At 43.9% G+C, this 67,500-nt stretch overlaps 2 protein-coding genes across 4 annotated transcripts; both read right to left on the bottom strand.

Annotated features, from left to right (window-relative positions):
* Nucleotides 1-7,348: 7,348 nt before the first annotated feature.
* LOC115165036 (proepiregulin) lies at nt 7,349-15,756 on the bottom strand. Of its 3 annotated transcripts, none has more exons than XM_029718054.1 (6): nt 15,365-15,751; nt 14,704-14,891; nt 9,423-9,530; nt 9,198-9,321; nt 8,140-8,286; nt 7,349-7,802 (listed from the first exon to the last, which is right to left on the bottom strand). In XM_029718054.1, exons 2-6 carry the CDS (start codon nt 14,810-14,812, stop codon nt 7,736-7,738), a joined length of 555 nt encoding a protein of 184 aa, XP_029573914.1. In that variant the 5' UTR covers nt 14,813-14,891; nt 15,365-15,751; the 3' UTR covers nt 7,349-7,735. The 3 variants fall into 3 exon arrangements, with proteins under 3 accessions (XP_029573914.1, XP_029573913.1, XP_029573915.1); XM_029718053.1 differs by having other exon boundaries at nt 14,704-14,878; XM_029718055.1 differs by lacking the exon at nt 14,704-14,891 and having other exon boundaries at nt 15,365-15,756.
* A 4,963-nt stretch (nt 15,757-20,719) lies between these two features.
* On the bottom strand, nt 20,720-32,454 carry LOC115165035 (epigen). The gene is made up of 5 exons (XM_029718052.1): nt 32,169-32,454; nt 24,889-25,029; nt 24,359-24,479; nt 23,995-24,153; nt 20,720-22,079 (listed from the first exon to the last, which is right to left on the bottom strand). The coding sequence occupies exons 1-5, from the start codon at nt 32,170-32,172 to the stop codon at nt 22,022-22,024; spliced, it is 483 nt and encodes a 160-aa protein (XP_029573912.1). The 5' UTR covers nt 32,173-32,454; the 3' UTR covers nt 20,720-22,021.
* Between the last annotated feature and the right edge of the window lie 35,046 nt (nt 32,455-67,500).

The raw sequence follows: 67,500 nt of genomic DNA, 5'->3' as shown, positions 1-67,500 counted from the left end.
CCATTTGCACACACTGTATATAGATTTTTATATTGTGTTATTGACTGCACGTTTGTTTATCCCATGTGTAACTCTGTGTTGTTGTATGTTGTCGAACTGCTTTGCTTTATCTTGGCCAGGTCGCAGTTGTAAATGAGAACTTGTTCTCAACTAGCCTACCAGGTTAAATAAAGGCGGAATAAATAAATACAATTTTAAAAAATTCCACTCACTACCAAATATGGTTATGAGAGGAAACCCAGTGGCCAGGTGGGGAAGAAGATGGGTGAATTTTGGCCGACATTCTGAAAATGTTTCTCATTATTTTAAACATTTGATCTCAATACTAAAATCTGTTCCTAACAGAGTAAGACTACATTTTTACCCTTTGCCAGAGTTTAAATAAATTGTGTTGTTTAGAAGGAGCGCAAAGGGACAATTGAGTTATTGCACACGCACACGCCCACTTCACAGAGTAGGCGTTTCCTAACGCAAATATATACAAATACATGTTAGAAAGGGCCAATAGGATCTCGCTAGCTCGTGCTTGGCTCGGCCCACCTCCTTGCTTGCTCTTTCCCACTATGATTAATTTGCTCCGATTGGAAATGACAGGTTGTGGTCTGTCCTTGGTTAGTTATACAAATCTTTGACAGGGTGTGGTGGTGGGGGGGGGTGTACTGTTCAGTTTGCATGATGTGATAATTTATGACCTGCAGCGATAATAGAGTGAGGGTGTGGATACTACGTTGCCTTGTTGTGTCTGTCTTCTCTGTTTCCCTCCATTCCTCTCTGGATGGAATCCCGGTGGATAGAAACCCTGGGAATGTTGGCCATGCAGGCAGCATTGCACTGTGGTCCGCCGTGACATGGATAGATTCCCCCTGACGGAATATTCACCAACCTTCCCGAAGAGAATGTTAGGAATACCTGACATGTCATTGAAGAGAGGTCAGAGACAGTGCTTATTGGTAACTATGACAGCAGTCTGGAAAAAAAGAGCATAACACAATAACAGAGACCTAGAGATCTAAACATCATGAAGGTAACTAGTTATAGAAGCACCCCGTATTAGAGTCCTAGAGATCACATCATTATAACAATACTGGAGGTAGATACTACGCCTCACAAGTCCTCAACTGGCAGCTTCATTAAATAGTACCTGCAACATACCAGTTGCAAAATGTGTTTCTAATGATCACTTTTTAAAATGATAAACTTGGATTAGCTAACACAACGTGCCATTGGAACACAGGAGTGATGGTTGCTGATAACGGGCCTCTGTACACCTATGTAGATATTCCATTAAAATAAATCAGCCGTTTCCAGCTACAATAGTCATTTACAACATTAACAATGTCTACACTGTATTTCTGATTAATTTGATGTTTTTTTTAATGGACAAAAAAAAAGTGCTTTTCTTTCAAAAACATGGACATTTCTAAGTGACCCCAAACTTTTGAACGGTAGTGTATATATATATATATATATGTGTGTCTGTTGTGTATTTTGGAAAAGAGACCAAGGTCTCAATATGTCTTCTCTGTCATATTTTTATTTATTTAAATAAACAACATTTGTACAAATTAGCATAAAATAACTCACTAATAATAACTCTTGAACCTGTTACATGCTTTTTCCCCATTGATAATTCCAATTGGGACGTTAGCACGTCAGGGGGCACTGATCGGTGTGTGTGTGTGTGTGTGTGTGTCCAGTGCTCCAGATGATATGAGAGATCTTGATAACGCTGTTTTTTTTTAAAAAAGTTGATAAAACCAAAACTTTCTGTCTTGTATCTTTTAGTTTAGTCCACTTATTTATCCTCCATATTATATGTTGGTGTGAGTCTTTGTTTTTGTCTGTCTTGTCTGAGGTAAATTTGGGTGTCATTTGGATCCCACTTTCCTGTTGCTTAGCAAGATCCCACCCCCCCGTGAGTGTCTTTCAGAACCTGATATTTTTATTTTTGGGGAACGTAACAAACCGTTCAAGCTAGATACACCAAAACAACTTTCACATGCTCAGGCTATCCTAAAATTCAAATTCTTTACTTTTTAAATCAACTAAATGATTTAGTTGATTTAATGTATGCCGTCCTTTTAGGGACAACGTGAGCGCCTGTTATCTATCTGGGCCAGGTCCAAACGTGATCTGGTACCGACAGAATCAGCACTTCCTGGTATAGTCCAAAAGAGAATGGGGGGGGTAGTAGTGGTGACCAGATGTAGAACATATCTGACCCTCATATATTCTCATATTTCACCCAAGCAAGGTTTTACGTCATACAATATTCATACATTAGCATGAAAAAAACTTACTCAACAACAGTAACTGTTCAACTGCAAATTCTTTTACTTTTTTAATCAAACTTTTAGCGTTTTGTGTGTTGAAAATCCAGGTTTACCCGTCCAGAGGTATGTACGTGTGTGTGTGAACTAATGATTATGTGAGTTAATGTTCACTCATTAACATGGTGTGTTTGTCTAATGAACCATTTAGTACAGGTCATTACCTCTGGACAATGTAATGAGGAGGAAGGGGTGTGTGTGTGTGTGTGTGTGTGTGTGTATACACACGCTTGCGTGTACATTAATCAACGGAATCTCCAAATAAAACACTAACCCGTGGCATAACTGGAGTTCCTGAATTATGCCATGTGTTGCCGAATCTTAGCTGTCAGTCAAAAGCTGCAAAAAGGGAAACTAAAATTTAAGTTTATTCATGTATTCTGTGTGGTTAAGGGTTAGCGATAAGGTTACGCTTAAGTCTATGCATTCATTCTGTGTGGTTAAGGGTTAAGGATAAGGTTAGGCTTCAGTTTATGCATTCATTCTGTGTGGTTAAGGGTTAAGGATAAGGTTAGGCTTCAGTTTATGCATTTCTTCTGTGTGGTTAAGGTTTGGATTAAGACTTAAAACAAATAAAACAACAAGCAACCTTCTGAGCCTTGCGGCTTATAAACCCCCCCCCCCCCCACACACACAACGCAAATAGCAAGTCTGTTAGAAGATAACAGGCGCTCACGTTGTCCCTAAAGGACGGCATAGCTTCCGCATTTGGGCCAGGTCCAAACATGATCTGGTACCAACATAATCAGCACCTCCTGGTATAGTCCAAAAGAGAATTGGGGGGGGGGGGGGGGAGTTGTAGTGGTGACCAGATATAGAACATATCTGACCCTCATATATTCTCATAACTATTTCACCCAAGCAAGGTTTTACGTCTGCCATTTTTCTTGTGTACATTCCTGTAGTAGTGGAATGTGGAGAATATTTACTTACTCTGAAGTGTTGAGTTATGATTTCATCACATCAGACTTCTAGGATTTCATAACATAGCTGAAGTTTCAGACGGGGGACGGGGGGGTCCAACCAGAGTTAAGCACACGGGAAAAACAGTAACATACTCTATCGTCTTTCCATTGAATACAAGCGTCAATAGTCAAGCTCCAACTACTCCAGGAATTTTCATCTTGATCTTCTAAGGCCCAACTTCTACAGAAACTCCAGAAATCACACCCTTGATTGATGCCCTGCAGTCAACTCTCTCTCCTGAATTCTGGTGAGGCACAAGGCAGTCACCTCTCTCTCCTGGATTCTGGTGAGGCACCAAGGCAGTCACCTCTCTCTCTCCTGGATTCTGGTGAGGCACAAGGCAGTCACCTCTCTCTCTCCTGGATTCTGGTGAGGCACAAGGCAGTCACCTCTCTCTCTCCTGGATTCTGGTGAGGCACAAGGCAGTCACCTCTCTCTCCTGGATTCTGGTGAGGCACCAAGGCAGTCACCTCTCTCTCTCCTGGATTCTGGTGAGGCACAAGGCAGTCACCTCTCTCTCTCCTGGATTCTGGTGAGGCACAAGGCAGTCACCTCTCTCTCCTGGATTCTGGTGAGGCACCAAGGCAGTCACCTCTCTCTCCTGGATTCTGGTGAGGCACAAGGCAGTCACCTCTCTCTCCTGGATTCTGGTGAGGCACCAAGGCAGTCACCTCTCTCTCCTGGATTCTGGTGAGGCACAAGGCAGTCACCTCTCTCTCCTTGATTCTGGTGAGGCACAAGGCAGTCACCTCTCTCTCCTGGATTCTGGTGAGGCACAAGGCAGTCACCTCTCTCTCTCCTGGATTCTGGTGAGGCACAAGGCAGTCACCTCTCTCTCTCCTGGATTCTGGTGAGGCACAAGGCAGTCACCTCTCTCTCTCCTGGATTCTGGTGAGGCACAAGGCAGTCACCTCTCTCTCTCCTGGATTCTGGTGAGGCACCAAGGCAGTCACCTCTCTCTCTCCTGGATTCTGGTGAGGCACCAAGGCAGTCACCTCTCTCTCTCCTGGATTCTGGTGAGGCACCAAGGCAGTCACCTCTCTCTCTCCTGGATTCTGGTGAGGCACCAAGGCAGTCACCTCTCTCTCTCCTGGATTCTGGTGAGGCACCAAGGCAGTCACCTCTCTCTCTCCTGGATTCTGGTGAGGCACCAAGGCAGTCACCTCTCTCTCCTGGATTCTGGTGAGGCACCAAGGCAGTCACCTCTCTCTCCTGGATTCTGGTGAGGCACCAAGGCAGTCACCTCTCTCTCCTGGATTCTGGTGAGGCACCAAGGCAGTCACCTCTCTCTCCTGGATTCTGGTGAGGCACCAAGGCAGTCACCTCTCTCTCCTGGATTCTGGTGAGGCACCAAGGCAGTCACCTCTCTCTCCTGGATTCTGGTGAGGCACCAAGGCAGTCACCTCTCTCTCCTGGATTCTGGTGAGGCACCAAGGCAGTCACCTCTCTCTCCTGGATTCTGGTGAGGCACCAAGGCAGTCACCTCTCTCTCCTGGATTCTGGTGAGGCACCAAGGCAGTCACCTCTCTCTCCTGGATTCTGGTGAGGCACCAAGGCAGTCACCTCTCTCTCCTGGATTCTGGTGAGGCACCAAGGCAGTCACCTCTCTCTCCTGGATTCTGGTGAGGCACCAAGGCAGTCACCTCTCTCTCCTGGATTCTGGTGAGGCACCAAGGCAGTCACCTCTCTCTCCTGGATTCTGGTGAGGCACCAAGGCAGTCACCTCTCTCTCCTGGATTCTGGTGAGGCACCAAGGCAGTCACCTCTCTCTCCTGGATTCTGGTGAGGCACCAAGGCAGTCACCTCTCTCTCTCCTGGATTCTGGTGAGGCACCAAGGCAGTCACCTCTCTCTCTCCTGGATTCTGGTGAGGCACCAAGGCAGTCACCTCTCTCTCTCCTGGATTCTGGTGAGGCACCAAGGCAGTCACCTCTCTCTCTCCTGGATTCTGGTGAGGCACCAAGGCAGTCACCTCTCTCTCCTGGATTCTGGTGAGGCACCAAGGCAGTCACCTCTCTCTCCTGGATTCTGGTGAGGCACCAAGGCAGTCACCTCTCTCTCCTGGATTCTGGTGAGGCACCAAGGCAGTCACCTCTCTCTCCTGGATTCTGGTGAGGCACAAGGCAGTCACCTCTCTCTCCTGGATTCTGGTGAGGCACCAAGGCAGTCACCTCTCTCTCCTGGATTCTGGTGAGGCACAAGGCAGTCACCTCTCTCTCCTGGATTCTGGTGAGGCACAAGGCAGTCACCTCTCTCTCTCCTGGATTCTGGTGAGGCACCAAGGCAGTCACCTCTCTCTCCTGGATTCTGGTGAGGCACAAGGCAGTCACCTCTCTCTCCTGGATTCTGGTGAGGCACCAAGGCAGTCACCTCTCTCTTCTGGATTCTGGTGAGGCACCAAGGCAGTCACCTCTCTCTCTCCTGGATTCTGGTGAGGCACCAAGGCAGTCACCTCTCTCTCTCCTGGATTCTGGTGAGGCACAAGGCAGTCACCTCTCTCTCCTGGATTCTGGTGAGGCACAAGGCAGTCACCTCTCTCTCCTGGATTCTGGTGAGGCACCAAGGCAGTCACCTCTCTCTCTCCTGGATTCTGGTGAGGCACCAAGGCAGTCACCTCTCTCTCTCCTGGATTCTGGTGAGGCACCAAGGTAGTCACCTCTCTCTCTCCTGGATTCTGGTGAGGCACCAAGGCAGTCACCTCTCTCTCTCCTGGATTCTGGTGAGGCACCAAGGTAGTCACCTCTCTCTCTCCTGGATTCTGGTGAGGCACCAAGGCAGTCACCTCTCTCTCTCCTGGATTCTGGTGAGGCACCAAGGCAGTCACCTCTCTCTCTCCTGGATTCTGGTGAGGCACCAAGGCAGTCACCTCTCTCTCTCCTGGATTCTGGTGAGGCACCAAGGCAGTCACCTCTCTCTCTCCTGGATTCTGGTGAGGCACCAAGGCAGTCACCTCTCTCTCTCCTGGATTCTGGTGAGGCACCAAGGCAGTCACCTCTCTCTCCTGGATTCTGGTGAGGCACAAGGCAGTCACCTCTCTCTCTCCTGGATTCTGGTGAGGCACCAAGGCAGTCACCTCTCTCTCCTGGATTCTGGTGAGGCACCAAGGCAGTCACCTCTCTCTCCTGGATTCTGGTGAGGCACCAAGGCAGTCACCTCTCTCTCTCCTGGATTCTGGTGAGGCACCAAGGCAGTCACCTCTCTCTCCTGGATTCTGGTGAGGCACCAAGGCAGTCACCTCTCTCTCTCCTGGATTCTGGTGAGGCACCAAGGCAGTCACCTCTCTCTCTCCTGGATTCTGGTGAGGCACCAAGGCAGTCACCTCTCTCTCCTGGATTCTGGTGAGGCACCAAGGCAGTCACCTCTCTCTCCTGGATTCTGGTGAGGCACCAAGGCAGTCACCTCTCTCTCCTGGATTCTGGTGAGGCACCAAGGCAGTCACCTCTCTCTCTCCTGGATTCTGGTGAGGCACCAAGGCAGTCACCTCTCTCTCTCCTGGATTCTGGTGAGGCACCAAGGCAGTCACCTCTCTCTCTCCTGGATTCTGGTGAGGCACCAAGGCAGTCACCTCTCTGTCCTTGATCCTGTAGCCGTCACTTTCTTCACCATCTTGGCAACATCAAAATGGATCTCCCAGGTACATCAAACAGCACTCCTACTACAAACTGTGAAGTAGATGAGTCGTGAGCAGTAGGCTTACTAGACACTGTTTAAACACTGATTCTAGCTCTCTTTAGCCATCCCTTAGTGACTGTAGTCCATCCAGTATTCTCATCACCGTCAATCTCATCTTTGCTAGCACCATCATATTAAAAACTCAGCATCTGCTTCCGCCATTCTGTCTAGCTCCGAAAAACAAAGACATTTTGTATGGATTTAAAAAAATAAATTTAAAACACACGCTGCTCCCAAAATAAAACTCCCAAGTCACACAAGTGAAATATTTGGCTGCATTTGGTCACACTTCAGAGCCCTGGCTGTAGAAGTGTTTGTGTTTGTTCAGAGCTATAGGACCAAGGATGAGATTCAGATGGCCTAAAGACACAAATACACAGCTAGAAAGAAGAGGACAAGTTTTATTAGAAATTTCATAAATAAGAAAAAAAAACAAATATTTGTATAATTTAAAATACTGCATATAAAGTTCAATTATGGCCAAAAACTGGATCAAACCAAACAGGATAGTAAGCTATTCTAACACAAAGGAGACAGAAATCGTCTTTACTGCCATGCAAAACTTACTCCTGACAAAAATACATTTTCAGTTTGAAACACAGTAGAAATGCCGGAGTTGTGTTCAGTAGGCACAGCACGGAAGAAACGTGAGCGAAACATTTTCCTTTACAAAACAGTTTTAAAATGTTTTCCATTGCGTGCCCTAAGTAACAGAACTACAGTATATTATATAACGATTGACCATATGGCTGCTGTCAAACACACACATCACGCCATCTGCACCTCCTGGTACGTCTGCTGTTTCTGTTGCGGTGGACATCTATTTCTCTTGTACCTGGAACAGTAGGAACAGAAATTACACACACACACACACACACACACACACACACACACACACACACACACACACACACACACACACACACACACACACACACACACACACACACACACACACACACACACACGAGGCTGTTGGGAGGAGCTATAGGAGGACGGGCTCATTGTAATAGCTGGAATGGAACCATTGGAACGGAATCAAACATGTTCCATACATTTGATAACGTTCCATTTCAGCCATTACAATAAGCCACCCTCTAGCTCCTCCCACTAGCTTCCTCTGACACAGATGCATGCTCTCTCCCCCCCCCCCCCCCCCCGCTGTCTCTCACCATCGGCAGAAAAAGTAGAAGGCTCCAGCGACGCCTATAAACAGAAGGCCCCCACATACCACCATCAGGATGACATGCTCTTCTTTCATTGGCTGAAACACCATCTCCAGGTGAGCACACCTGGGCCCGTAGTAACCCCTCTCACACCTGGAGAGACAGGGACATGTCACACACACACACACACACACCTGGGCCCGTAGTAACCCCTCTCACACCTGGAGAGACAGGGACATGTCACACACACACACACCTGGGCCCGTAGTAAACCCTCTCACACCTGGAGAGACAGGGACATGTCACACACACACACCTGGGCCCGTAGTAACCCCTCTCACACCTGGAGAGAGAGGGACATGTCACACACACACACACACCTGGGCCCGTAGTAACCCCTCTCACACCTGGAGAGAGAGGGACATGTCACACACACACACACGGAGAGAGAGGGACATGTCACACACACACCTGGGCCCGTAGTAACCCCTCTCACACCTGGAGAGACAGGGACATGTCACACACACACACCTGGGCCCGTAGTAACCCCTCTCACACCTGGAGAGACAGGGACATGTCACACACACACCTGGGCCCGTAGTAAACCCTCTCACACCTGGAGAGACAGGGACATGTCACACACACCTGGGCCCGTAGTAACCCCTCTCACACCTGGAGAGACAGGGACATGTCACACACACACCTGGGCCCGTAGTAAACCCTCTCACACCTGGAGAGACAGGGACATGTCACACACACACCTGGGCCCGTAGTAACCCCTCTCACACCTGGAGAGAGAGGGACATGTCACACACACACACACACACCTGGGCCCATAGTAACCCCTCTCACACCTGGAGAGACAGGGACATGTCACACACACACACCTGGGCCCGTAGTAACCCCTCTCACACCTGGAGAGACAGGGACATGTCACACACACACACCATCCCATTACTGAGCACCCCCCCACACAATACAGAGCTGTATCACAAAACACACACCAGGTAAACTACACCTCTATGTGTCAATAAATCATATACATGTATTTTTTTCTATCTTACTTGCAGTGGTGTTCGTTGAGATCCAACAATAGGAGACATTCTCCGTTGAGACAGTAGCTCTCCACACTGGAGTCACATTTCTGTCTCATCACCTTCTCCATGTGTGGACGGGACTGCTCCTGGTCTGGATAAAAACACCAACCAAAAATCAGCCAGAGATTTAGATCCTTCAAAATAATAATACTACTATGGTCAGTCAGTAGTACCAGTCCAGGAAGAGTCTACCTGCTGTTGTTTCTGCCTCACAGTGGGAGGAAGCAGGGCTGGTTGGGGCTGGCTGTGTGGAGGAGAGGACATCTGTGGAATGTACATCAGGCCAGACCAATAACAGAGCTGTGTGAGAGAGACAGAGAGAGAGAGACAGACAGACAGACAGAGAGAGAGACAGACAGAGAGACAGAGAGACAGAGAGAGAGACAGACAGAGACAACAAACAAAATACCCTTTGAGCAAAGCAGTTATACCCTCCATCCTTCACATCACCCCACGGGCCGTGGCAGTTGTCTGATCTCTACTTGATGAATGTCATCCTGAAACTCTTAAAGGATTGAGTTAAATTCATGTTTTATTTTACCAGGCAGGCCAATTAAAATAACTTATTATTTACAATGATGACCTGGCAATGACCGTTACTGTGCCCAGCCTGTCATTCTATCCACATGACGGAGGAGAGCAGTTGATGTTGTGAACATGCCTGGCACATGGAGCTTGGCACGCTGAGCACTGCCAGTCTATGCCAAGCAGATGGGGTATTGTGTTGCCAAAAAGGGCCCGGGCGTTAGCATGGATGCCAGTCTATTTCTGCCCTCTTGCCAACTCCTGATGAAATTGTCATGTTTAGCATGAGAAGATATGTAAACAGACTGGTACAGTAGCTACCCCGACATGGCTCTGTTTGTCAACACCACATTCCTGAGACATGGCGTAATGACGGAAGGTTTACGTCTCCATCCCCAAGGCACCAGAAATGCAGGTTGGCATTTATTGGGATGACTCATGTAGTGAAGGCATCTCTGTTGTAGATTGGTCACTAGACAGCACTGCCAAAAAGTCACAATATCTGATTTTAAAAATCGAACCTTAACCACATCGCCAACCCGAATGCCTAACCTTACATTTCTGATTTCATTCATTTTTACGATATGGTAAAAATGATTGAAAACGCATCATTGGACAAAATGGTTAAGACATGTTAATTGTGTATAAACTCCTCTAAGAAAAATGGATTCAAATCATAATCCGTTGAACTCGTCATCTTTCTCAAATCCGGAAGACATAAAACAATAGATTTTGGAGACATATTTTTTGTTCAGTGTAGATGAACTGCATGTCATATATATATATATATATATATAAAAAAAAACACAACATGTAAAGTGTTGGTTCCATGTTTCATGAACTGAAATAAAAGTTCCCAAAAATGTTCCATATGCAGAAAAAGTGTATCTCTCAGATTTTGTGCAAAATTGTTTTTGTTTCTACATCTCTGTTAGTGAGCATCCAAAAACCTGACAGTTGTGGCATATCAAGAAGCTGATTAAACGGCATGATCATTACACAGGTGCACCTTGTGCTGGGGACAATAAAAGGCCACTAAAATGTGTCGTTTTGTCACACGTCTCAAGTTTTGAGGAAGCGTGCAATTGACATGCTGACTGCAGGAATGTACAGCGGAGATGTTGCCAGAGAATTGAATGTTCATTTCTCTACCATAAGCCGTCTCCAACCTCATTTTAGAGAATTTGGCAATACGTCCAACCGGCCTCACAACCGCAGACCGCGTGTACGGCTTCGCACAGCCATTGAAGAAGAGTGGGACACCATCCCATAATCAACAGCCTGATCAACTCTATGGGAAATGTGTCACGCTGCTTTTTAGAAGGCATCTGTGACCAACAGAATCATATCTGTATTCCCAGTCATGTGAAATCCATAGATTAGGGACTAATGTATTTAATTGACTAATTTCCTTATGATCTGTAACTCAGTAAAATCTTAGAAATTGTTGCATGTTGCATTTATATTTTTGTTCAGTGTATTACAGAGCTCTGTGTTTATTATGGGATGTTTTTGTCGGATTTCGTAACCTATCTGGATGTAAACGATTCATTACATGAAGAATCATATTTGTCTCAGTAAAATTTATTAGGAAGTGAAATTTCAACAGCAAAGCACATTTTTCACCCACTCTGGGCAGACACCCTAGATCAGGGCTGTCCAACCCTCTTCCTGTACATCTGTGGGTTTTCAGTCCAACCCTCTTCCTGTACATCTGTGGGTTTTCAGTCCAACCCTCTTCCTGTACATCTGTGGGTTTTCAGTCCAACCCTCTTCCTGTACATCTGTGGGTTTTCAGTCCAACCCTCTTCCTGTACATCTGTGGGTTTTCAGTCCAACCCTAATTTAACACACCCGTTTCTACTAATTAGCTGCTCAACAAGACCATAACTAGCTGAATCAGATATGCGAAATTAGGGTTGGACTGAAAACCTACAGGACAGTAGATCTCCAGGAAGAGGGTTGGGCTGCCCTGCCCAGGAAGAGGGTTGGACTGAAAACCTACAGGACAGTAGATCTCCAGGAAGAGGGTTGGACTGAAAACCCACAGGACAGTAGATCTCCAGGAAGAGGGTTGGACTGAAAACCTACAGGACAGTAGATCTCCAGGAAGAGGGTTGGACTGAAAACCTACAGGACGGTAGATCTCCAGGAAGAGGGTTGGACTGAAAACCTACAGGACAGTAGATCTCCAGGAAGAGGGTTGGACTGAAAACCTACAGGACGGTAGATCTCCAGGAAGAGGGTTGGACTGAAAACCCACAGGACAGTAGATCTCCAGGAAGAGGGTTGGACTGAAAACCTACAGGACAGTAGATCTCCAGGAAGAGGGTTGGACTGAAAACCTACAGGACGGTAGATCTCCAGGAAGAGGGTTGGCCAGCCCTGCCCTAGATATACAGTACCAGTCCAAAGTTGGACACACCTACTCATACAAGGGTTTCAAATTTGAGATTCTTCAAAGTAGCCACCCTTTGCCTTGACAGCTTTGCACACTCTTGGCGTTCTCTCAACTAGCTTCATGAGGTATTCACATGGAATGCATTTCAATTAACAGGTGTGCCTTGCTAAAAAGATAATTTGTGTAATTTCTTTCCTTCTTAATGTGTTTGAGCCAATCAGTTGTGTTTTGACAAGGTAGGGGTGGTTTACAGAAGACAGACCTATTTGGTAAAAGATCAAGTCCATATTATGGCAAGAACAGGTCAAATAAGCAAAGAGAAATGACAGTCCATCATTACTTTAAGACATGAAGGTCAGTCAATGCGGAACATTTCAAGAACTTTGAAAGTTTCTTCAAGTGCAGTCGCAAAAACCATCAAGTGCTATGATGAAACTGGCTCTCATGAGGACCGCCACAGGAAAGGAAGACCCAGAGTTACCTCTGCTGCAGAGGATAAGTTCATTAGAGTTACCAGCCTCAGAAATTGCAGCCCAAATAAATGCTTCACCGAGTTCAAGTAATAGACACATCTCAATATCAACTGTTCAGAGGAGACTGCGTGAATCAGGCCTTCATGGTCTAATTGCTGCAAAGAAACCACTACTAAAGGACACCAATAAGAAGAAGAGACTTGCTTGGGCCAAAAAACACGAGCAATGAACATTAGACCTGTGGAAATCTGTGCTTTGGTCTGATGAGTACACATTTGACATTTTTGGTTCTGACCGCTGTGTCGTTGTGAGATGCAAAGTAGGTGAACGGATGATCTCCGCATATGTGGTTCCCACTGTGAAGCATGGAGGAGGAGGTGTGATGGTGCTTTTCTGGAGACACTGTCAGTGATTTATTTAGAATTCAGGGCACACTTAACCAGTATGGCTACCACAGCATTCTGCAGTGAAACGCCTTCCCATCTGGTTTCCACTTAGTGGGACGATCATTGGTTTTTCAACAGGACAATGACCCAACACACCTCCAGGCTGTGTCAGGGCTATTTGACCAAGAAGGAGAGTGATGGAGTGCTGCATCAGATGACCTGGCCTCCACAATCACCCGACCTTAACCCAATTGAGATGGTTTGGGATGACTTGGACCGCAGAGTGAAGGAAAAGCAGCCAACACAGTGCTCGGCATATGTGGGAACTCCTTCAAGACTGTTGGAAAAGCATTCCAGGTTAAGCTGGTTGAGAGAATGCCAAGAGTGTGCAAAGTTGTCATCAAGGCAAAGGGTGGCTACTTTGAAGAATCTAAAATATATTTTGATTTGTTTAACAGTTTACTACGTGATTCCATAGTTGTGATGTCTTCACTATTATTCTACAATGTAGAAAATAGTACAAATAAAGAAAAACCCTTGAATGAGTAGGTGTTCTAAAACTTTTGACTGGTACTGTAGACAATTTTGACTTTGCAGCTGGCCCATCTAGCGGAAAACGCTCAGTTCTGCCTCCGGGGAAAGACTCATTACTATAAACGTCAGCCTGCAACAATAGAATAGAATATGCCTTCGTCAGACAGCCAGACAGCCAGACAGACTGTGAGAAAGTATTGTAACCAGGTAACAAAATACAGTACCATAGTAGCCGAAACAAATAGACAGGTAAATATTTCTCTGCTCTCCCTGTGACCATGGCAGCCAACATATATTTTTTAAAACAGCTGAGTTGGTGAGGCCAATGAAAAACAGAAGCATTATGATAATACCCACTTGTCACACAATGGTTGAATCAACGTTGTTTCCACGTCGTTTAAATGAAAATACGGTTGAACCAACGTGGAATAGACATTGATTTGACGTAGGTGCCCGGTGTGTAGGTTGTTATGAGCAGAGAACACCGGAAGAAATATTTAAAAAAAATCAGAATTATTGTAATGTTTGTTTATGTGTAAATGAATCCCATAAGAGATGGGTTGCCAACATGCGATTTTGACACGAAAATTACATTTCATTTATTCATTCATTCAAATGTCATTAATTTATAACATCAGGTAAATGGGTTAAATGTTTAATGTAACAGTGTGGACGCACAACAAGCCTTGTATGTATGGTTTATGCAGCCAGTCCATCCCCACAGTTCCATTTGAGACAGGAATGTCTCAGAGAAGTCTTAGGTATGAGGAAGCACACTTCTACAGTACACCATGCTCTGAGACGTGATGTAGTCCCCTATGGCGTCTACCAGTCTATACAGCCATGGCGCAAAGCAATGGATTAGTATACATCACTGCATTCTTACAGGATTAGGCTATTTCACTTTTCACACCTTCAAAAAAAAAAAAAAACTTTTTAAAATTGACGCTGTCAATATTTTCTCTATATTTCTAGAAACAAGTCGTTTAAAAAGTGCGCAGCCAGGGGACATGTAATCCCATAGGGTGAAGCTATTCGTTTTCTGACGCGCCTCTCCAAATGACATTGTACTTTTACACACTTGCTTATACTCGTCCATTTATCTGAGACTAAATGTAACTTTAAAAAAATACAACTTTAAGCCATTAACTCACCGAGGAATGAGAGCAGGATGGGCGGTTGTGGGTTCCTCATTGCTGTTTTAGCGGTCAGAGATGGAGAGAGACCGTCGCAGAGAGGATGGGCCGCTTTTAAGTGGGTCATGCAGGAAACCCAATCTGCGGGTAGACAGGTATGCACCTATCGTGGTGGACTACAGGCATTTCCGACCTGTCAAATACATCTATTACCATAAAGGTTGTCTCGTATTAACCCACGGGCTCAAAACCAGACTAGCAACCACATTAGTCCTCTGCTGTTCCGGATAAAAAGACAGTGTAAACAATCAGGTTTGGTTTAATACAGGGTGTGGACAGCCACCATGGACAACCTGCTTTGCTTTTATTCATTTACCCTTTACAAAAAAGCTTTTATTGGCCTAAACCTCCAGTATCATTTACGGTAAAGAGGCCAGTAAACTAGATCAAACGCTCTTAATGCCAAACCTGCCATTCAAAGGTCCTTTTCATTTACAAAGAACTGTCAAATACGGATTATTGTGGTATGTTGATTACAAGGTTTGGTCTGGGAATCAGGTGTTAGGATAGGAGATGTAGAATGTTTATTGTCCATTTGGTGAGATCATAGGCTTTACATCCCCCTGTCATTTTGAATGTTGAATATCTGGCTCCCTGTGTGTTTATGCTAGAGATTTACCTTTTATTATACTGGCTGACATTCAATCCACTCTTTCAGACGTTATAACGTTTGCACCTTTTCCATAACACGGGCCTTGTGAAAGAATACTTTTTCTACACATGAGAGGATCCGGATAAGAAATCGTCTGTAAAAACCGTGTGAGTTACAAACGAATATTTCACCAATATCGTAAAGGGGAGACTCACAAGCGCGACAGTGTGTTGTTTGGCTCTATGACATCCACACGATTTACGGCAGTCGTCTGAACGCTTTGTAGCACAAATCCTCATTTAGAAGAGGTCCTTTCACAAAATCAACTGTCCAGATCAAACCTTGAGAGCTACAAACTAATATGTCACCCATAATAAAAGGGGATATTCTCACGAACATGACGGTGATCGTTCATCTGCTCTACACCGCAAACAAGCTTCAGGGGAGTTTATCTGAAATTAACCCAGGACCCGGATGTCCAAATTGCAAATAAAGTGAATAGGGGTAAAATGAGCCCAAAATAACGTGACAAAACATGGGTATTTTATCACCTGAATTTTCTTATATCTCTCAGATAAGGGACAGACACTTCAAAATCTTGTTCCTTATGATTTATTTTTTGACTGTCTGTTTTGCCTTTTCTGAATGTGTTATTCAATGTGTTTCTATGGGCTATAGCAGTAAAGGCCAAATTAAATGTTTCGTCCCCCCCAAAAAAGTATATCTTTTTTTTTATATACCCATAGGGGGACTAAAATTCTAAATGCTAAATCATACATTTAATGACCATCTTAAAACAATTACATATGTTAGCTTAGTAGTTATTGTTATCTAAGGGCTTAGACCTACAGGGGTTTAAAAGTATTTTGATTGAAATCTCTATAGCCTACTGTTTAACATCCAACTGCCCCAAAGCCTTTGATTTTGGATGAGTCCCAAATGGCAGTGTGTGTGTGTTTGTGTGTGTGATATTGTAAGCTCGCCAAATTCATGAACTGTGTACCCTTCATTTTTCACTTAGTCTGCGACCAGAATAAGACGTCATATAAATATATCGTATTGATGTCTTTTCAACCAGGTTTTGCACACTGAGACTGGTTCTTTGGACGTCCCAAAGAACCAGACAACCCTTTTTGGTTCCAAGTAGAACCCTTTTGAGATCCATGTGTAACCCTCTGTGGAAAGGGTTCTACATGGAACCAAAGCGGGTTCTTCAAATGGTTCTCCTATTTGGACAGAAAATTAACCTATTTAGGTTCTAGATACTGTATCGCCTTTATTTTCTGAGAGTGTAAGATTAGGCAGGAAGCTGACAAGCATGTCTCCTGGGGAATCCAGTCTCAGTGAGACCAGATGCAGAGATGAAACATTAATGATCATCAGCATGGCTAGTACAAACGTAGCTATTACAAAGCTGGCTATTAGGAATCAATACACATTGAAGATAAGAGTATCAAACAGAACACACAAAAAAAAAAAACATTCAAGGATCCCTGATGAATCAAACGTTTCACATCCATATTGGAGGGGTACACGATTCAAGAATTATGCTTGCTTACAATGTCACACACACACACACTCTCTCTCTCTCTCTCTCTCTCTCTCTCTCTCTCTCTCTCTCTCTCTCTCTCTCTCTCTCTCTCTCTCTCTCTCATACACACATTTACTGTCATTCACTAAACAGATATCAAAATGTCAAAACGTTAGCTGGATAGCTACAACCAATGGCTACAACAGGTCACAATTAAAACGTACCATGTCCATGGAGGATTAGCCAGAGCGATAATGTTAGCTAGCTAAAATTAGTCAGTTAGCTAACGTTAGCTAGCTAGCTAGCAAATCTTTTCTTGATGTTCTTCTCCCCAACAAACCACCACTTTACTTATAGAAAACAAGAATGCAGGAAAACAGGGACTACCACTTAGCGGTCAAATCTTTTAGAAGTTTTCTGTTAACACTTCATTTTAATGGGTCCTTGTTACAGTGTAATTACACTGTAACAAGTATTATAGTTACAATATAATAACAATATGTAACTGATAGTAGTCGTGGTCTGTAATTACAGAAGTGTAACAATGAATGCTTGTTAAAAATGGGCAGATTTCTACTAAATTCACTTATTAAAAATGGGCAGATTTCTACTAAATTCACTTATTAAAAATGGGCAGATTTCTACTAAATTCACTTATTAAAAATGGGCAGATTTCTACTAAATTCACTTATTAAAAATGGGCAGATTTCTACTAAATTCACTTATTAAAAATGGGCAGATTTCTACTAAATTCACTTATTTTTATTTTTCGCTTCTTCTCAGCTGCATTCAATTGATTTAACAACCTGTGAAAAAAAAAGGTTTGGATCTCTTGTGGATACGCTGGTTGTTCTGATGTTCTGTGGGTTTTTGTAAAGTCTTCCTGAGACATTCCAGTCTCTCACGTTAAAGAACAGAAGGGAGTTGGGCTGCTGTCTTATAATTTACGATGGGCGTGAGGTCATAACCACCCACAACCCCCATCAATCCCTCTATACCATCTCCCCCCTCTCTGTAGAACTGTGATCCACTGTAACCTGATCCTCACAGGCCAGTCATGACAAAGAATAAGACGCTATTTCAAAGCATGTAATGTTTGCCTAAGTACATCCAAGTGGGACAATAAACACATTAGTACACAATAGAGTACATGTAATATTTGCACAAGTACAATGAAATGACTAGTTGTTAGACAGGATGTATCTAGTTCAAATGAAGTGTCTCTTGAGAGGTGAAGTTACTTTGTCATTATAGTGTACCTACAAAGTACATTTCAGAAGCTGACGATTAGATTGTCAGGATCTGTAAACGCCATCAACATCGTTTTTCAGAGTAGCCCAATTTGGTTGAAAACCATGGACATAGCAACCCTGCTTGCCCTCCTAAACATTGCTTCTTTTTTAATATATATTTTTTAAACTTTGGTAAAGGGGGTCCACTCTCTAAATATTTTAGTTTTGAGAAAATAAAAGTGTATTGAGATCAAATGGTTCATTGATGAGAACATCTTGAGAATGTTCCATCTCGCTCCAAACTCTTCCCCCTGCCAGCCACTGAGCTTCCTGTCCCCACCATATTCGGCGGGGAGAGGAAACTCCAACCAGATGCTTGACATTTATACTTCTGGTGAAACATCTGGGCCATTTGTTCTACAGTTAATTCGGAAAGTATTCAAACACCTTCACTTTTTCCATTACAGACTTATTCTGAAATGGATTAAATGAATAATTCTCCTCATCAGTCTACACACAATACAAAATAATGACAAAGCGAAAAAAACAGGTATTTAGACATTTTTGCAAATGTATTAAAAATTAAACTGCCTCTGATGGGAAAATGTGCATATGTTTGTTTTTTTATGCAGATTTTAGAATACTTGTTATGAAAATCTGTTGCCAAATGTATGGAAACTTAGCTATAGCCACCCTAAAGACTCTGGCAAGTGTGCTAGTCCAGTGTCACTGTGATTATGCCTGCACATCATGGTTCACCAGCAGCCCCAAACCTCCAAAGAAAAAGCGACCAGCCAAAACAAGCTGGTCAGATTTGTACTTAAACTCCCGTCTCACACTCATCTGGAGGTCCAGCATTTTAAGCAGCTAGGCTGGCTATCTGTGGAATAAATTCATCTTGGTCTGATCCACAGAATTAGCATGGACTCAACCCCCAGATATCTATCCAACTTTTTTTATATTTCTTACCAGAGACTCTAATATTCACCGTTTTTTAAATATGAGTCTATCTGGAAAGAACAGATGTGTATATATATATATATGTGTATATATATATGTATACTGGCGCTGTTGAGTGGAACACCCTACCACAGAAACTCCAAGCCATACCAACCATAACCACTTTTAAAAAAGAATGTAAAAAGCTGACGACTGTGTGAACAGTAGAAATTGATTTTATCCAGCTCTGTAATGTGTCTCTGTCTCTGTAATGTGTCTGTGTCTCTGTAATGTGTCTCTGTCTCTGTAATGTGTCTCTGTAATGTCTCTGTCTCTGTAATGTCTCTGTCTCTGTAATGTGTCTGTATCTCTGTAATGTGTCTGTCTCTGTAATGTCTCTGTCTCTGTAATGTGTCTGTCTCTGTAATGTCTCTGTCTCTGTAATGTGTCTCTGTAATGTCTCTGTCTCTGTAATGTCTCTGTCTCTGTAATGTGTCTGTCTCTGTAATGTCTCTGTCTCTGTAATGTGTCTGTATCTCTGTAATGTGTCTCTGTAATGTCTCTGTAATGTGTCTCTGTCTCTGTAATGTCTCTGTCTCTGTAATGTCTCTGTAATGTCTCTGACTCTGTAATGTGTCTGTATCTCTGTAATGTCTCTGTCTCTGTAATCTGTCTCTGTAATGTCTCTGTCTCTGTAATGTGTCTGTATCTCTGTAATGTCTCTGTCTCTGTAATGTGTCTCTGTCTCTGTAATGTCTCTGCCTCTGTAATGTGTCTCTGTCTCTGTAATGTCTCTGTCTCTGTAATGTCTCTGTATCTCTGTAATGTCTCTGTCTCTGTAATGTCTCTGTCTCTGTAATCTGTCTCTGTCTCTGTAATGTGTCTCTGTAATGTCTATGTCTCTGTAATGTGTCTGTATCTCTGTAATGTGTCTGTATCTATATAATGTGTCTGTATCTCTGTAATGTGTCTCTGTAATGTCTCTGTCTCTGTAATGTCTCTGTCTCTGTAATGTGTCTGTATCTCTGTAATGTGTCTCTGTCTCTGTAATGTCTCTGTCTCTGTAATGTGTCTGTATCTCTGTAATGTGTCTCTGTAATGTCTCTGTAATGTGTCTCTGTCTCTGTAATGTCTCTGTCTCTGTAATGTGTCTCTGTAATGTCTCTGTCTCTGTAATGTGTCTCTATCTCTGTAATGTGTCTGTATCTATATAATGTGTCTGTAATGTCTCTGTAATGTGTCTGTATCTCTGTAATGTGTCTCTGTAATGTCTCTGTCTCTGTAATGTGTCTCTGTAATGTCTCTGTCTCTGTAATGTCTCTGTATCTGTAATGTGTCTCTGTCTCTGTAATGTGTCTCTGTAATGTCTCTGTCTCTGTAATGTGTCTCTGTAATGTCTCTGTCTCTGTAATGTCTTTGTATCTCTGTAATGTCTCTGTCTCTGTAATGTGTCTCTGTCTCTGTAATGTCTCTGTCTCTGTAATGTGTCTGTATCTATATAATGTCTCTGTAATGTGTCTGTATCTCTGTAATGTGTCTCTGTAATCTGTCTGTATGTCATTGTATATGTATTTATGTCCACAACTTTATCATGCAATCTCAGTCACTTGAAAAAAATCTTTGTTATGTGTGTGTGTGTGTGTGTGTGTGTGTGTGTATGTGTGTGTGTGTGTATTTTTATTTTTTGACTGAGAAATAAAATGAAAAATCAGTCAATCCAAACTGTACAGCGGCCATTTGATGAATGGAAAGAGACACCTGTTACAAAAACACCATAAAGTTTAATGACATTCTGAGTCAAGCCTTTGATCCTGGGTAAGCCTACAAGGTAGGGAGGGATGTATTTTCTGTTTGTCAAGATTTACATAGTTTTCGTTTTCAACACCACAATAGACTTGGATATTGAAGCGCACAAAGCCGGCAGGCTTTCTTTATTGGTTGTGTGGTGCATTGGCACAGAAACCTGTTGGTGAAAAATTATTTGCATATATTTTATATTCTAAATATGGCATCAGAATGTTGAAAATCAGATTTCCCCCTTAGCTGATCAGTGTTCGCAGACGGCTCTGTGACGTAGGCCTAACAAAACAGGAAGGGAGAGTGAGCTCGTCCGTGGTGGTCGGGAAAACCCTCAACCTTCTGGCTCATAGCCCTGCGTTGCAACGACTGTACCACAAACGCAGTTACAAAAACAGCTGTACCGTTAGTTCCGTATGTAACATTTTGATTCCGCACACAGCTATGAATAGCAGAGAAGTAGACGAATATCCCATAAACTCCAACTTTTTGTCTAACTTGTTGCCACAAACGCATGCTTAAGTGGTAACGTCGATATCCCCGTTTATAAACAGAGGGTCGTTATTGTTATTTTGTCATCGTAAATTCTACGAGGTGGGTGGGGGAGCAAATCTTTTTACGGTACAAAGGTTAGGGTTAGGTTTAGGGTTAAAAAAAATAAATCATGTTGCATATTTTTGGAGTGACAACAGGTGCATGTTAGCACCAGGTATAAACGGGGCTGTAGAGTATATAGGGAATATGGTGCCATTTTGTACCACTCTTTCATCCTGACCTGGCTGACTGATAGTGTCCCTGCTGTTTTAGGAATCTTTTCAATCGGTTGTAATTCTGATACCTGGTGGTTAAATGAGGTAACATGTAGACCTTTCTCATGTAATTGGTGATGTTGACTTCTTTATGAAAATCACCATCTTCAGACAACAGGGATCGGATTTTGAAGACATTTGTTACAAAACAAACCCCATTAAATACATGTACACATGAAAAAAAAATACAAAAATAATAACTTATTTTAGATATTTCAATAAATAGCCTCAATTTGATATGGGAAGTCTTTGTTGGTTATGGAATTGTTGGGACAGCAAAACAAGACGAGGTTGGTGGTGATGATGATGATGATGGTAATTATGATGCTGATGATGAAGATGATGATGATGGCGGTGAGGATGATGAAGACGGGGCTCAAACTGAGTTCTCCGAGCCACCGTAGGTCTTGTAGAGAAGGGGCTGTTTTTCACACCTAGAACGAGAGAGAGAGAGAAAAGGAGGTCGAGACAGAAAATTTAAAGTGAGACAAACGATAGAAATCCCAGTATTACATCTTACACATATTTTAATGGTAGAGACTAAATGTTGTGTTCTGTGTGAGGTTTGTTTCTGCGTTACCAATGTTTCCAAAAGACAGTTCTGTCTCAACTTGCTCTGCTTCTATGTCCTCATGTTGTCTAGAAGAGACATGCCTCTCTGATTAAAGGAAGCAATTATATCAGCTCTATTCATGATATTTCTATGTTCTGTTTGTCAGTGGTGTCATGCACTTATTAATATTATTATGAGGTGCCAGAAGCACATGAGGATAGATGGGAGGTGGTCCATAGGGGGTCGATCGACCGTAGGGGATTGAAGTGAAGGACAGAGTCACATCGACCGTAGGGGGTTGATGTGAAGGACAGAGTCACATCGACCGTAGGGGGGGGTTGATCGACCGTAGGGGGTTGATGTGAAGGACAGAGTCACATCGACCGTAGGGGGTTGATCGACCGTAGGGGGTTGAGGTGAAGGACAGAGTCACATCGACCGTAGGGGGTTGATCGACCATAGGGGGTTGATGTGAAGGACAGGAGTCACATCGACCGTAGGGGGTTGATGTGAAGGACAGAGTCACATCGACCGTAGGGGGTTGATTGACCGTAGGGGGTTGAGGTGAAGGACAGAGTCACATCGACCGTAGGGGGTTGATCGACCGTAGGGGGTTGACGTGAAGGACAGAGTCACATCGACCGTAGGGGGTTGATGTGAAGGACAGAGTCACATCGACCGTAGGGGGTTGATGTGAAGGACAGAGTCACATCGACCGTAGGGGGTTGATCGACCGTTGGGGGTTGACGTGAAAGCCAGAGTCACATCGACCGTAGGGGGTTGATGTGAAGAACAGGAGTCACATCGACCGTAGGGGGTTGATCGACCGTAGGGGGTTGACGTGAAGGACAGAGTCACATCGACCGTAGGGGGTTGACGTGAAGGACAGAGTCACATCGTCTGTAGGGGGTTGATCGACCGTAGGGGGTTGACGTGAAAGCCAGAGTCACATCGACCGTAGGGGGTTGACGTGAAGGACAGAGTCACATCGTCCGTAGGGGGTTGACATGAAGGACAGAGTCACATCGTCCGTAGGGGGTTGATCGACCGTAGGGGGTTGATGTGAAGTACCGAGTCGATGTGAAGGGGTAATTGAGGTAATTGAGGTAGATATGTAGATATAGGTAAGGGCTAAAGTAACTAGGCAACAGGACAGATAAACAGTAACAGCAGTGTATGTGATGAGTCAAACGAGTTTTTGTGGGAAAAGAGTCAGACAGATCAACAGACATTATGCCTAATTCTATGTCAAAAGGTTATCTATCCATACCTCTTTACCTGTTCAATTGTCATTTTAATTAATGATGCACATTGATTTATTTATAACTTTTAGGACAATTGTTACACTCCTTGCCAGCAGGCATGCCAGGTAAGATAGTTAGATAAGCTACTCTCACTCGATTGATAGCCTGAAATGGCTTGGTATCTAGTTATGAGGTTGGTAGATTGGGAACCTGTTTTAGCTGGACAGCTAAACCCAACTTCATGAAATTAACAGGGGGTTAGTATTACAGGCGAACAAGAAAAACAACATATTCATCAAGAAAGAATCAATAGGATACCTACAGTTGCTTGATCAAATTAATTTACAAACATACCTTCTGCGAGTCCATACGTGCGTTTGTACCCCCTACGGGCATGACGCGTCTGCTACACTCTGCTCTACGTAACCTGTTGACGCTGTATCACAAATCTCTCATTATCTTTCCGTCTCTCTTCCCCTGTCTTCCCCTGTCTCTGTAGTAGCCCCTGACAGGTGGTCTGTGTGTGTGTTTTATTTACTGTGAGTTGCTTACCTTCTCTTGATGCAGCAGTAGAGACCGATAGCGAGGCAGCACACTAACATGGCCACACCCACGCAGATGGCAATCACCTCCTCTGTTGTGGCTAACTCGCACAGCGTCGCCTGGTGGACCAACAGACCACAGCGAGCTCCGCTATAGGAAGCATCACACCTGCACACAGAGAGAGAGAGAGAGAGAGAGACAGAGAGAGAGAGAGAGAGAGAGAGAGAGAGAGTTGACGAGCTCAGTTAGTTTGAAGTAACTGTATTTGTGTGTGTGTGTGTGTGTGTGTGTGTGTGTGTGTGTGTGTGTGTGTGTGTGTGTGTGTGTGTGTGTGTGTGTGTGTGTGTGTGTGCGTGTGTGTGTGTTGTCTTACGTGCAGGCAGGGGTATTGCTGTCAGGGGGGTACATGCACTGTCCGTTCAGGCAGTAGTCAGAATCCTCATCTTTACAGGGTCTTGACATCCTCAGAACACGAGGTTCTTCCACATCACTACCTGCAATCAATCAATCGATCGATCAATCAATCAGATCTTTATTAAAGAACAACAACAACAAACTGGTAATGTAGCAGCTTTAATCTAAAGCCCTTAACCCTTCCATTCAGTCTATCCAAGGTGGGGTGTGGAGCGTAGCCAGGAGCAAGTGAAACAGGTATTTGAATCCTGAACAAACTGGAAGGCTCTCGTTTGTTGTGAAGGGTAAAACTCTGTAGTACATGCACAAGTATTTTCAAGAAAAAAAAACCTAAAGTGGTCCTTCCAGTTTGTTCAGGATTAGAATACCTGTTTTTTTTCTTCCCAAGAAGCACCTGTGCCCCTAACCTTTAAACTCACACTAAACCTTCTTCCCCATGTCGTTTGGAGCATTAAGACACAGAATGGCTGTTTCTATCCTATAAATCACCATTTACAGGCAGCGTGGAGATTTTGGATTCTGCGAGGTCCGGGCTGAGTGTCCTTTGTGTTGGCTGAAGGTTGTCTGAACGTTTTGCTGACTGGATCTCTGTGGAGAGGAGAAGCAGCACTGCAACCAGTGTGGTGGAGTCTGTGGGACGGGAAGAAAGGAGATAAACGAAGGTTTTTCCCCTCACACCTTTAACTGTTGTCCTTCTATACCAACACAATTACACTGCTCTAAAGTTGTTAAAGAATCAAATTACTTAGTGTGTTACATTTTACATTTTAGCAGATGCTCTTATCCAGAGCAACTTACAGTAGTGAATGCATACATTTTTTTTCATACTGGTCCCATGTGGGAATCGAACACACAACCCTGGCGTTGCAAACACCATGCTCTACCAACTGAGCCACACGGGACATGGGACCAATCAGGTACTTCCTGATCTGACCGGTGAAAGCTAGCACCTGTCCAGACACTTGTCAGATTAGTGATTAGGCTTGACAGTTGCTAGGCTAGATGAACGTTTGCTTTAAATCATGTTATTTTTAACGAGGCAAGTCAGTTAAGAACATATTCTTATTTACAATGACCAGTGGCGGTTCTAGACCATTTCAACTGGAAGGGGGGCCAAGCTGGGGTCAGATGTACTGTTAGAGGGGCCAGTTACATTAGACGTTATTGTTGTCATATCGTTCTCTTCACTGCATTGCAGGCAAAATACCATGTTCCACGTTGCCACTGTCTATTAACCGACCCCCCCTCCCCCAGAACCGCTAGTGACAATGACAGCCTACCGGGGAACAGTGGGTTAACTGCCTTGTCCAGAGGCAGAACGACAGATTTATCTTGTCAGCTCAGGAATTTGATCCAGCAACCTTTCAGTTACTGGCCCAACACTTTAACCAGTAGGCTACCTTCCACCCCAAGAGCTGTTCAAAATGGAGGAGCTGTTCAAAATGAAGGAGCTGTTCAAAATGGAGGAGCTGTTCAAAATGGAGGAGCTGTTCAAAATGGAGGAGCTGTTCAAAATGTGGGAGCTGTTCAAAATGGAGGTGCTGTTAAAAATGAAGGAGCTGTTCAAAATGAAGAAGCTGTTCAAAATGAAGAAGCTGTTCAAAATGGAGGAGCTGTTCAAAATGGAGGAGCTAAAATGGAAGAGCTGTTCAAAATTGAGGAGCTGCTCAAAATGGAGGAGCTGTTCAAAATGGAGGAGCTAAAATGGAAGAGCTGTTCAAAATGGAGGAGCTAAAATGGAGGAGATGTTCAAAATGGAGGAGCTGCTCAAAATGGAGGAGCTGTTCAAAATGGAGGAGCTGTTCAAAATGGAGGAGCTAAAATGGAGGAGCTGTTCAAAATGGAGGAGCTAAAATGGAGCAGCTGTTCAAAATGGAGGAGCTGTTCAAAATGGAGGCGCTGTTCGAAATGAAGGAGCTGTTCAAAATGGAGGAGTTGTTCAAAATGGAGGAGCTGTTCAAAATGCAGGAGCTGTTCAAAATGGAGTAGCTGTTCAAAATGAAGGAGCTGTTCAAAATGAAGGAGCTGTTCAAAATGAAGAAGCTGTTCAAAATTGAGGAGCTGTTCAAAATGGAGGCGCTGTTCAAAATAGAGGAGCTAAAATGGAGGAGCTGTTCAAAATGGAAGAGCTAAAATGGAGCAGCTGTTCAAAATGGAGGAGCTGTTCAAAATGGAGGAGCTGTTCAAAATGGAGGAGCTGTTCAAAATGAAGGAGCTGTTCAAAATGAAGGAGTTGTTAAAAATGGAGGAGCTGTTCAAAATGGAGGAGCTGCTCAAAATGGAGGAGCTGTTCAAAATGGAGGAGCTGTTCAAAATGTGGGAGCTGTTCAAAATGTGGGAGCTGTTCAAAATGTGGGAGCTGTTCAAAATGGAGGTGCTGTTCAAAATGAAGAAGCTGTTCAAAATGGAGGAGCTGTTCAAAATGAAGAAGCTGTTCAAAATGAAGAAGCTGTTCAAAATGGAGGAGCTGTTCAAAATGGAGGAGCTGTTCAAAATGGAGGAGCTAAAATGGAGGAGCTGTTCAAAATGGAGGAGATGTTCAAAATGGAGGAGCTGCTCAAAATGGAGGAGTTGTTCAAAATGAAGAAGCTGTTCAAAATGGAGGAGCTGTTCAAAATGGAGGAGCTAAAATGGAGGAGCTGTTCAAAATGGAGGAGCTAAAATGGAGCAGCTGTTCAAAATGGAGGCGCTGTTCGAAATGAAGGAGCTGTTCAAAATGGAGGAGCTAAAATGGAGGAGCTGTTCAAAATGGAGGAGCTGTTCAAAATGGAGGCGCTGTTCAAAATGGAGGAGCAAAAATGGAGGAGCTGTTCAAAATATAAGAGCTGTTCAAAATGAAGGAGCTGTTCAAAATAGAGGCGCTGTTCAAAATGGAGGAGCTGTTCAAAATGAAGGAGCTGTTCAAAATGAAGGAGCTGTTCAAAATGAAGGAGCTGTTGAAAATGAAGGAGCTGTTCAAAATGGAGGCGCTGTTCAAAATGGAGGTGCTATTCAAAATGGAGGAGACGTTCAAAATGGAGGAGCTGTTCAAAATGAAGGAGCTCTTCAAAATGGAGGTGCTGTTCAAAATGAAGGAGCTGTTCAAAATGGAGGAGCTGTTCAAAATGTAGGCGCTGTTCAAAATGGAAGAACTGTTCAAAATGGTGGGAAAGGTCCAAAACTGTTGAAGAGCTGTATCGAGAACAACTGTATCCTAACAATACTGCAGTTCAGAAGCAGAATGCTATTCTCCCTGCGCCACAAAACACTCACATACGCTACATCACACGACTTTGGGGTTTTGACATACGCTGTGTTTGTTTAGATTCAAAGTCATACAATTAAATTATGTATAGTCTACTGCAGTATATTTCTATAGATGAAGTCATATATAATAAAATATACATAAAATACAACATATAACTCTGACCAGTACTATGGTGTTTTCCTGCCATGATAGTGACAAAAAAACATGTATATTTTTGTTAATTGTACTAGCTACCATGGTACACAAATGAACCATGGTCGTACAATGAAAAAAAACATACCATGGTTTTGTACTAGAAGCATGTAGTGAAACATGAAAGCATAGTAGTTGTTTACAATGTATTATGATGGTCTGTTTCCCACAGGATGTGGAGGTCCTGGCCTGATTACACATGTTCTGTGGTTGTGAGGCCGGTTGGATGTACTGACAAATTCCTCTAAAACGACGTTGGAGGCGGCTTATGGTAGAGAAATGAACATTAAAATATCTGGCAATAGCTCTGGTGGACATTCCTGCAGTCAGCATGCCAATTGGATGCTGCCTCAACTTGAGACATATGTGGCATTGTGTTGTGTGGCAAAAACTGCACATTTCAAAGTTGCCTTTTATTGTCCCCCAGCACAAGGTGCACCTGAGTAATGATCATGCGATTTAATCTTCTTCTTGATATGCCACATCTGTCAAGTGGATGGATTATCTTGGCAAAGGAGAAATGCTCACTAACAGGGACGTAAACAAATTTGTGGCATAAACACAAACATTTTAGAGAAATAAACTTTTTGGGTGTATGAAACATTTCTGGGATCTTTATTTCAGCTCATGGGACCTTTCCATGTAGCGTTTATATTTTTGTTTCGTATAAATTCATCAATGTACAGTGTATTCGGAAAGTATTTACTTTTTCCACATTTTGTTACGTTACAGCCTTATTCTAAAATGGATGAAATAAAATGTATTTCCTCACCAATCTACACACAATACTACATAATGACAAAGCAAAAACAGGTTTTTAAACATTTTTGCAAATGTATTGAAAATGAAAAAGCAGAAATATCTTATTTACATAAGAAGGGCCTTGGTCAGGGAGGTGACCAAGAACCCGATGGTCACTCTGACAGAGTAGAGTTCCTCTGTGGAGATGGGAGAACCTTTAAGAAGGACAACCATCTCTGCAGCACTCCACCAATCAGGCTTTTATTGTAGAGTGGCCAGATGGGAGCTACTCCTCAGTAAAAGGCACATGAAAGCCCGCTTGGAGTTCGCCAAAAGGCACCTAAAGGACTCAGACCATGAGAAACAAGAGTCTCTGGTCTGATGAAACCAAGATTTAATGCTTTGGCCTGAATGCCAAGCGTCACATCTGGAGGAAACCTGGCACCATCTCTACGGTGAAGCATGGTGGTGCTAGCATCATGCTGTGGAGATGTTTTTCAGCGGAAAGGAATGAGAGACTAGTCAGGATCGAGGGAAAGATGAACGAGCAAAGTACAGATAGATGCTTGATGAAAACCTGCTCTAGATCGCTCAGGACGTCAGACTGGGGCGAAGGTTCACCTTCCAACAGGACAACGACCATAAGCACACAGCCAAGACAATGCAGGAGTGAGAGAGCCAGAGCCCGGAAGATCTGCAGAGAAGAATGGGAGAAACTCCCCAAATACAGGTGTGCAAAGCTTGTAGCATCATACCCAAGAAGACTCAAGGCTGTAATCACTGCCAAAGGTGCTTCAACAAAGTACTGAGTAAAGCGTCTGAATACTTATGTAAAATGTGATATTTCAGTTTAAAAAAATTGTAATATATTTGCAAAAATGTCTAAAGACGTATTTGGCCGGCAGGGATGTTCCTGTCCCATCATGCACTAGCGACACCTGTGGCGGGCTGGTCGCAATGCACGCTGACACGGTTGACGTACGGTGTTTTCACAGACACATTGGAGAGGCTGGCTTCCAGTTTAACCAGGTGTTGTGTCAAGAAGCAGGGCGGCATGGCTGGGTTGTGTTTCGGGAGGATGCGTGGCTCTCAACCTTTCGCCTCTCCCGAATCCGTACGGGAGTTGCAGCGATGGGACAGGGCTGTCACTACCAATTGGATACCACGAAATCGTGGAGAAAAAAAGTGTAAAAAAATAAATAAAACACAACTAAAAAAGGGTATTTCCATGATCCACATCTACCATGGTATAAATCAGGCAATACCATGGTATTATTTAGATACAATGGTAGTAACATGGTAGTAACATCATACTTCAAGGCTAAAACCATCATACATTTCCATGATTCAGATGTATACCATGTTATGAATGTTCATACCATAGTAGCACCATGGTATGAACATGGTTGATCTAGCCCAGCACTAATGAATGGTTTGTTGGCTGAGTAGGTTAGTCAAGTGTGTTAATGGATAAAGGTAACACGTTACTTGACACCCAGCGGTATAAAGTACTTTAGTAAAAATACTTTAAAGTACCTCTTAAGTATATATATTTTTTTGTTGGGGGGGGTATTTGTACTTTACTTTACTATTTATATTTTTGACAACTTTTACTTTTACTTCACTACATTCTTAAGAAAATAATATACTTTATACTCCATACATTTTCCCTGACACCCAAAAGTACTCGTTGCATTTTGAATGCGTAGCAGGACAGGAAAATTGTCTAATTCATACACTTGTCAAGAGAACATCCCTGGTCATCCCTACTCCCTCTGATCTGGCAGCAGACTCACTAAACAGAGAACATCCCTGGTCATCCCTACTGCCTCTGATCTGGAGGACTCACTAAACAGAGAACATCCCTGGTCATCCCTACTGCCTCTGATCTGGCTGCAGACTCACTAAACAGAGAACATCCCTGGTCATCCCTACTGCCTCTGATCTGGCAGCAGACTCACTAAACAGAGAACATCCCTGGTCATCTCTACTGCCTCTGATCTGGAGGACTCACTAAACAGAGAACATCCCTGGTCATCCCTACTGCCTCTGATCTGGCTGCAGACTCACTAAACAGAGAACATCCCTGGTCATCTCTACTGCCTCTGATCTGGCAGCAGACTCACTAAACAGAGAACATCCCTGGTCGTCCCTACTGCCTCTGATCTGGTGGACTCACTAAACAGAGAATATCCCTGGTCATCTACTGCCTCTGATCTGGAGGACTCACTAAACACAAATATTTAGTTTGTAAATGATGTCTGAGTGTTGGAGTGTGCCCCTGTTTGTTAATTTTTTTTTTTTAAATAAGGAAATCGTGCCGTCTGGTTTGCTTAATATAAAGAGTTTGATTTATAGTATTTACTTGTGACAATTTAGTACTTTTTCCACTACTGTACTTCAGTATATTTAAAACCAAATACTTTTTGACTTTTACTCAAGTAATATTTTACTGGGTGACTTTCACTTTTACTTGAGTTATTTTCTATTAAGGGTATCTTTTACTTTTACTCAAGTATGACGACAATTGAGTACTTTTTCCACCTTTTGAGCGTCGTAAAACGTTTATGACAAGTTCATAACCATGTCATAACAGCTGAACTAACTTGTCATAACTTGTCATGACACATATATTTAGACCTGTTGTGACATATATTGCGTTATTTTATGGCTGGTTATGACACCTACATAAACGTGCCAAATCCCACAAAACATGCCACACAAGGTAAAACATTCCTTTACACCATAGCCTACCTGTCAACAGTATGTTTATGTTATATATATATTTGTTTTAATTGACCATGTTCAATTAAAATTTTAATTGTGCACACATTTCCATTTTTTAGTCATTTAGCAGATGCTCTTATCCAGAGCGACTTACAGTAGTGAATGCATACATTTTATTTCATGCATTTTTTTTTGTACTGGCCCCCCGTGGGAATCAAACCCACAACCCTGGCATTGCATACACCATGCTCTACCAACTGAGCCACAGGGAAGACTATGCACCTACACCAATGCTCTGTTTGTTGATGACTGGGCTGAATGTAGGAGCAGGACAAGACACCCTCTTTGTGACTGAGGACTGATGTAAGGGCATGTACAGTACGTGATTGGCCTATCTGGCTTATTTGATTATGATGTCATAATGCCTCTTGACAGTGTCATAAATGGTATTTTCTTAGTCGGACACAGGAGGGTCATAGTGCATCAACAAACAAACCAAAAAACACGACCGTAAAGAATTCACAACGACAACAACAACAAAGGATTTAAGAAACACATTTTCAAATGAAAGGAAACTTCTTGACAGGGCAAAAGGTGCTATGAATAAATTTGGGGTTCGACACTCTTTTATGTAGGTGTCCATAACGAGCCATAAAAATAACGCAATATATATGTCTCAACAGGTGTAAATATATGGGTCATGACAGAGTTATGATCATATTATGACAGGTTATGACAAGTTATGTCAGCTGTTAAGACATATTATGACATGGTTAAGTGTTACCAAATGATGTGTTAGGACCGCAAAGACACACACACACACACACACACACACAGACACACACAGTTACAGGATACTCACCCATCACAGTCTGTTTTAGTCCTGATATCTTGTGGTTTTTCTAAGTGTGTGTGTGTGTGTTGTAGCCGTCCAGTGAACTCTAGTTAGTCTAAGAACTATCTTCTCCTCAGCTGTGTGGATTACAGTGAAAGTTCCGTACGCTTTATACCCTTTCAACACATTCCTGTCACAACTTGCACAACAAATGGCAGAACCAGAATTCTGGGGTAAAGAGTATCTCCTTTCCCCCAAATGGCTTGCTCGGCTGCTTCTTCCGTATCACTTCCTGTCCCATTGCCCTCGGTTACCTGCATGCAGAGGCAGAGGCCTCTCCTCTTTGGCAGTTATTCGACAGGTATGCAGCCCCAGGGGGCAGGAGATGACACGCTATAATAAAAGCATTTTTTTGGAAGTGCAAGCACACACGGACACACGGATGAAACGTGTTGTGTTGTCAGCCCACACAGGTCAAACATCATCTGGAGCTTACAGCACTTAAAGAAGCGTGTCTTTCTCTCTCTCTCCTCTCTCCCTCTCTCTCTCCTCTCTTTCACTCTCTCTCTCCTCTCTTTCACACTCTCTCTCTCCTCTCTTTCACACTCTCTCTCTCCTCTCTTTCACTCTCTCTCTCCTCTCTTTCACACTCTTTCTCTCCTCTCTTTCACACTCTCTCTCTCCTCTCTTTCACTCTCTCTCTCCTCTCTTTCACACTCTCTCTCTCCTCTCTTTCACACTCTTTCTCTCCTCTCTTTCACACTCTCTCTCTCCTCTCTTTCACACTCTCTCTCTCCTCTCTTTCACACTCTTTCTCTCCTCTCTTTCACACTCTCTCTCTCCTCTCTTTCACAATCTCTCTCCTCTCTTTCACTCTCTCTGTCTCACTCTTTCTCTCTCTCTCTCCCTGTCTCACTCTCCCTCTCCTCTCTTTCTCTCGCTCTGTCTCCCTCTTTCTCTCTTTCTCCTGTCTTTCTCTCTCTCTGTCTCTCTCTCTCTCCCTCCTCTCTTTCACACCCTCTCCTCTCTTTCTCTCTATCCGTCTCCCTCTTTCTCTGATTCTCCGATCTCTCTCTCCCTGACTCTCTCTACCTCTGACTCTTTCTCTCTCCCTGACTCTCTCTACCTCTGACTCTTTCTCTCTCCCTAACTCTCTCTCTACCCCTGACTCTTTCTCTCTCCCTGACTCTGTCTCTACCTCTGACTCTTTCTCTCTCCCTGACTCTCTCTACCTCTGACTCTTTCTCTCTCCCTAACTCTCTCTCTACCCCTGACTCTTTCTCTCTCCCTGACTCTCTCTACCCCTGACTCTTTCTCTCTCCCTGACTCTCTCTACCTCTGACTCTTTCTCTCTCCCTAACTCTGTCTCTACCCCTGACTCTTTCTCTCTCCCTGACTCTCTCTACCCCTGACTCTTTCTCTCTCCCTGACTCTCTCTACCCCTGACTCTTTCTCTCTCCCTGACTCTGTCTCTACCTCTGACTCTTTCTCTCTCCCTGACTCTCTCTACCTCTGACTCTTTCTCTCTCCCTAACTCTGTCTCTACCCCTGACTCTTTCTCTCTCCCTGACTCTCTCTACCCCTGACTCTTTCTCTCTCCCTGACTCTGTCTCTACCTCTGACTCTTTCTCTCTTCCTGACTCTGTCTCTACCTCTGACTCTTTCTCTCTCCCTGACTCTCTCTACCCCTGACTCTTTCTCTCTCCCTGACTCTCTCTACCCCTGACTCTTTCTCTCTCCCTGACTCTCTCTACCCCTGACTCTTTCTCTCTCCCTGACTCTGTCTCTACCTCTGACTCTTTCTCTCTTCCTGACTCTGTCTCTACCTCTGACTCTTTCTCTCTCCCTGACTCTCTCTACCCCTGACTCTTTCTCTCTCCCTGACTCTCTCTACCTCTGACTCTTTCTCTCTCCCTGACTCTCTCTACCCCTGACTCTTTCTCTCTCCCTGACTCTCTCTACCCCTGACTCTTTCTCTCTCCCTGACTCTCTCTACCCCTGACTCTTTCTCTCTCCCTGACTCTCTCTACCCCTGACTCTTTCTCTCTCCCTGACTCTGTCTCTACCTCTGACTCTTTCTCTCTCCCTGACTCTCTCTACCTCTGACTCTTTCTCTCTCCCTAACTCTCTCTCTACCCCTGACTCTTTCTCTCTCCCTGACTCTCTCTACCTCTGACTCTTTCTCTCTCCCTGACTCTCTCTACCCCTGACTCTTTCTCTCTCCCTGACTCTCTCTACCCCTGACTCTTTCTCTCTCCCTGACTCTCTCTACCCCTGACTCTTTCTCTCTCCCTGACTCTCTCTACCCCTGACTCTTTCTCTCTCCCTGACTCTCTCTACCCCTGACTCTTTCTCTCTCCCTGACTCTCTCTACCTCTGACTCTTTCTCTCTCCCTGACTCTCTCTACCCCTGACTCTTTCTCTCTCCCTGACTCTCTCTACCCCTGACTCTTTCTCTCTCCCTGACTCTCTCTACCTCTGACTCTTTCTCTCTCCCTGACTCTCTCTACCTCTGACTCTTTCTCTACCCCCCTTTTCTCCACAATTCATTTTTGTTCATAAACAGAAGTTGTAGTTCAGTCTGTCTCTCTAAAAAATAAAAATAAATGTTTTAAAAGCAGTTGGAAAAAGTAGGAAGGAACCCCAAGGACTGCACTCCGCTTTAGAATCATAATGTATAGATGTGCAGCTTGTGTTAAACATTTTTTGCAGTCTATTCGTATTGGCATGGCAACACATGGAAACCATGCCATTTGTATCTGACCATTTACGTAAGAATTTAGTTCTGGCTTAATCAAGATTACGTTTGGAGTAAATGTTCCCTTTTTAGTCAGTCAACTTCGGTACAACATACTATGGGGAAACGTACTCTCGCGACTTCGGCTGAAGGATCTACAATCACACCAGACAAGGCCAATGAAATCCAAGCCTCGCTGGAAGCCCCAACCTTCCACAAGGTGATAAGCGTGAGGCTCGGATTCATTCCTTCCATTATTCCGTTCTTTACCTCAGTGTGAACAGAAACGATTCACATTACTAAAACAAAAACAAACCAAAAAAAAAAGACGGCTAACGCGACCGTAACGAAGAAGGCTAACAACCCGAGTTCGTTTTTTTTTTGCAACCATGAATAAAAAGATTGTTGTTTTGTATGTCTCGGATCAGGCTGCCCTTCGCTCCATTTAGTTTGTATGTGAGACTATGGGACGGCTGTTCCCATGCTGGTTCTCTTTACAATTGTATAGCATTGTTTAGGGCGTCTTGCTGTTTCTGATAGTATGGAATGCTAACTATGATGCAGCTAGGCTAACTGCCTAAGGAATGTTAGCTATGATGCAGCTAGGCTAACTGCCTAAGGAATGCTAACTATGATGCAGCTAGGCTAACTGCCTAAGGAATGCTAACTATGATGCAGCTAGGCTAACTGCCTAAGGAATGTTAACTATGATGCAGCTAGGCTAACTGCCTAAGGAATGTTAACTATCATGCAGCTAGGCTAACTGCCTAAGGAATGTTAGCTATGATGCAGCTAGGCTAACTGCCTAAGGAATGTTAACTATCATGCAGCTAGGCTAACTGCCTAAGGAATGTTAACTATGATGCAGCTAGGCTAACTGCCTAAGGAATGTTAACTATGATGCAGCTAGGCTAACTGCCTAAGGAATGCTAACTATGATGCAGCTAGGCTAACTGCCTAAGGAATGCTAACTATGATGCAGCTAGGCTAACTGCCTAAGGAATGCTAACTATGATGCAGCTAGGCTAACTGCCTAAGGAATGCTAACTATGATGCAGCTAGGCTAACTGCCTAAGGAATGCTAACTATGATGCAGCTAGGCTAACTGCCTAAGGAATGTTAACTATGATGCAGCTAGGCTAACTGCCTAAGGAATGCTAACTATGATGCAGCTAGGCTAACTGCCTAAGGAATGTTAACTATGATGCAGCTAGGCTAACTGCCTAAGGAATGTTAACTATGATGCAGCTAGGCTAACTGCCTAAGGAATGTTAACTATGATGCAGCTAGGCTAACTGCCTAAGGAATGCTAACTATGATGCAGCTAGGCTAACTGCCTAAGGAATGTTAGCTATGATGCAGCTAGGCTAACTGCCTAAGGAATGCTAACTATGATGCAGCTAGGCTAACTGCCTAAGGAATGCTAACTATGATGCAGCTAGGCTAACTGCCTAAGGAATGTTAACTATGATGCAGCTAGGCTAACTGCCTAAGGAATGTTAACTATGATGCAGCTAGCTAGGCTAACCTAGGCCAATATGCCCCAAAAAACATGCAGGCAAATTAATCTCTACACATCAAAATAATTCTTCAAACATTCAACCTCCAGCTGCGTACCCCCTCTAGCACCAGGGTTAGCACACTCTCAAATGTTGTTTTTTGCCATCTTTGTAAGCCTGACACACACTCTATACAATACATTTATTAAACATAAGAATGAGTGTGAGTTTTTGTCACAACCCGGCTCGTGGGAAGTGACAAAGAGCTCTTATAGGAGCAGGGCACAAATAATAATATAATAATAATACATTTTTCTCTTTATTTAACCATCTTACATATAAAACGTTTATTTGTTCATCGAAAATTGTGAATGACTCACCACAGGTTAATGAGAAGGGTGTACTTGAAAGGATGCACATAACTCTGCAATGTTGGGTTGTATTGGAGAGTCTCAGTCTGAAATCATTTTCCACACACAGTCTGTGCCTGTATTTAGTTTTCATTTTAGTGAGGGCCGAGAATCCACTCTCACATCGGTATGTGGTTGCAAAGGGTATCAGTGTCTTAACTGGGCGATTTGCCAAGGCAGGATACTCTGAGCGCAGCCCAATCCAGAAATCTGTCAGTGGCTTCTGATTAAATTCAATTTTCACAGAACCGCTTGTTGCAATTTCGATGAGGCTCTTGTTCAGATATCAGTAAGTGGACTGGAGGCAGGGCATGAAAGGGATGATGAATCCAGTTGTTTGTGTCATCCATTTCGGTAAAGTACCTGCGTAATTGAGCACCCAACTCACTCAGGTGCTTCGCTATATCACATTTGACATTGTCTGTAAGCTTGAGTTCATTTGCACACAAAAAATCATACAATGATGGGAAGACCTGTGTGTTGTCCTTGTTAAGGCAGACAGAGAAGAGCTCCAACTTCTTAATCATAGCCTCAGTTTTGTCCCGCACATTGAATATAGTTGCGGAGAGTCCCTGTTTATCCTAGATTCAGATCATTCAGGTGAGAAAAAATATCACCCAGATAGGTCAGTCATGTGAGAAACTCGTCATCATGCAAGCGGTCAGACAAGTGAAAATGATGGTCAGTAAAGAAAACTTTAAGCTCGTCTCTCAATTAAAAAAAACGTGTCAATACTTTGCCCCTTGATAACCAGCGCACTTCTGTATGTATGTTGTAAAAGCGTTACATGGTCGCTGCCCATATCATTGCATAGTGCAGAAAATACATGAGAGTTCAGGGGCCTTGCTTTAACAAAGTTAACCATTTTTACTGTAGTGTCCAAAACATCTTTCAAGCTATCAGGCATTCCCTTGGCAGCAAGAGCCTCTCGGTGGATGCTGCAGTTTACCCAAGTGGCGTCGGGTGCAACTGCTTGCACACGCGTTACCACTCCACTATGTCTCCCTGTCATGGCTTTTGCGACATCAGTACAGATACCAACATGAGCAGCAGCTACGTTTGGCTACAAACGGACCGTTAGTGGAATTCCTGCGAGAGAGTAACAGTTAATGTGATTGGATGTTAATTATTTGACAAGGCTACCTGTATTTTTACATTGTGTTGTTATTTCGCTGAACACTAGAAAGTTAAATGAAAAATTGGCAGTGAAACGAGGCGAGAAAAAAAAACTTGCCCGTTGGATAAAATATAAATGGACTGTTTGAAAATGTGAAGAAAAAAACATGTAAAAAGAAATACAAATATATTTATATTTAAAAAAAAATGTGAATCACATTTTTATTTGGTTTACCCCCGACGGCATTGCGCGTACCCCGAGTCTGAGAATACCTGTCCTATGAGATTCTTAGTGATACAAATTATCGGCAATTGATTTCATTCCTGGGAATTAGATTCAATTCCCTTTTTACAGCTGGGTTAAAAGGTGCTGTGGCACCGGTACCATTGATTTTTAAAGATCCACTATGCAGAAATCGCTACACCATTTCCCGGTTGCTAAAATTCAAAATAGTTTGCCTAATTTTAGTGACAAAAAACAAGCAAGTGTAGTGTAGAGAATAATTGTATCATCTCAACTGTTGTGAAATATATTTTCCATAACCAAAAAATATTGTATTTTCAGCTATTTGAAGCTGATGTACAAAAGCAAAAGACGCAAAAACTAAACTAATACATGCAGTCCAAGCTGGTTACTGGGACGCATCCTACCACCTAAACCGAGTGAGGCTTGTTGTGACAGAAGGGCTATTCACTGATTGCCAGAGCCCTCGAAACCTATAGTGGACCAGGCTTTCGTGCATAAAGACAGTTATGTCAAACCAAAGTTCCACAGTGTTCGGCAGGGCCGATGTAGATCTTTATGCATCACGAAAAGGAAAAAATGCGCAGTGTCGTCTATTTTTCTCGATGTTATTGCTACCATTCAGTCTGCAAGGGTGCCCTCCACGAGAGGGCTGTATGTGTATAAGTGGAAAGCGTTTGAGGTCTAGTGCCAAGATAAAGGACTTGTTCCTTTTCAGTGCTCTGTGAGGGACAGCCTTGTGTTCCTATAGGAGTTTTTTTTTGAGCAGGGGGCAGTCATTCTCCACGTTAAACGTGTACATGGCCACTATCTCAGCGTGTCATGTGGGAATAGACAGTTTCAACCCCCTGGTTGTGTGGTTCCTGAAAGGTGTACGTGGTCTCAGACCGGTCTCTAAACTCTAAATATTAGGAAGGTGTTCTTTAGTGTACTTCCCCATAGTTGTACCGATAGTTGACTGACTGAAAGGGGATTATGACTGTAACTACTGTTCCCTGAAAGAGGGAAACGAGGTACAACACCTGTTTGACCCCTCGCCGCCTGTCCCTGTCCTCGGTTCCCACCAGCGCGCCAATAATATTGTGAATGTATCGACTGTGAAGTGTGAATTTTGTATTATTAAATGACGATCCTTTTCATGAAAGGGTTTTCTGATGATGATATGTGCCGTAGACTATTATTATAAATACAATGCAATGAAGTGTGGTACAGTATGTTCCAGGGAGGTCCTTAGTGAATATAATCACCTGTTTTTTGGAATGATCTTCTTTTCTTTTGACCGCCCCCGGTCATACCTATCAGCAGTTTTTGTCTTGGTAGTTATGAGGTGAGGCTGACGTGAGTCTGTTATACCCACAACCTGAGTCTTATGGGGGAGAATCTCAATAGCGTTTTCTTGATTCCTTGCATCCTCTCTTCCTCGCCTCCATCTCAAAACTCATTTTGACGAGAAGGTCATAGGTCATCCAATGAGTTTTGAGTGAGGTGAGAGGACGAGAGGATGAGAGGAATCAAGGAAATGCAATTGAGATTCTCACATGATATAGACAGGTTTGCCTACTCCAATGCATTTTCTTTGCATTGAAAAGTAAAATTGTGAGGTTTGTAAATATCTCCCATTCCTCTAAATTTTTTTGGGGGGAAAAGCTGTTGCTCAGCAACTCGCTGCCTTCCTGAAGACAAGTAATGTACGTGAGAAAAGCTCCAATCTGGTTTAAGACCCCATCATTCTTGATATGACTGAGTTCTAATCGCGCCCTTAATGAACAAGTGGAATTATGAACAGTGGTTTGTTCGTTATGTTCACCACTCTCTCAAACAGGCCGAGGTGCTGAGACGTGAAACAAAGCTCCAGCTCGGAGTCGGTTCCGGGCTCAAGTAGGCAACTAGAGAACCTGCTGACCGCGTGATTGTGAGATGCCGAACCTCACTAAAAAATTAAACCCTGGTTAAGGGCCCTGCTTCTAGACCTTAGTAATGTTTTTGACACCATTGATCACCACATTCTATTGGAGAGATTGGAAACCCTAATTGGTCTATGCGGACAAGTTCTTGCCTGATTTTAGATCTTATCTGTTGGAAAGATATCAGTTCGCCTCTGTGTATGGTTTGTCCTCCGACAAATCAATGGTAAGTTTCGGTGTTCCTCAAGATTCCATTCTAGGACCACTATTGTTTTCACTATATATGCTACCTCTTGGTGATGTCATTCGGAAATACAATGTAAATTATCACTGCTATGCAGACAACACACATTTCAAAGAAACATGGTGAAGCCCCAACATTGCCTTCCCTGTCACATGACATATTTTCATCACATAAGGAAGTGGATGGAGGCAACAAAAAAATATATACTTTTAAACTCGGACAAAACAGAGATGCTAGTTCTAGGTCCCAAAGAGACAAAGAGATCTTCTGTTGAATCTGACAATGAATCTTGAATAAAACTGAAGGACCTCGGCGTTACTCTGGACCCTGATCTCTCTTTTGACCAACATATAAAAAAAAAATAGCAAAAATATTAAACTTGATGCAGAAAAGCTAATCCATGCTTTTGACACTTCAAGATTAGACTACTGCAATGATCTACTCTCTGGCTACCCGGATAAGGCACTAAATAAACTTCAGCTAGTGCAAAATACGACTACTAGAATCTTGCCAAGAACCACATCAAATCAAACTTTATTTGTCACATGTGCCGATATACGACATGTGTAGACCTTACCGTGAAATGCTTACTTACAAGCCCTTAACCAACAGTGCAGTTCAAGAAAGAGTTAAGAAAATAATTACCAAATAAACAATATAAAAAGTGACACAATAAAATAACAATAACGAGGCTATATACAGGAGGTTCCGGTACTGAGTCAATGTGCGGGGATACAGGTTAGAGGTCATTTGTATAATAAAGATAATAAACAGCGAGAAGCAGCAGTGTAAAAAACAAATGGGGGGGGGGGTCAATGTAAACAATCCAGGGGCCATTTGGTTAATTGTTCAGCAGTCTTATGGCTTGAGGGTAGAAGCAGTTAAGGAGCCTTTTGGTCCTAGACTTGGCGCTATGGTATCGCTTGCCATGCGGTAGCAAAGAAAACAGTCTATGACTTGGGTGACTGGAGTCTTTGACAATTTTTGGGGCTTTCCTCTGACACCGCCTAGTATATTGGTCCTGGATGGCAGGAAGCTTGGCCCCCAGTGATGTCCTGGGTCAAACGCACCACCCTCTGTAGCACCTAACGGTCAGATGCCAAGCAGTTACCATACCACTAGATGACGCAACCAGTCAGGATGCTCTCGATGGGGCAGCTGAATAACTTTTTGAAGATCTGGGGACCCATGCTAAATCTTTTCAGTCTCCTGAGGGGGAAAAGGTGTTGTTGTGCCCTCTTGACGACTGTCTTGGTGTGTTTGGATCATGATAGTTTGTTGGTGATGTGGACACCAAGGAACTTGAAACTCTCGACCTGCTCCATTACAGCCCCGTCGATGTTAATGGGGGCCTGTTCGGCCTGCCTTTTCCTGTAGTCCACAATCAGCTCCTTTGTCTTGCTCACAATGAGGGAGAGGTTGTTGTCCTGGCACCGCACTGCCAAGTCTCTGACCTCCTCCCTATAGGCTGTCTCATTGTTGTCGGTAATCAGGCCTACCACTGTTGTGTCGTCAGCAAACTTAATGAGAGTGTTGGAGTCATGTTTGGCCACGTAGTTATGGTTGAACAGGGATGTACAGGAGGGGACTATGCACGCACCCCTGAGGGGCCCCAGTGTTGAGGATCAGCATAGCAGACGTGTTGTTGCCTTCCCTTACCACCTGGGGGACGGCCCGTCAGGAAGTCCAGGATCCAGTTGCAGAGGGAGGTGTTTAGTCCCAGACTCCTTAGCTTAGTGATGAGCTTTGAGGTACTGTGGTGTTGAACGCTGATCTGTAGTCAATGAACAGCATTCTCACATAGGTGTTCTTTTTGTCCAGGTGGGAAAGGGTGGTGTGGAGTGCGATTGAGATTGCATCATCTGTGGATCTGTTGGGGCGGTATGCGAATTAGAGTGGGTCTAGGGTATCCGTAATGATGCAGTTTATGTGAGCCAGGACTAGCCTTTCAAAGCACTTCATGGCTACCGATGTGAGTCCTATGGGGCGGTAATCATTTAGGCAGATTACCTTCGCATCCTAGGGCATCCGGGAGGATATTAAAATCATTCACGAGAGAAATCAAGTCTAGAACTATGTGGGACACTGGGCTGAAGGGAGTTGTAGTTTTAGTTAAGCAACTATTCAACGTAGGTCCTTTGCAGAAACGTGGTAATTAATTACAATGACCATAATCCATTGCGCCTTGTTTTTTTCCGTCTTGGACAGAGATGGATATACTTTTACTCCTGCTACATTTGGTTAGATACACACAGCCCGCATGAGAGAGGAATGTACATGTCACAAAAGGTGCCGTGTTGAAGGGAAGACCAAAATGCAGCGGGTATGTGGATACTCATTCTTTTAATGGAAAAAACGAAAAGCATCCACAGGAAAAACAAAACAATAAACAGTACTCACGACTAGACAGTGTAGCAGGCTCAATAAACGCAGTGCTTACAAACAATTACCCACAAACACACAGACAAACACACCCTACTAATATAGGACTCCCAATCAAAGGCAACTCAACACACCTGCCTTCAATTGGGAGTCCAATCCCAATTAACTCTACATAGAAAACAAACCTAGAACCTATACCCACAACTAACTAACTAAACCTAGAAATACATAATAGGACGTGACAGTACACAACACAACTAGGAGAGAGAGGGATAGAGACAGTTTGTGTCTTATCTACTTTGAAGAACTAGTCAAATGATTGTCAGACAGCTCTGCAGCATACTTAGGCAGGCTAGCCTAGCTAAATAGGATGATTAAAGACTGTACAGTATGGGAAGAACAGAGATAATGTTAATGATGATAATGTTGTCTGACTGACTGCTACTGCCTGAGCAGAGATGATAACTTTAAGGAATGAAAAATAATAAAGTCCTCAAATAAAAACTATGTTTTATGCACAACTGAAATATTGGATTATTTCATAGTAATTTCATATTTTTCTATGAATGTGTCTACCCAATGTTTTGGCAATTGAATGTTCACTATATTTGGCTTTTTGGACTTTCCATTAAAAAGCTCTGAAATAATTTTGTAATTATTTGATAATGCATTTAATGTTTAAAAAAAGTATCGAAACCGAAAAACGTGATACATTATTTTATAGTCGAACTGAAACCGAACACTAATCACTAATCGCACTATTTTGTGACAAATGCTAATGTAAAAAGGTCTTTATAAAAGACATTTGATTGATTGATTCTTTAGAAGTTGTTTAGAAATGTGTGAGTAACTTAAGTAAAGTTACTAACATTTACAAATGTCGGCGTAATGATTAATAAATTATGAATGAACTATTTACTAATCCATTATACATGCTTTATTGCCAGTTATTATAAAGTGCTACCATTTTTTTATTTTTTGGGGGGGGAACACTGCTTTAAATTATTATTATATATATTTTTTTAATCTTTATTTAACTAGGCAAGTCAGTTAAGAACAAATTCTTATTTAAAATGACAGGCGGGTTTACTGCCTTGTTCAGGAGCAGAACGACAGATTTTTACCTTGTCAGCTCGGGGATTCGATCTAGCAACCTTTACAGTTACTGTCCCAACGCTCTAACCACTAGGCTACCTGCCACCGCAAATGACTAAAACTAAATCAAAACTGTTTAGATATCATTTCAATACGGCCCTCCGGATCTTGTTGAAGATCGAACGCAGCCCCCGGGGTAAGATGAGTTTGACGCCCCTGTGGCACATTCTAAGATCCGATGACCATATTGGTAATGTGTTTTCAGACCCTCCCTTGCTCGTATTCTCAGAGATCAAAATTGGTCAACTCTGATTTTACCACCCCAAGATATCCCTGCACAACGTCTATTTGCGCCCAATAACCCGGATGGAAACTACAAGTGTAATGGCGCTTACAAATATAGATCCTTCAAAACACCCTCAAACAAGGAAACAGATCCCAATCAAAGGTGTTATCATATGCTCCACTAAGGCAGTTATTTATCTGATGTGGGTAAAACTAAAAGTAAGAATCTCTGAGCATCGTAGCACCATAAGATACCAAAAACTCGACGTACCCTGTTGAGGCCCACTTTTTTGGAAGAGAACCACTCTGTTTCGTCCCTTCGCTATATCGGCATCGAACACGTCAACCTCTCCATTTTATTGTTAAAACGAGAGGTTGCCTGGATCATTCATTTAAAGACCCTTGCTCCCTTCGGTTTCAATGTAGACTTTGATCTGAAGGGTTTTTTTTGTGATCATGGTATCCATTGTAAATGTTTGTAGGCCTGTGTAGCCAAATTGTATGATCCTATGATATTCATTCATGCTTTTTTTATGTGTTCTATTTATATCTGTAAATCAACCAATGAAATCAAGCCACACCTGACCATGATTACATACACCTGTGTGTGTCCTTTTAAACTGTATAAACTAGTGACCGGCAATGTCTGTCATTATACCCTGATGAAGAAAGCTTGTTTGTCCAAAACGTTGGTTATAAAAATTATTGCATCTGAACTCCGAGAGTGTGAGGCTCTCCTTTTCCTTTTCAAATGAACTACAATGACCATAATCCATTGCACATCTACTTGTTCAGTCTGTTTTTCTTTTACGCCTGATACGAAAGACGCTGAAGAATGCACAATCGTGACGGGATATTGTCACGTCCTGACCATAGTAAGATGCTATTTTCTATGGTAGACTAGGTTCAGGGTGTGACAGGGGGTGTTTTTCTATGTTTTGTATTTCTATGTTCATGTTCTAGTTTTGTATTTCTATGTTGGTTTTGTTTGGGATGATCTCCAATTAGAGGCAGCTGGTCCTCGTTGTCTCTAATTGGAGATCATACTTAAGTACGGGGTTTTTCCACCTGGTGTTATGGAATCTTGTTTTTGTATTGCTCAGTGAAGCAATCATTGTTTTGTATAGTGTTCTGCGTTAAAAATAAATATTTATCATGAGCACTCAACACGCTGCACCTTGGTCTACTCCTTTTGACGACCGTCACAGATATAGAGAGCAGCTGTTGCTTCACCAGGTATCTCTACCTGAAAATACATGATCTAAGTGGCTGATAGTTCATATTCAGCAGTCCTAAAAGTATACCATATTTACTTTGAAGAACTAATACAATTGTGATTTTGTCAGACAGCAGTTCTGTAGAGATGAGATGATGACTTGGAATTAAATAATAGTAACTCAATTAAACAAAATGTAATATATACAACAACTGAAATATAACTGATGGTTAATAAGTGATGAGCAGTAATGGACAGTCACTACCATTGTCACGGTTTTCGTAGGATGAAGCGGACCAAAGTGCAGCGTGATTATCGTTCTACATATTTTATTGAACGGTGAAACTATGCAAATACATACAAAATAAACTGAACGAACAAAAACAACAAACCGTGATGAAGAGTTAACATACACGTACTCAATCTCCCACAAACCCAGGTGGGAAAAAGTACCTACTTAAAGATGATCTCCAATTAGAGACAACGACGATGACCAGCTGCCTCTAATTGGAGATCATCCCAAACAAAACCCAACATAGAAATACAAAACTAGAACATAACAACATAGAAAAACTAAACTAGAAAACCCCCGTCACGCCCTGACCTACTCTACTATAGAAAATAACAGCTTTCTATGGTCAGGACGTGACAACCATCATGGGACTTTTATTAATTGTTTTATTCTGTGGTGTTTCAAAATAATTGAAACTGAAGTTTAAAAGGGTGATCATTTTTTTAAAAATAAATCAAACCAGCACTAGCAAACACACATACACCTTATACTTAAATCCCAACCTAAACGGTGGGAATTCCACTTCCTGTTTGAATAATGAACACCACAAAAAAAATCACGCTACATTTAAACACGTCTGAACACACACACACACGATACTTAGCCTAAGTTACTTCTACAGAAACCACAACACTACTGTGAAAACACCCCAACATTAATTGCCCTCTAGTCCAGACTTCCTAACTGCTCCGGTAACTGCAACAACATGTACAACTTGTCACATGGGATGACGCTGGAGAGACGAAGCAGGTACGGGGAGTAAAACATTTAATAAAGAACAGACATGGAACAAGACAGGAACAGCGTCAGACAAACGAATAATACAGACAAAAAAACAATTAATGCTGCAGCGGGGAACATTCCGAGGAAACTGACAAATATATGGGAGGAAATAAACAGGTGATGAGTGAGTCCAGGTGAGTCCAATATCGCGATGCGTGTGACGAGGAAAGGCAGGTGTGCGTGATGGATGGCAGGAGTGCGTGATGCAGGGCAGCCTGGCACCCTCAAGCGCCGGGGGGGGAGCAGACGTGACAGTACCCCCCCCCTTCTAGGAGCGCCACCCGGCGTCCCACCTGGGCGAGCCAGCCGAGACATCGGCGCTGGGCAAGCCGGTTGGGGCGTGGGAGCCCAACGAACCGGCAGGAGCGTGAGAGCCTGGCGTGCCGGCTGAGGCAAGACGCCTGTCGATCCCGCTGCAGCGAGGGAGGCGTGATGCAGGGCAACCTGGCGCCCTCGAGCACCGGGGGGGGGAAGAGCGGGAGCAGAATAACACAACTAATATTAAACGTTGATCCTGAAATACACATTCCCCAGTCCACACACACACATTAACTCTCTGTGGACGACAGTGGAAAATGGCTTCTATTCCGGGGAGCACCCATACATTAAAAAATGTATGCAAGCATTACTCTAAAGCAGGGCTCTCCAACCCTGTTCCCGGAGAGCTACTATCCTGTAGGTTTTCACTCCAACCGTAATCTAGCTGCACCTGATTCTAATAATTAGCTGGTTGATAAGTTTAACCAGGTTAGTTACAACTGGGGTTTGGAGCGAAAACTTACAGGAAGATAGTTCTCCAGGAACAGCGTTGGACACCCCTGCTCTAAAGCACTTTGAATAAAAGTGTCTCTGCTAAATGACATTATTATATTATTATGACTCTCAAATGCGAATCAACCAACAACAACAAAAATAGACATGTTGTGTTGGACTGGAGCGTCATCAACTAATGATGTCATCAACACATTTCCTTCTTAATTGTTTATTGAAAACTAAACCAAAATCTAAGTCAGCTGTGATGTCTGTATGACTGTGCATTTCTCTATAAAGCGCCACTGGCCCCAGTATGGCCTACCCCACCCAGGACCTCGCCTAGCACCTCGCCCCAGGATAGGCATTCCAGAAACGGGGTGGGACCAACAACAAAGACTGGCTGTCTGGGTCTTCTGCCAAAGATGGAAGGGAGAGTCCCAGAATATGTGTGTGTGTTGGCCAATAATTACGTCTTATAGAGGCCAGGAATGAGAAACAAGACCCAGCATGGCAAACGGCTTGATTACATACCTGATGTGGTGGGTGTGTGCGTTTGTGTATGTGTGTGTGTGTGTGTGTAACCAAAACATTTTTGCTCAAACAGAAGAGGGGAACTAACAAAGTCACTGACAACAACCAAAATGAAACAGGTGAGGGTTTAGGAGGGGTTCTGAAAGACACTCCTGGGGGTTTAGGAGGGGTTCTGAAAGACACTCCTGGGGGTTTAGGAGGGGTTCTGAAAGACACTCATGGGGGTTTAGGAGGGGTTCTGAAAGACACTCCTGGGGGTTTAGGAGGGGTTCTGAAAGACACTCTTGGGGTTTTAGGAGGGGTTCTGAAAGACACTCCTGGGGGTTTAGGAGGGGTTCTGAAAGACACTCCTGGGGGTTTAGCAGGGGTTCTGAAAGACACTCCTCGGGTTTAGCAGGGGTTCTGAAAGACACTCCTGGGGGTTTAGGAGGGGTTCTGAAAGACACTCCTGGGGTTTTAGGAGGGGTTCTGAAAGACACTTCTCCGGTTTAGGAGGGGTTCTGAAAGACACCTCTGGGGGTTTAGGAGGGGTTCTGAAAGACACTTCTCCGGTTTAGGAGGGGTTCTGAAAGACACTTCTCCGGTTTAGGAGGGGTTCTGAAAGACACTCCTGGGGGTTTAGGAGGGGTTCTGAAAGACACTCATGGGGGTTTAGGAGGGGTTCTGAAAGACACTCATGGGGTTTTAGGAGGGGTTCTGAAAGACACTCCTGGGGGTTTAGGAGGGGTTCTGAAAAACACTCATGGGGGTTTAGGAGTGGTTCTGAAAGACACTCCTGGGGTTTTAGGAGGGGTTCTGAAAGACACTCCTGGGGTTGTCCACTGAAAGTTGACTAGCAACAACAATTGGAACCTAAAAGACACACCCTCATGAGCACCCCACTAAATCTGCCCCAAAGAAAAAAAAACACACCAAACTTAAAGACAGGAAGCAAACCAAAACAGCAGAGCAAAATGAAAACAGAGAAGATCAGATAGAGGATGGTTTTTCCTAGAAATCACATGGGGAGAGGTGTTAAACCCTCCACATCTCTCAAGATAACTGGAGTACTGGGCCAGTCACTCTTAAATAACACCTGGGCCAGCAAAGGTGTAACACATACAGACTAACGAGATGATAAGCCAGCAAAGGTGAAACGCCTTCTGACTAACGAGATGATAAGCCAGCACAGGTGTAACACATACTGACTAACGAGGTGACACCAATCAGTGCGCCCAACGTGCTAACGTCCAACCTCAAAATATAAATGGACAAACCAAAGCCCTTAACCTGTTTAGGATAGGGGGCAGTATTTTCACGGCCGGATAAAAAACGTACCCGATTTAATCTGGTTATTACTCCTGCCCAGAAACTAGAATATGCATATAATTATTTGATTTGGATAGAAAACAACCTAAAGTTTCTAAAACTGTTTGAATGGTGTCTGTGAGTATAACAGAACTCATATGGCAGGCCAAAACCAGAGAAGATTCTATATGGGAGTGCCATGTCTGAACATTTCTTGGCCTTCTGTAGCCTCTGTATCGAAAACAGAGGATCTCTGCTGTAACGTGACATTTTCTAAGGCTCCCATAGGCTCCCAGAAGGCGCCAGAATGGGGAATGATAACTCTGCAGTCCCTGGGCGAAAAACAGTAGGGCTTTTGGAAAGTGGTCGTTCTGAGAACAATGACACTGGCGCGCGTGCATTTGAAGACTCCATTTTCTATTTTCAGTGTTTGAACGAAAACAAGGTCTCCCGGTTGGAATATTATCGCTATTTTACGAGAACATCGCATAAACATTTATTTTAAACAGCGTTTGACATGCTTCGAAGTACGGTAATGGAATATTTAGAATTTTTTTGTCACGATACGCGCCGGCACGTCACCCTTCGGATAGTGACCTGAACACACGAACAAAACGCAGCTATTTTGATATAACTATGGATTATTTGGAAGCAAAACTACATTGGGTGTTGAAGTAGAAGTCCTGGGAGTGCATTCTGACGAAGAACAGCAAAGGTAATCCAATTTTTCTTATAGTAAATCTGAGTTTGGTGAGTGCCAAACTTGGTGGGTGTCAAAATAGCTAGCCATGATGGCCGGGCTATCTACTCAGAATATTGCAAAATGTGCTTCCACCGAAAAGCTATTTTAAAATCGGACACCGCGATTGCATAAAGGAGTTCTGTATCTATAATTCTTAAAATAATTGTTATGTTTTTTGTGAACGTTTATCGTGAGTAATTTAGTAAATTCACCGTAAGTTTTCGGTGGGTATGCTAGTTCTGAACGTCACATGCTAATGTAAAAAGCTGGTTTTTGATATAAATATGAACTTGATTGAACAAAACATGCATGTATTGTATAACATAATGTCCTAGGAGTGTCATCTGATGAACATCATCAAAGGTTAATGCTGCATTTAGCTGTGGTTTGGTTTTTGTGACATTATATGCTAGCTTGAAAAATGGGTGTGTGATTATTTCTGGCTGGGTACTCTCCTGACATAATCTAATGTTTTGCTTTCGTTGTAAAGCCTTTTTGAAATCGGACAATGTGGTTAGATAAAGGAGAGTCTTGTCTTTAAAATGGTGTAAAATAGTCATATGTTTGAAAAATTGAAGTTTTGGGATTTTTGAGGTGTTTGTAATTCGGGCCACGCTCTATCATTGGATATTGGCGAGGCGTTCCGCTAGCGGAACATCTAGATGTATTAAGATAACAAATATACGATCCCGCAGGTGAAGAAGCCGGATGTGGAGGTCCTGGGCTGGCGTGGTTACACGTGGTCTGCGGTTGTGAGGACGGTTGGATGTACTGACAAATTCTCAAAAAACGACGTTGAAGGCGGCTTATGGTAGAGAAATGTACATGAAATGATCTGTCAACAGCTGAGGTGGACATTCCTGCAGTCAGCAAACCAACTCCACACTCCATCAATACTTGTACATTACAAGTACATTTTTTGTAAATGTACTTGAGACATCTGTGACATTTTGTTGTGTGACAAAACTGCACATTTTAGTTAGAGTGGCCTTTTACTGTCTCCAGCACAAGGTTTTTGTTTAACGATCATGCTGTTTAATCAGCTTCATGATATGCCACACCTGTCAGGTGGACGGATTATCTTGGCAAAGGAGAAACGCTCTCTAACAGGGATGCAAACAAAAACATTTCTGCACAAAATTTGAGAGAATAATATTTTTGTGCGTATAAAAAATTTAATGAAACACGGGTCCAGCACTTTACATGATGCGTTTATAGTTTTGTTCAGTATATAAATATATACAGTACCAGTCAAAAGTTTGGACACAACTACTAATTCAAGTATTTTAATTTATTTGTACTATTTTCTACCAACTGTGGCTCAGTTGGTAGAGCATGGTGTTTGCAACGCCAGGGTTGTGGGTTTGATTCCCACGGGGGGCCAGTACGGAAAAAAAAAAAAAAATGTATGAAATGAAATGTATGTATGCATTCACTACTGTAAGTCACTCTGGATAAGAGCATCTGCTAAAATGACAAAAAAATTAATTAAAATGTAGTTAAGACATCAAAACTATGCAATAACACATATGGAAAAATGTAGTAACCAAAAAAGTGCTGGAGTGCTCCCAGTCCCAACCAGAGACTTAATGGGCTGTAGTGCTCCCAGTCCCAACCAGAGACTTAATGGGCTGGAGTGCTCCCAGTCCCAACCAGAGACTTAATGGGCTGTAGTGCTCCCAGTCCCCACCAGAGACTTAATGGGCTGTACTGCTCCCAGTCCCAACCAGAGACTTAATGGGCTGTAGTGCTCCCAGTCCCAACCAGAGACTTAATGGGCTGTAGTGCCCCCAGTCCCAACCAGAGACTTAATGGGCTGTAGTGCCCCCAGTCCCAACCAGAGACTTAATGGGCTGGAGCAGTCCCAACCACAGACTTAATGGGCTGGAGCAGTCCCAACCAGAGACTTAATGGGCTGGAGTGGTCCCAGTCCCCAACCAGAGACTTAATGGGCTGGAGTGCTCCCAGTCCCAACCAGAGACTTAATGGGCTGTAGTGCTCCCAGTCCCAACCAGAGACTTAATGGACTGTAGTGCTCCCAGTCCCAACCAGAGACTTAATGGGCTGTAGTGCTCCCAGTCCCAACCAGAGACGTAATGGGCTGTAGTGGTCTCACAAGAAGAAACAGCTTTTTTCCTCTCTCATTAATCTTTTTTAATTTAGGACACACACACACACACACACACACACACACACACACACACACACACACACACACACACACACACACACACACACAGACCTGTCAATCACCAACTTGATTTCACCTACAGTCTCCATAGCTAGACACACAGTTAATTAATGTGAGTATCCTATTAGTTGAGTATCCTATTAAGTTAAGTGAGTATCCTATTAAGTTAAGTGAGTATCCTATTATGTTAAGTGAGTATCCTATTAAGTTAAGTGAGTATCCTATTAAGTTAAGTGAGTATCCTATTAAGTTAAGTGAGTATCATATTAAGTGAGTATCCTATTAATTTAAGTGAGTATCCTATTAAGTTAAGTGAGTATCCTATTAAGTGAGTATCCTATTAATTTAAGTGAATATCCTATTAAGTTAAGTGAGTATCCTATTAATTAATGTGAATATTCTATTAAGTTAAGTGAGTATCCTATTAAGTGAGTATCCTATTAAGTTAAGTGAATATCCTATTAAGTGAGTGTCCTATTAATTCATGTGTATATCCTATTAAGTTAAGTGAGTATCCTATTAAGTTAAGTGAGTATCCTATTAGGTGAGTATCCTATTAAGTTAAGTGAGTATTCTATTAAGTTAAGTGAATATCCTATTAAGTGAGTATCCTATTAATTTAAGTGAGTATCCTATTAAGTTAAGTGAGTATCCTATTAATTCATGTGAATATCCTATTAAGTTAAGTGAGTATCCTATTAAGTTAAGTGAGTATCCTATTAAGTTAAGTGAGTATACTATTAAGTGAGTATCCTATTAAGTTAAGTGAATATCCTATTAACATTTACATTTAAGTCATGTAGCAGACGCTTTTATCCAGAGCGACTTACAAATTGGTGCATTCACCTGATGATATCCAGTGGAACAACCACTTTACAATAGTGCATCTAAATCTTTTAAGGGGGGGGGTTAGAAGGATTACTTTATCCTATCTTAGGTATTCCTTAAAGAGGTGGGGTTTCAGGTGTCTCCGGAAGGTGGTGACTGACTCCGCTGTCCTGGCGTCGTGAGGGAGCTTGTTCCACCATTGGGGTGCCAGAGCAGCGAACAGTTTTGACTGGGCTGAGCGGGAACTGTGCTTCCTCAGAGGTAGGGAGGCGAGCAGGCCAGAGGTGGATGAACGCAGTGCCCTTGTTTGGGTGTAGGGCCTGATCAGAGCCTGAAGGTACGGAGGTGCCGTTCCCCTCACAGCTCCGTAGGCAAGCACCATGGTCTTGTAGCGGATGCGAGCTTCAACAGGAAGCCAGTGGAGAGAGCGGAGGAGCGGGGTGACGTGAGAGAACTTGGGAAGGTTGAACACCAGACGAGCTGCGGCGTTCTGGATGAGTTGTAGGGGTTTAATGGCACAGGCAGGGAGCCCAGCCAACAGCGAGTTGCAGTAATCCAGACGGGAGATGACAAGTGCCTGGATTAGGACCTGCGCCACTTCCTGTGTGAGGCAGGGTCGTACTCTGCGAATGTTGTAGAGCATGAACCTACAGGATCGGGTCACCGCCTTGATGTTAGTAGAGAACGACAGGGTGTTGTCCAGGGTCACGCCAAGGTTCTTAGCACTCTGGGAGGAGGACACAATGGAGTTGTCAACCGTGATGGCGAGATCATGGAACGGGCAGTCCTTCCCCGGGAGGAAGAGCAGCTCCGTCTTGCCGAGGTTCAGCTTGAGGTGGTGATCCGTCATCCACACGGATATGTCTGCCAGACATGCAGAGATGCGATTCGCCACCTGGTTATCAGAAAGGGGAAAGGAGAAGATTAATTGTTTGTCGTCTGCATAGCAATGATAGGAGAGACCATGTGAGGATATGACAGAGCCAAGTGACTTGGTGTATAGCAAGAATAGGAGAGGGCCTAGAACAGAGCCCTGGGGGACACCAGTGGTGAGAGCACGTGGTGCGGAGACCGATTCTTGCCACGCCACCTGGTAGGAGCGACCTGTCAGGTAGGACGCAATCCAAGCGTGGGCCGCGCCGGAGATGCCCAACTCGGAGAGGGTGGAGAGGAGGATCTGATGGTTCACAGTATCAAAGGCAGCAGATAGGTCTAGGAGGATGAGAGCAGAGGAGAGAGAGTTAGATTTAGCAGTGCGGAGAGCCTCCGTGACACAGAGAAGAGCAGTCTCAGTTGAATGACCAGTCTTGAAACCTGACTGATTTGGATCAAGAAGGTCATTCTGAGAGAGATAGCAGGAGAGCTGGCCAAGGACGGCACGTTCAAGAGTTTTGGAGAGAAAAGAAAGAAGGGATACTGGTCTGTAGTTGTTGAAATCGGAGGGATCGAGTGTAGGTTTTTTCAGAAGGGGTGCAACTCTTGCTCTCTTGAAGACGGAAGGGACGTAGACAGCGGTCAAGGATGAGTTGATGAGCGAGGTGAGGTAAGGGAGAAGGTCTCCGGAAATGGTCTGGAGAAGAGAGGAGGGGATAGGGTCAAGCGGGCAGGTTGTTGGGCGGCCGGCCGTCACAAGACGCGAGATTTCATCTGGAGAGAGAGGGGAGAAAGAGGTCAAAGCACAGGGTAGGGCAGTGTGAGCAGGACCAGCGGTGTCGTTTGACTTAGCAAACGAGGATCGGATGTCGTCGACCTTCTTTTCAAAATGGTTGACGAAGTCATCCGCAGAGAGGGAGGAGGGGGGGGAAGGGGAGGAGGATTCAGGAGGGAGGAGAAGGTGGCAAAGAGCTTCCTAGGGTTAGAGGCAGATGCTTGGAATTTAGAGTGGTAGAAAGTGGCTTTAGCAGCAGAGACAGAAGAAGAAAATGTAGAGAGGAGGGAGTGAAAGGATGCCAGGTCCGCAGGGAGGCGAGTTTTCCTCCATTTCCGCTCGGCTGCCCGGAGCCCTGTTCTGTGAGCTCGCAATGAGTCGTCGAGCCACGGAGCAGGAGGGGAGGACCGAGCCGGCCTGGAGGATAGGGGACATAGAGAATCAAAGGATGCAGAAAGGGAGGAGAGGAGGGTTGAGGAGGCAGAATCAGGGGATAGGTTGGAGAAGGTTTGAGCAGAGGGAAGAGATGATAGGATGGAAGAGGAGAGAGTAGCGGGAGAGAGAGAGCGAAGGTTGGGACGGCGCAATACCATCCGAGTAGGGGCAGAGTGAGAAGTGTTGGATGAGAGCGAGAGGGAAAAGGATACAAGGTAGTGGTCGGAGACTTGGAGGGGAGTTGCAATGAGATTAGTGGACGAACAGCATCTAGTAAAGATGAGGTCAAGCGTATTGCCTGCCTTGTGAGTAGGGGGGGAAGGTGAGAGGGTGAGGTCAAAAGAGGAGAGGAGTGGAAAGAAGGAGGCAGAGAGGAATGAGTCAAAGGTAGACGTGGGGAGGTTAAAGTCACCCAGAACTGTGAGAGGTGAGCCATCCTCAGGAAAGGAACTTATCAAGACGTCAAGCTCATTGATGAACTCTCCAAGGGAACCTGGAGGGCGATAAATGATAAGGATGTTAAGCTTGAAAGGGCTGGTAACTGTGACAGCATAGAATTCAAATGAGGAGATAGACAGATGGGTCAGGGGAGAAAGAGAGAATGTCCACTTGGGAGAGATGAGGATTCCAGTGCCACCACCCCGCTGGCCAGATGCTCTCGGGGTATGCGAGAACACGTAGGCAGACGAGGAGAGAGCATTAGGAGTAGCAGTGTTATCTGTGGTAATCCATGTTTCCGTCAGTGCCAAGAAGTCGAGGGGCTGGAGGGTAGCACAGGCTGAGATGAACTCTGCCTTGTTGGCCGCAGACCGGCAGTTCCAGAGGCTGCCGGAGACCTGGAACTCCACGTGGGTCGTGCGCGCTGGGACCCCCAGGTTAGAGTGGCAGCGGCCACGCGGTGTGAAGCGTTTGTGTGGCCTGTGCAGAGGGGAGAGAACAGGGATAGACAGACACATAGTTGACAGGCTACAGAAGAGGCTACGCTAATGCAAAGGAGGTTGGAATGACAAGTGGACTACACGTCTCGAATGTTCAGAAAGTTAAGCTTACATTGCAAAAATCTTATTGACTAAAATGACGAAGATGATACAGTACAGCTGGCTGGTGAAGTAGGCTAGCTAGCAGTGGCTGCGTTGTTGACTTTGTTTGAACGTGTAGCTGGCTAGGTAACCTCGATAGTTTCAGTACTACACCTTATCATGATACAAAAGCAACTATGTAGCTAGCTACCATAACACTAATCAAGACGTTCCTTTGTAATGTATTTAGTTTCTACAATGCTGCTCGTCGGTAATAGTTGGCTAGGTTTGGAAAAATGGCGTCGCGGGGGACGAAAATAGCTGGCTAGCTAACCTCGATAATTACTCTAAACTACACAATTATCAAACTATGACAAAGACAACTATGTAGCTAGCTAACACTGCACTAGTCAAATCGTTCCGTTGTAATGTATTAGTTTCTACAGTGCTGCTAGTCAGTAAAGGTTGGCTAGCTAGCAGTGGGTTTGATGATGACTAGGTGTGTTGACTAAGTCTGGAGTCTGGACAACGGCGTTGCGTCGCGGAGCGGCTGGCTAGCTAACCTCGATAATTACTCTAAACTACACAATTATCTTAGATACAAAGACAGCAAAGACAACTATGTAGCTAGCCAACACTATACTAATCAAGTCGTTCCGTTGTAATGTAATAGTTTCTACAGTGCTGCTAGTCGGTAGAAGTTGGCTAGTTGGCTAGCTAGCAGTGTTGACTAAGTTAGGAGGACGAAAACAACTGGCTGGCTAGCTAACCTCGATAATTACTCTAAACTACACAATTATCTTTGATACAAAGACGGCTATGTAGCTAGCTAAGAAAAATTGCTCAGATCAAACAAATCAAACCGTTGTAATGTAATGAAATGTAATATTACCTGTGGAGCGAAGCGAAGTGCAACTACCCGCGACTACCCGCTCCAAACCCGGAGCGGAGTGAGTATCCTGTTAATTCATGTGAGTATCCTATTAAGTTAAGTGAGTATCCTATTAGGTGAGTATCCTATTAATTCATGTGAGTATCCTATTAAGTTAAGTGAGTATCCTATTAGGTGAGTATCCTATTAATTCATGTGAGTATCCTATTAAGTTAAGTGAGTATCCTATTAGGTGAGTATCCTATTAATTTAAGTGAGTATCCTATTAAGTGAGAATCCTATTAATTCATGTGAATATCTTATTAAGTTAAGTGAGTATCCTATTAATTCTTGTGAATATCCTATTAAGTTAAGTGAGTATCCTATTAAGTGAGTATGCTATTAATTTAAGTGAGTATACTATTAAGTGAGTATCCTGTTAAGTTAAGTGAGTATCCTATTAATTATTGTGAATATCCTATTAAGTGAGTATCCTATTAATTATTGTGAATATCCTATTAAGTTAAGTGAGTATCCTATTAAGTGAGTATCTTATTCATTTAAGTGAGTATCCTATTAAGTGAGTATCCTATTAAGTTAAGTGAGTATCCTATTAAGTTAAGTGAGTATCCTATTAAGATGTGTGAGTATCCTAATTATTCATGTGGATATCCTTTTAAGTTAAGTGAAGTTAAGTGAGTATCCTATTAAGTTAAGTGAGTATCCTATTAAGTGAGTATCCTATTAATTTAAGTGAGTATCCTATTAATTCATGTGAATATCCTATTAATTCATGTGAATATCCTATTAAGTGAGTATCCTATTGAATTAAGTTAATATCCTATTAAGTGAGTATCCTATTAATTCATATGAATATATAATTAATTTAAGTGAGGATCCTATTAATTTAAGTGAGTATCCTATTAAGATAAGTGAGTATCCTATTAATTCATATGAATAGATATATATATAATAGGATCCTATTAGTTCAAGTGAGTATCCTATTAAGTTAAGTGAGTATCCTGTTAAGTTAAGTGTATATCCTATTAAGTGAGTATCCTATTAATTCATGTGAATGAACAGGCCCAACAAAGTATTTTTCTATTATTTGAATGTGAGTACAAACACTACTAACAGAGTTACAGTCTGAAGGCAGTTTACCAGGTGAAGTAAAACAGAAGGTTACGATTGACATCTAGTGGAGGAAATACGTCACTGCATTCCAATTCTCCTGCGTCCTTTCTCCTGAATACCGTACTCAGTACATCCTGAATATCGTGATGTGGTTTGATTTCAAAACTACAGAGAGAAGATAGCGAGTGACCTGCTCTTCTGATCTCCTATACAGCAGTACAGCAGCGTGTGTGTGTGTGTGTGTCTCACTCACTCTCTCTCTCTCTCTCTCTCTCTCTCTCTCTCTCTCTCTCTCGCTCTCTCTCTCTCTCTCTCTCTCTCTCTATATATATATATATATATATATATATATATATATATATATACACTGCTCAAAAAAATAAAGGGAACACTTAAACAACAAAATGTAACTCCAAGTCAATCACACTTCTGTGAAATCAAACTGTCCACTTAGGAAGCAACACCGATTGACAATAAATTTCACATGCTGTTGTGCAAATGGAATAGACAACAGGTGGAAATTATAGGCAATTAGCAAGACACATCATCCAGGATGGCACATCAATGCGAGCTGTGGCAAGAAGGTTTGCTGTGTCTGTCAACGTAGTCTCCAGAGCATGGAGGCGCTACCAGGAGACAGGCCAGTACATCAGGAGACGTGGAGGAGGCCGTAGGAGGGCAACAACCCAGCAGCAGGACCGCTACCTCTGCCTTTGTGCAAGAAGGAGCAGGAGAAGCACTGCCAGAGCCCTCCAAAATGACCTCCAGCAGGCCACAAATGTACATGTGTCTGCTTAAACGGTCAGAAACAGACTCCATGAGGGTGGTATGAGGGCCCGACGTCCACAGGTGGGGATTGTGCTTACAGCCCAACACCATGCAGGATGTTTGGCATTTGCCAGAGAACACCAAGATTGGCAAATTCGCCACTGGCGCCCTGTGCTCTTCACAGATGAAAGCAGGTTCACACTGAGCACGTGACAGACGTGACAGAGTCTGGAGACGCCGTAGAGAACGTTCTGCTGCCTGCAACATCGTCCAGCATGACCGGTTTGGCGGTGGGTCAGTCATGGTGTGGGGTGGCATTTCTTTGGGGGGCCGCACAGCCCTCCATGTGCTCGCCAGAGGTAGCCTGACTGCCATTAGGTACCGAGATGAGATCCTCAGACCCCTTGTGAGACCATATGCTGTTGCGGTTGGCCCTGGGTTCCTCCTAATGCAAGACAATGCTAGACCTCATGTGGCTGGAGTGTGTCAGCAGTTCCTGCAAGAGGAAGGCATTGATGCTATGGACTGGCCCGCCCGTTCCCCAGACCTGAATCCAATTGAGCACATCTGGGACATCATGTCTCGCTCCATCCACCAACGCCACGTTGCACCACAGACTGTCCAGGAGTTGGCGGATGCTTTAGTCCAGGTCTGGGAGGAGATCCCTCAGGAGACCATCCGCCACCTCATCAGGAGCATGCCCAGGCGTTGTAGGGAGGTCATACAGGCACGTGGAGGCCACACACACTACTGAGCCTCATTTTGACTTGTTTTAAGGACATTACATCCAAGTTGGATCAGCCTGTAGTGTGGTTTTCCACTTTAATTTTGAGTGTGACTCCAAATCCAGACCTCCATGGGTTGATAAATTGGATTTCCATTGATTATTTTTGTGTGATTTTGTTGTCAGCACATTCAACTATGTAAAGAAAAAAGTATTTAATAAGATTATTTCATTCATTCAGATCTAGGATGTGTTATTTTAGTGTTCCCTTTAGTTTTTTGAGCAGTGTATATATATATATATATATATATATATATATATATATATATATATATATATATATATTCTCATCTATAGAACAGTAGATGGGGGGGTTTTGATTACATCAATAACTAGTTGGAATTCAGTTAATTTTAACAGAAATTTAAAACATGAAGGATCATATGAATTTGAAGCGTACACATTAATAAAGGCCATTTTGCTTTCTGCCTCCTTGGTCTTCTTCACCTTTACCAAGGATGGTGATTTAGAGTTTCTTATGTATCATCACTACTACACCATTAGTTTGGTTTGGTTTGGGCTGATGAAAAGCAGCCAGTTTGTACATGGTTCTCTATCGTCCTTTGTGTTTCCTGGAGCGTTGCCATATCAACATGGTTTCCTGGAGCGTTGCCATATCAACATGGTTTCTTGGAGCGTTGCCATATCAACATGGTTTCTTGCTAGGATATCAAGACAGCTGGAACGTTTGATAGGAATATTAAGGCCTTTTAATTTCCATGAGAGAATAGCTAGTGTTGCTATTGTTGTTTCCTAAAATGTAATTATGTTTAGTGTTAATAAGTCCATGGATGTCAAGTAAACAGCAGGAACCACAGGGAAACCCAAACATTGGTCGTTCCCCATCCAGAAGACCATCTTTATGAATCGTTCCCCCTTTCCTGACCCCCTTCCCCAGCCCCCCTCCTCACTAGCCCACACTCCTCCCTCCCCCTAGCCCCCCTCCCCCCTAGCCCACACTCCTCCCTTCCCCTAGGCCCCCTCCCCCCTAGCCCACAGTCCTCCCTCCCCCCTCCCCCCTAGCCCACAGCCCCCCCTCCCCCTAGCCCACAGTCCTCCCTCTCCCTAGCCCACAGTCCTCCCTCCCCCCTAGCCCACAGTCCTCCCTCCCCCTAGCCCACAGTCCTCCCTCCTCCCTAGCCCCGTCCTCCCTAGCTCCCCTCCTCCCTAGCCCACAGCCCCACTCCTCCCTAGCCCACAGTCCTCCCTCCCCCCTAGCCCACAGCCACTCCCCCCTAACCCCAGCCCCCCTCCTCCCTAGCCCACAGTCCTCCCTCCCCCCTAGTCCCCAGCCTCCCTCCCCCCTAGTCCCCAGCCCCCCTCCCCCTAGCCCACAGTCCTCCCTCCCCCCTCCCCCTAGCCCACAGTCCTCCCTCCCCCCTCCCCCCTAGCCCACAGCCCCCCTAGCCCACAGTCCTCCCTCCCCCCTAGCCCACAGTCCTCCCCCCTAGCCCACAGTCCTCCCTCCCCCTAACCCCCAGCCCCCCTCCCCCCTAGCCCACAGTCCTCCCTCCCCCCTAGCCCCCCTCCCCCCTAGCCCACACTCCTCCCTCCCCTAGCCCTCCCTCCCCCCTAGCCCACAGTCCTCCCTCCCCCCTAGCCCACAGCCCCCCCTCCCCCCTAGCCCACAGTCCTCCCTCCCCCTAGCCCACAGTCCTCCCTCCCCCCTAGCCCACAGTCCTCCCTCCCCCCTAGCCTCCCTCCCCCCTAGCCCACAGTCCTCCCTCCCCCCTAGCCCACAGCCCCCCCTCCCCCCTAGCCCACAATCCTCCCTCCCCCCTAGCCCACAGTCCTCCCTCCCCCCTAGCCCACATTCCTCCCTCCTCCCTAGCCCCGTCCTCCCTAGCTCCCCTCCTCCCTAGCCCACAGCCCCACTCCTCCCTAGCCCACAGTCCTCCCTCCCCCCTAGCCCACAGCCCCTCCCCCCTAACCCCAGCCCCCCTCCTCCCTAGCCCACAGTCCTCCCTCCCCCTCCCCCTAGGCCACAGTCCTCCCTCCCCCCTAGTCCCCCTCCCCCCTAGCCCACAGTCCTCCCTCCCCCCTAGCCCACAGTCCTCCCCCCTCCCCCCTAGCCCACAGTCCTCCCTCCCCCCTAGCCCCTCTCCCTCCTAGCCCACAGTCCTCCTTCCCCGTAGCCCTCCCTCCCCCCTAGCCCACAGTCCTCCCTCCCCCCTAGCCCACAGCCCCCCCTCCCCCTAGCCCACAGTCCTCCCTCCCCCATAGCCCACAGTCCTCCCTCCCCCCTAGCCTCCCTCCCCCCTAGCCCACAGTCCTCCCTCCCCCCTAGCCCACAGTCCTCCCTCCTCCCTAGTCCCCAGCCCCCCTCCCCCCTAGCCCAGTGAGAGGTTAGCATGTCTTGTGGGTATGCTAACCTCCCCTGTTATTGTAATGGTGAGAGGTTAGCATGTCTTGGGGGTATGCTAACCTCCCCTGTTATTGTAATGGTGAGAGGTTAGCATGTCTTGGGGGTATGCTAACCTCCCCTGTTATTGTAATGGTGAGAGGTTTGCATGTCTTGGGGGTATGCTAACCTCCCCTGTTATTATAATGGTAGGAGGTTAGCATGTCTTGGGGGTATGCTAACCTCCCTGTTATTGTAATGGTGAGAGGTTAGCATGTCTTGGGGGTATGCTAACCTCCCCTGTTACTATAATGGTAGGAGGTTAGCATGCCTTGGGGGTATGATATTTGTGCTTCTGTAACTTTCTCATTCATCATTATTCACGATTCATTCAGAATTATCCGTAATCATAGTAGCATCCACATTAATGTAGAAGTGTTTAGAAACATATTATATTCTTATTTACAATAAAAGTGACTCCAAATACAATACATTATTTACTATTCACTTCTTTTGGGCACAAAATAATCTGAAACACAACCAAAATGAACTGCAAATGCATCCAACAAGTTTGTAGAGTCACAAGCTTGATGTAGTCATTGTGTGCTATGAATATGGGACCAAATACTAAGCTTTTGACAACTATAATACACATGTAAGTGAATTTGTCCCAATACTTTTGGTCACCTAAAATGGGTGGACTATATACAAAAACAAAAAAGTGCTGTAATTTCTGAACAGTTCACCCAATATGGATGAAAATACACTCAGATTAAAGCTGACATTCTGCACTTTAACGGCATTGTATCAGAAGACACATTTCTGTTGTATTTAAGTTGTATTATATTGTAATATAAAGAAGACAGCCAGAGTTGACGTGGGCCATCATTCAAACAAAGAGATGCCTCCCTGGCCACCAGTGCATTCCAAACTACACCCGTGCATATTTCCCATACAGCAGAAGGTTTGGCTGTGTGCATGTGCATGTGCATGTGTGTGTGTGCGTGTGTGTGTGTGTACCTGTTCTCCTGATGATCTGCCATACAGCAGAAGGTGTAGCACGCACCATAGATCTCTGGTCCAGACACAGCTTCCATATGTTGACGATATGGAACCCAGAGATGTGTTTCCATGGCCGAGCAATGGGAGCACGTCTCTGGAGTGATGAATCATTCTTCACCATCTGTCAGGACGAATCGGGGTTTGGCGGATGCTAGGACAATGCTACCTGCCCCAATGCATAGTGCCCTTAGTTCCAGTGAAGGGAAATCTTAATGCTACAGCATACAATTACATTCTAGATGATTCTGTGCCTCCAACTTTGTGGCAACAGTTTGGGGAAGGCCCTTCCTGTTTCAGCATGACAATGCCCCTGTGCACAACACAAGATCCATACAGAAATGGTTTGTCGAGATCGGTGTGGAAGAACTTAACTGGCCTGCACAGAGCCCTGACCTCAACCTCATCGAACACCTTTGGGATGAATTGGAACGCCGACTGGGAGCCAGGCCTAATCCCACAACATCAGTACCCGATCTCACTAATGCTCTTGTGGCTTAACGGAAGCAAGTCCCCGCAGCAATGTTCCAACATCTAGTGGAAAGCCTTCCCAGAAGAGTATTATAGCAGCAAAAGGGGGGACCAACTCCATATTAATGCCAATGATTTTTGAATGACATGTTTGACGAGCAGCTGTCCACATACTTTTGGTCATGTAGTATATTTATGATATTGAGAAGTGCTTAGTTTCTCAATGGTGCAGAACATGGTAATGAAAAAGTGTATGGAAAACCTGAAGCTCTGGACGTTTATCTATGAATAGACTCCCCATGGTTGAGACTGTTGCAGCTGGCCACTTGTTTATGAATGTCTGCTGGTGTGATGAACTTTCCTTGTGTTGGAAGACTTTGTGTTAAAAATTGAACATTGAAAAGTTGGGATTCAATAATCAACCTGTAGTCTGACCTGTTCAGGACCTGCTACCATCCATCTTCAGAAGACAGTGTGGTTCTCTGTTAGTTAGACAAATGGCTCCACCTTGTTCCTTTGACCAGCTAATGGTTTGCTCATGTGGCTTGGTCAAGTGGCATGCATTAGAATTTGTTTTGTGTTTTTGGCAGGACCCAGAAGTCTGAGAATTCTTCTGAGAATTCTTCTCTGATGTCAGCTGGTAGATTTCATGTCTCGAATGTGGAATCCACCTTGGGTAGTTTGTTCTGTCCAGTGCAAATAACCAGGGTGCCAAGGCCTGCACGGACGTAAAACAAGTATTTCAAATTCATGAACAATGTTCCAAAACTAGTAAGTTGGATACCTGCTTCAAAAGAAGTGCATATGGACTCCAAAAGCCAAGCCTCTTTCAGGGTTTTTTTGACAATGAGAGCAAAGTAACTTGATGACTGTGCCTGGTTTTAGTAAAGTGTGCTACCTTTTAAGAATGAATCTGCTGTCTTTGAAGTTGCCACCCCAGCATATGTATACCTGTCAGTATAGTGGAGGTGAGGATAGAGTCAAGCGCAGGACACCGAACTAAAATAACGAGTAAAATAAAAATAAAAATCCACGCAGGGATAAACAATACACAACTAACACGACAAACAAAAAAAACAATAACGCACAAAACATCATGAGAACCAGAGGGTTAAATAGGGAAAATATTCATAACGAGATGGGAACCAGGTGTGAACAATCAAGATGTAACCGATGTGAAATGGCTATTTAGTTAGCGGTGGTGCGCACTAATAGCGTTTCAATCAGTGACGTCACTCGCTCTGAGACTTGAAGTAGGGTTTCCCCTTGCGTTGCAAGGGCCGTGGCTTTTGTGGCGCGATGGGTAACGACGCTTCGTGGGGTGTCAGTTGTTGATGTGTGCAAGGGTCCCTGGTTCGAGCCCAGGTTGGGGCGAAGAGAGGGACGGAACCTACACTGTTACAAAGACATAACAAATGGAAAAAGAAACATGGATCGGCGGCAGCTAGAAAGCCGGTGACGATGACCACCGAACGCCGCCCGAACAAGGAGAGGCGCCAACTTCGGCGGAAGTCGTGACAATACCCAGCACCTCACAACGTTCCCTGTTGGTCCCTTTACCATTTTCCCTCAGGACGTCCATGTATATTATACGTTGACTGTTGTATATCTTTAGTTTGCTAACCAACAAGACCAACTTTTTAAGTAAACAAAAACTGTGGTTCGCTTTTCTTGTTCAAATATTTTTTATTGAACACATACACAAGAATGGTGTATAGGTATAAAAGACAAGTTTACAGTTCTTATTTAAACATAAGAGAGCAGACATTAACCAAAAGACCCAGAGTTCTGGGCACAAAACAAATATTACAAAACAAGGACAGGTAGAAAGAAAAAAGAAAAAAAAAAAAAAAGAGAAAAAAAAATAAAAAAAAATAAAGGGTCGACGTAGCCCCCCCACTTATACCACACTTTATCTTATTCCACCCTATTCCCCTCCCAACTGCTCGGGTGGCGGGGCCAGCACACGCTGCCCAAAGGTAGATTACCGCATGACAATTGAGAGTGCGTTAAGTGCAAATTCACAGCGCCGCCTGGTCCAAGTAAGAGAGGAAAGGCTGCCAGATTTGATCAAATGTTGATCATTTATTGTTCAAAATATATCTAATTATTTCTAAGTGTACAGTGTTTGCCAATTCGCTGAGCCATAATTTGGTAGAGGGCGCTTCCCTCTTTTTCCAAAACAACAAGATTAATTTTTTTGCCGAAATGAGACTGTAAGAGATGAGTTGTTTTTGGGAGTTGGTTAATCCGTTTAGGGAATCGGACACTCCCAGGATTATCAGAAGCGGGTCTGGGTCTATTGAAGTCTCCAGAACTTCAGAGAGGACCCCAAAAATTCCACACCAATACCCAAAGTTAGAGCATAGGGCAAAGCAGTGGAGAAGTGTACCCTGCTCAGCCTGACATTTATCACACATAGGGGATGTACCAGGAAATATCCTATGCAGTTTGGTTTTGGAGTAGTGTAATCTGTGTAATACCTTGAATTGTATGAGACGATGTCTGGAGTTAATGGAGCAGGTGTGGATATACACCAAGCTATCTTCCCAGTCTGCCACCGAAATGTCAGTCCCTAGTTCTTCCTCCCATTTTGCCTTAATGGCATCAGTAGAGGGTGCGCTAACAGATTGAAAAGCATCATATATACGAGATATCAGTTTGTCTGAGGTGGGGCATATTTTTATGCATCCGTCAAACATGGAAGGTTTAGCATTCCCAAATGTTGGGAGGTATTTTCTAACATAGTCTCTAATCTGTAGGTATCTGAAAAAGTTACTTCTGGGAAGATTATAAGTTTCCCTCAGCGATTCAAAGGAAGCAAAGGTTCCCCCTATATATAAATCCCCTATGGTACTTATCCCCAACTCTCCCCACCGCTCAAAGGTGTTATCGAGGTTAGAGGGGGCAAAGGAGGGATTCCTGGCAACAGGAAGCATGAATGATATTGGTCTAAGATCAAAGTGGACTTTAATTTGCTTCCAGATTCGGACTGTGCTATGTATAATAGGATTGTTACGGTAAAGTGACATCTCCAGATTGACAGGTGACAGAATCACAGCACCAATAGAGAAGGGGTGGCACTCCTCTCGCTCCATACTAAGCCAGCTGGGTGGCGGGAGTGCGTCATCCAGCAGAAACGTAACAGCGCGGAGGTTGGCGGCCCAGTAGTAAAATATAAAGTTTGGGAGAGACAATCCTCCTTCCAGCTTGGATTTACAGAGGTGTTTTTTACCTATCCTGTGTGTTTTATAATCCCAGATGAAAGGATTGATAATAGAGTCCAGTTGTTTATGAAAGGCTTTAGGTATGAATATTGGGATGTTCTGGTATAGGTAGAGCAGTTGTGGGAGGAAGACCATTTTAATGGCATTAATTCTTCCGAGCAGAGAAATTGGGAGAGTTCTCCAAAATTGTATGTTTGCCTTAAGTTTTTGCATCAGAGAGGGGAAATTCTCTTTAAATAGTAAGGAGTATTGTTTGGTAACTACAATTCCAAGGTAGGTAAATTTATCTGAAGATAGCTTAAGTGGAAGATGTTCTAGCCAGGAGGTGTTTTGCAACCGAATGGGCATTAATTCACTCTTGTTCCAATTTATTCTGTATCCCGAGAAGGTACCAAACAAATTAATCACCTCCAGAATAGCTGGAATACTATCTTGGGGTTCTGTTACATAGAGGAGAATGTCATCTGCGTATAGGGAAATCTTATTTAGAGTATGTTTAGTATTATAGCCGTGTATTGCTGCGTGAGATCTGATCGCTTGAGCGAGAGGTTCAATAATTAGAGCGAAGAGCATAGGCGACAGCGCACAACCCTGCCTTGTCCCTCTGTGAAGGTTAAATCGGGGCGACAATGATTGGTTAGTGAGTATTCTCGCACAGGGGTGCCTATATAAAAGCTGGATCCACTTTATGAACCCATCTCCAATATTAAATTTCTGTAGGACCTTGAATAGATAGGGCCACTCAACTTGGTCAAAGGCCTTTTCAGCGTCAAGAGATATAACGGCTAGGTCCACGTTAGGTAACCTCTGAGAATACATAATGTTGAATAGGCGCCTGAGATTGAAGAATGAGTTTCTGTTAGGGATAAAGCCGGTCTGGTCTGAATGGACCAATTTGCCAATTAAAGTGCTCAGCCTGTTAGCCAAAGTTTTTGCTAAAATCTTTTGGTCTGTATTAAGGAGGGATATTGGTCTGTATGACCCTACCTCTTCCGGATCCTTACCCTTCTTATGTATAACTGTAATAAACGCCTCATCCAAAGTGGATGGGAGCACTCCATCC

This window comes from Salmo trutta, chromosome 27 (genome assembly GCF_901001165.1).
Source record: "Salmo trutta chromosome 27, fSalTru1.1, whole genome shotgun sequence".
Taxonomy (NCBI): domain Eukaryota; kingdom Metazoa; phylum Chordata; class Actinopteri; order Salmoniformes; family Salmonidae; genus Salmo; species Salmo trutta.
This window is presented reverse-complemented; position numbering and strand designations above follow the sequence as displayed.

Excerpts from the sequence above, each read along its gene's own strand:
- LOC115165035 (XM_029718052.1), bottom strand. Across the intron at positions 24,480-24,888 it reads CTCCACGCTGCCTGTAAATG|GTAGTGATGTGGAAGAACCT; the intron begins GTGATTTATAGG and ends GATTGATTGCAG. Across the intron at positions 24,154-24,358 it reads AGCAATACCCCTGCCTGCAC|GTGTGATGCTTCCTATAGCG; the intron begins GTAAGACAACAC and ends CTCTGTGTGCAG.
- LOC115165036 (XM_029718054.1), bottom strand. The coding sequence starts at position 14,812 with ATGACCCACTTAAAAGCGGCCCATCCTCTCTGCGACGGTCTCTCTCCA. Across the intron at positions 9,322-9,422 it reads TGAGGCAGAAACAACAGCAG|ACCAGGAGCAGTCCCGTCCA; the intron begins GTAGACTCTTCC and ends GTTTTTATCCAG. Across the intron at positions 8,287-9,197 it reads CTCAACGAACACCACTGCAA|GTGTGAGAGGGGTTACTACG; the intron begins GTAAGATAGAAA and ends CTGTCTCTCCAG.